We start from the raw sequence: 68,506 nt of genomic DNA, 5'->3' as shown, positions 1-68,506 counted from the left end.
CTTCCTTCCTTCCTTCCTTCCTTCCTTCCTTCCTTCCTTCTTAATCTAGTTTCTCTCTTTTTCAGATTGGGTAATGTCTACTATTTTATCTTCAAATTCACTGATTCTTTCCTATGTTGTCTTGTATTAGTCTTCTCAGGCTGCACGTAACAAAACCACAGACTGGATGTCTTAAATAATAGACATTTATTTATCCTAGTTCTGGAGGCTGGAAGGCCAAGATCAAAGTGACAGCAAGATAGATTCATTCTGAGTCCTCTTCTCTTGGCTTGTAAGCATCTACCATTTCGTTGTGTGTTCACATGACAACTTTGTGTGCACACACAGAGTGCGTTGGTGTCTCTCGTATAAAGATACTCATCCTAGTGGATCAGAGTCCTACCCTTATGACCTCACTTAACCTTATTGCTTTCATAGAGTCCCCATCTCCAAATACAGCCACACTGGATTAAGACTTCAACATATGAATGAGGTGAGGGAGGACACCAATATTCTGTCCATTACACATTTCTATTCTTCTATTGAACCCATCTGGTGAGTTTTAAACAATTTTGGCTACTGTATTAGTTTCCTAGGGCTTCTGTATTAAAGGACCACAAACTTTGTGCCTTAAAACAACAGAAATTTATTATCTAACAATATGGGGGGCCAAAAGTCCAAAATGAAGATATTGGCAGGGTTGGTTCCTTCTGGAAGCTCAGAGGGAGAATCTGTTCCATGCTTCTCTCCTTGCTTCTGATGGTTGGCAGCAATCTTCACTTGGCTTGTAGACACATCATTCTAATGTCTGCCCCAGCTCCACGTGTTCTCCTCTGTGTGTCTCTCTGTGTCTTCATATAGCGTTTTTATAAGGAGAGCAGTCATTGATTTAGCGATTATACTAATCCAGTATGACTTCGCTTTAATTACATCTGAAAAGACCCTATTTCCAAATAAAGTCACATTCTGAGGTTATTTCTAGGAATCTTTTTTCCTGAGATTTTCTTTTTTGTCTTCAATTATTTAAGAATGTTTGTGGCCGGGCGCGGTGGCTCAAGCCTGTAATCCCAGCACTTTGGGAGGCCGAGACGGGCGGATCACGAGGTCGGGAGATCGAGACCATCCTGGCTAACACGGTGAAACCCCGTCTCTACTAAAAAAATACAAAAAACTAGCCGGGCGAGGTGGCGGCCGCCTGTAGTCCCAGCTACTCGGGAGGCTGAGGCAGGAGAATGGCCTGAACCCGGGAGGCGGAGCTTGCAGTGAGCTGAGATCCGGCCACTGCACTCCAGCCTGGGAGACAGAGCGAGACTCCGTCTCAAAAAAAAAAAAAGAATGTTTGTAAGTGCTGGCTTGTTGAAGCATTTTTGTAGTCCCTCTTTTAAAATCCTTGTCAGCTAATTCCAACAAACTGTGTTAGGATCTGTTGATTATGTTTTCTTGTTCAAGTTGAGATTTTTCTGGTTCTTGGCATGGTGAGTTATTTTCACTTATAACCTGGTCATTTTGGATATTATGTTATGAGATTCTGGATCTTATTTACGTCTTCTGTTTAACAGGCCTCTGCTGAAACTGGTAGTCCAGCCTTATTACATGGCCTCCATTGACACCTCCCTGTAAGGGAGGGTGGCTCCATTATTGCTAGGAAGAGGCGGAAATCTAGGCTTCCACAGTTGTCCTCCTTTACGTTGTGGGGAAAGGAATGAGCCTTGTTACTACTGGATGGGGATGGCAGCGCAGCTTCTCCACGTGACCTCCAAGAATATCATGGAGATGATGGGGAGAGGCACTCAGTTACTGCTGGGCAGTGATGAAAACCCAGGCTTCCCACTCAGCCTCTTCTGACATCACCTAGAGGTGAGTGGGAGGAATGTTTTGTTATCACCAAAGATTAAAGTCTAGCTTTTCCCTCTACCTGTGCTAATGGAGTTTGGGAGGGAGTTCCCCGTCTCCCACCCCCAAAATTGTGCTGGAGGCATTCAATATCAAAAGGCTTTTGCAGTCCAGGCATGGTGGCTCATGCCTGTAATCCAAGCACTTTGGGAGGCCAAGGCGGGTAGATCACTTGAGATCAGGAGTTCGAGACCAGCTTGGCCAAAAAGGTGAAACCCCATCTCTACTAAAAATACAAAAAATTAACCAGACGTGGTGGCACATGCCTGTAGTCCCAGCTACTCGGGAGGCTAAGGCAGGAGGATCACTTGAGCCTAGGAGGCGGAGGTTGCCATGAGCTGAGATTATGCCACTGCACTCCAACCTGCATGACAGAGTGAGACTCCATCTCAAAAAAAAAAAAAAAAAGGAGGGTTTATCTTGCTAGGGCACCCCTTCCCCAGTCCTTTGACAAAAGAGAAAGCAATCTTTTCATGGGGACATTTCTGTCTGTACCTATGGCATTTCCAGGTTGTAGGCTTTGGAAAATAAAAAAACCCAGGGACTCACTGCTGTATCATTCCTCCAGTATGGAGATTTCAGGCTGTTCTGCCTTCTTATGCTTGTTTTATATATAATTCCCAGCATTTTAAATGTATATAGTGGCAGGGATAGAAAGGAATACATCTCCTCTATCTTGTCCAAAACTAGAAATCCTCTTTTTTTAAAATTTTTATTATTTATTTTTTGAGATGGAGTCTTGTTCTGTCACCCAGGCTGGAGTGCAGTGGCGCAATCTCCCCTCAGTGCAACCTCCAGCCCCCAGATTCAAGAGATTCTCGTGGCTCAGCCTCCCAAGTAGCTGGGATTACAGGTGTGCACCACCACACCCAGCTAATTTTTGTATTTTTAGTAGAGGCGAGGTTTCACCATGTTAGCCAGGCTGGTCTTGAACTCCTGACCTCAGGTGATCTGCCCATGTTGGCCTCCCAAAATGCTGGGATTATAGGCATGAGCCACTGCGCCTGGCCAAAATCCTCTTCTTATTTGTACTCTTTTTATCCCTGCAAATTCAAGGTGGTGATGTTTCTGGATATATAATCCTTTTTAAAACTTGTGGGTCACTTTGATCTTATTCAATATTATTCTGTTAGACAAAAGACATGCCCACAGATTTCTTTGCAATAAGCCCTTCTCTACTCTAGGCTTCTGCTAAGATGGCTAAGAGACAACAATCAGCCATAAGATTTCCAGAATCACTATTGTTTTGATTTGGAGGATCTGTGAGGCATATCCATAATTTGTTTAGACTCTTTAAATATGACCAAATAAGAGGCCAGGCACGGTGGCTCACGCCTGTAATCCCAACACTTTGGGAGGCCGAGGCGGGTGGATTGCCTGATGTCAGGAGTTCAAGACCAGCCTGGCCAACATGGTGAAACCCCGTCTCTACTAAAAATACAAAAATTAGCCGGGCATGGTGGCAGGCACCTGTAATCCCAGCTTCTTGGGAAGCTGAGGCAGGAGAATCACTTGAACCAGGGAGGCGGAGGTTGCAGTTAGCCAAGATTGTGCCACTGCACTCCAGCCTGGGGGACAAGAGTGAGACTTCGTCTCTAAATAAATAAATAAATAAATAAGACTGAATAGTATTCTGAGGCACTGCCTTAAGTCTTTCTGAGATGTTAACAAAATATTTTACATTAATATTCTTTTTGTTTGTTTGTTTTTGAGACAGGGTCTCACTCTGTCGCCCAGGCTGGAGTGCAGTGGTGTGATCTTGGCTCACTGCAACCTCCGCCTCCTGGTTTCAAGTGATTCTCCTGCCTCCACAGTAGCTGAGATTATAGGCATGTGCCACCACGCCCAGCTGATTTTTTGTATTTTTAGTAGAGATGGGCTTTTACCATGTTGGCCAGGCTGTGCATTAATATTTGCAGTTTCATATTTGGACCAGGCTTTCCTGGCAGTGCCCTGTACTTGAGTTTTGCTAGAAAGCCATTTTTAAATTTTACTATCATCTGCTATTTGGAGAGGATAAGCATTTTCTAAATCATGAAGTCTTAGCTCTTTCATGTTTAACATTCTTTCCTTTTAAAAAGTTCAAGATTTTTCAACTTGAGCCCTATTGATATTTCAGCTAGGATAATTATTTGATGTGTGTGTATTTGGTGGGGGATTGGGGTGGTTTGAGGGGGGCTTCCTTATACATTGTAGGATGTTTAACAGCATCCTTGGCCTCTGCCAACTAGATGGCAGTAGCAACCTCGCCAGCTTTGACATCTAAAAATGCCTCCAGACATGGCCAGATATCCCCTGGGAGGCAGTATCACTCTCACTGGAGAGCTCTTGCTTTAGTTTATCCCTTTGCTCCTCCCTTTCACTATAGGCAGCAAGAAGAAAGCAGGTGGTGCCTTTAACATTTTGCTTGGAAATTGCTTTACTTAGATCATCCACTTCATTAGGCACATTTTCTGTTTTCCACTTTATTGCAGGCAACGGGGTTGCTAATTTTTGTATCACAGTATAGTTTCCAATAGTATTTACTTCACTTGGCTGGGCTCAGTGGCTTATGCCTGTAATCCCAGCGCTTTGGGAGGCCAAGGCGGGTGGATCACCTGAGGTCAGGAGTTCGGGACCAGCCTGAACAACATGGTGAAATCCCGCCTCTACTAAAAAAAAGCCGGGTGTGGTGGCATGCACCTGTAATCCCAGCTACTTGGGAGGCTGAGGCAGGAGAATCACATGAACCTGGGAGGCAGAGGTTGCAGTGAGCTGAGATCAACAAGAGCAACACTCTGTCAAAAAAACAAAACAAAACAAAAATCAAACAAACAAAAAGAAAACCAGAAAAACAGTATTTACTTCACTTTCCTGCATACCCTCACTGCACCTTATCTAAGGGCTGAGGCTTCTTTAACAGCTTCTTCAAGGCACTTGAGGTTTTTACCACACTCTTCTCAAAGTCCAATTCTATTGCTACTCCTACATATTAGAGTACTGTTACAGCAGTACTTTACCCAGTACCAAAATCTTTCTTTTCCCTTTTAAACATTTTTTTCTTTATATGTTCCAATGAACAGAATTTTAATATGTTACCTATTGCTGCATAATAAACTATCCCAGAATTTAGCAGCTTACAACAAGAAGTATTTACTATCTCAAAGTGCTTAAGTATCAGGAATCCAGGAGTGGTTTAACTGAGTGGTTCTGCCTAAGTTTCCCATGAGATTTCAGTCAAACTGCTGGCCAGGGCTGTAATTATCCCAAGATTTTACTAGGGCAATTTTATCAATTTCCATACTCAATCATGTGGTTGCTGGCAGGCCTCAGCCTTCACAGGCTCTTGGCCGGAAGCTTCCTTTCCTTGCCATGTGGGCCTCTCTATAGGGCTGTTGACAAAATGGCAGCTTGCTTCTCCCAGAGTCAGTGACCCAAAAAATAGAGTACACACTCAAGACAGAAACTGCAGTCTTTTTTTTTTTTTAATTTGAATTTTAGAAGTGACGTGCCATCATTTCTGGCATATCCTGTGGGTCACACAGAGAAACTAATGGTGGTGGGAGGCAGACAGGTTCCTAGGTGGGAAGAGTTGGGTCCCTGGTGAAACCCCACCTTCAAGCCAGGGATGGCCTGAAACCTGATGGCCAGGCCACCAGTTCTGGGTGGAGTCCACTACCTGGAGTGAGAACTTCCTTGGTGCCTTTCAGCCAATCAGACGGTGCTTTTTCCTGACCCAGCCAGACTCAGGGACTCCTTGGGACTACCTGCCTGCAGGTAGGAGCTACCCACTTCGGGTCTCCTCTCCTCTGAGAGCTGTTTGGTAACCCAATAAAGGTGTTCTCTGCCTTACTCACCTTCCAGTTGTCTGCGTAACCTCATTCTTCATGGATGCTGGACAAGAACTCAGGACCCGCCAAATGCGGGAGTGAAAGGAGCTGTAACACTTTCCTGGCCGGCTCACCGAGCTGCAGGTGGGAGCTAAAGGGGCGGTAACACGTTCCTGGGTAGCTCGCTGAGGTGCAGGCAGTGACACGCTCCTGAACTGCCGGAGTGGAGAGTGGAGACCCTTCTGGAGGCCCAGACCTCGGGATTCTCCGAACCAGAGCAGTAACACACTAGTTCTCCTGCCCTCTGCCAGCGCCAGGCTGCCACCCAATGCAACAGGAAGCAGTGGCGCGGCCAGGCCAGCCCAGGAGCCGCAGGCCGGAGCAGGGTGGCGGGAGTGAAAGAGCAGTAACACAAATGGGCTGAAACACTACCCCCTGAAATACAGCGCCCCCAACTCGCAGTGCTGCTGCGGTTGATGAGAAATAGAGAAGAGCTACGGCCCTTCTGGGGGCCCAGATCTCGGGGCTCCCCAAGGCAGGACTGTGACATGCTGTAACACCCTCTTTGGGGCTCTGCAGTTCCTGGTGTTTCAGAGCTTTGGGGTGCCACTGTGTTCCCCTAATCCAGACGCTGGTGCCTACAGCAGAAGTCGCTTGGGGTAGGTCTGGTCCAGCCACAGCCTTGCATGGAGCTGTTGCCTGTGCCAGTGCCTGGAGCTGCCCACCTTGCCGCAGCAGCTTGTGTGCCTGGCTGTGTGCAGTGACTGGACCTCACACTTGCTTGGTCACACAGCCCCCACCACACCATGCCTGGCTCACCCTTGGCAGGCATGGGATCCAGGCTGGTAGCACTAGCCAAGTGCAACCTGCCGGGTGAGTGGGCAGAACGAGCCCAGCAGGCACAAGCAAAACTCCAGCAGAGGCACCACCAGCCACAGAGGTTTTGCGCTGACAAAGTGACATCCAAAGGATCCCGTGACATAACCTTGGTACAGTGTGGGAGAGGACTGCCCAGGTATAAATAGATGATAAGGAACATTGGGAGGTGTTTTGGTAGCTGACTGGCATTTCAGTTTTATTCCATCCAATATGTTTTTTCTTTTTTTTCTTTTTCCTTTTTTTTTTTTAGACAGAGTCTTGCTCTGTTGCCCAGGCTGTAGTACAATGGCGTGATCTCGGCTCACCGCAACTTCCACCTCCCAAGTTCAAGTGATTCTCCTGCCTCAGCCTCCCAAGTAGCTGGGATTACAGATGCATGCCATCATGTCCAGCTGATCTTAGCATTTTTAGTAGAGACAGGGTTTCACCATGTTGGCCAGGCTGGTCTCAAACTTCTGACCTCAAGTGATCCATCCATCTCGGCCTCCCAAAGTGTTGGGATTTCAGGCGTGAGCCACTGCACCTGGCCATTTATTCTTCTTTCTTCCTTCTTTCTTTCTTCTTTCTTCCTCCTCTTCTTCTCCTTCTCCTCCTTCTTCTTCTTCTTCTCTTTCTCCTCCTTCTTCTTCTTCTCCTTCTCCTTCTTCTTCTTCTTTCCTCCTCCTCCTTCTTCTTCCTTCCTTCCTTCCTCTTCCTCCTCCTCTTCTTCTTCTTCTTCTTCTTCTTCTTCTTCTTCCTCTTCTTCTTCTTCCTCTTCTTCTTCTTCTTCTTCTTCTTCTTCTTCTTCTTCTTCTTCTTCTTCTTCTTCATCGACTGAGTCTTGCTCTATCACCCAGGCTGGAGTGCAGTGGCATGATCTCGGCTCACTGCAACCTCCACCTCCTGGGTTCAAGTGATTGTCATGCCTCAGCCTCCCAACTAGCTGGGATTACAGGCATCCACCACCAAGCCTAGCTAATTTTTGTCTTTTTGGTAGAAACAGGTTTTCACCGTGTTGGCCAGGCTGGTCTCAAACTCCTGACCTCAAGTGATCCGCCCACCTTGGCCTCCCAAAGTGCTGAGATTACAGGCATGAGCCACCACACCTGGCCTATTTTATTATTTTTTTGAGATGGGGTCTCACTCTGTTACCTGGGCTACAGTGCAGTGGTGTGATCTCGGTTCACTGCAGCCTTGACCTCCCAGGCTCAAGCGATTTTCTTGCCTCAGCCTCATGAGTAGCTGGGACTACAGGCATGCACCACCACGCCTGGCTAATTTTTGTGTATTTTGTAGAGATGAAGTTTCTGCTACCATTGCCCAGGCTGGTCTCAAACTTGTGGGCTCAAGTGATCCTCCCAGTGAGTCTCCCAAAATGCTGGGACTACAGGCATTAGCTGCTGTGCCTGGTTCAACGTGTTTCTTTGTTTGTTTGTTTTTTGAGACAGGGTCTCGCTCAGTTGTCCAGGCTGGAGTGCAGTGGTGGCATCTCAGATCACTGCAACCTCCACTTCCCAGGCTCAAGTTATCTTCCTGCCTCAGGCCTCCAAATAGCTGGGAATACAGGCATAAGCCATCATGCCCAGCTAATTTTTGTATTTTTTTGTAGAGACAAAGTTTTGCCATGTTGCCTAGGCTTGTCTCAAATTCCAGGTCAAGCGATCCACCCACCTCAGCCTCTCAAAATGCTAGGATTACAGGCTTGAGCCACTGCACCCAGCCATGTATTTTCTAATATCCCTTGGACTTCATCTTTGATTTATATTTTATTTCTAAGTATTGGGATTGTTTTTCTGTTATCTTTGTTATTATTTCTATTTAATTCTGTTATGGTCATACAACGTAATTTAAATTCTTCTGAATTTGTTGAAGGTTGTTTTTATGGCCCAGAATATGATGAATCTCTCATTGAATGTTGTACGTGCAGTTGAAAAGATTGTTTATTCTGCTGTTGGTGGGTAAAGTGTCATGAAAATATAATTAGGAGAAATTAATGATAGTGTTAAGGTTTTCTATATCCTTGCTTTTTTTTTGGTCTACTTATTTTATTGATTATTGAAAGAGAAGAGTTGAATTCTCTAGGTGCAATATAGATTTTTCTGTTTCTTATTTCAGGTCTACTGGTTTTTCCTTCATATATTTTTGAAGCTTTGTTGTTAGTATGTACACACTTATGACTGTTAAGTCTTCTTGGTGAATTGAACCTTTTATCATTAAATAATACCCTTTTTAATCCCTGGTAATAGTCCTTCTTAAACCTACTTTGTCTGATATTAATATTGTCACTCCAACTTGCTTTGATTCATGTTTGTATGGTGTATCTTATTCCATTCATTTGTTTTAAGGGTTCCAATTCCTCTATACATCCTTTTACTTTTAACCCATATATTTCTTTATATTTAAAGTGGGTCTTGTGGATAACATATTATTGCCTCTTACTTTGTTTCCAATCTGCTGATTTGTCTTTTAATTGGTTGTCTTTTTACTGTTATACTGGATTAAAATCTATCATCTTGTTATTTGTTTTCTATTCTTGCATCTGTGCTTTTTTTCTTTTTTTCTTCCTTGATTTGGATTATGTTTTGAAAAGGAAAACTCCCAATCTCATGGGTGCTGCAAGTAGACAAGATTTATTGCATCTAATTGAAATAGTTTATTATCCATAGCACAACAAACAATGTGAACATCAGCATAGTGGTATTGGTTCCCCTGGTCCTACATTCAACAGGTGATGCAGTCAGCCCAGATGCATGGTATTCACACAATGGGTTTGCATTGTAGCTGAGGGACCTAGGCCCAGCACTTTTTATTTTATTTTATTTTACTTTATTTTATTTATTTTATTTTATTTTATTTGAGGCAGGGTCTCACTGTGTTGCTCAGGCTGGTCTCGAATTCCTGGGCTCAAGTGATCCTCCTGCCTCAGCCTCTCAAAGTGCTGGGATTACAAGCATGAGCCACCACACCTAGCCCCAGGACATTTTTATAGCAAGCAGTAAGCAAGCCTGCCTTGGTCTGAGAAATGATCTCACCTCTCAAAACTCTAGCTGTACTAACAATCCTGAACAAGTACCCAGGTGATAAAGAGGTCAGGGCCTTGTGATCTTGACATACTCAGCAAGAAATGTTGGACACAAATGGCCCAGGGAGGAAGCGTCCCAACATTAGAAAAAATTATTATATGTACTTGTTTTATGTTCTACAGTCATTTTAAAAAATAAATTTTATTGTATATTTTTAAGATATACAACATGATGTTATGGGACACATAGAGATAGTAAAGTGGTTACTATAGTGAAGCAAATAAACATATCCATCATCTCACATAGTTACCTGTTCCAGCATTTTTATGATTCCATTTTCTCTCTATTATTGGCTTGTGACTTACACCTCTCTAAAAAAATTTTTTTAGTGGTTGCTATTGAATTTACTATATCTTTAATTAATCAGTCTATCTTCAAATAAAGTCATACCACTTCTTATATATCATAAGGACCCTTTAACAGCATATTTCCCATTCCTCTGTCTCCTCATTTTAACTGTTGTTATTGTCATACATTTCACTTTTACATATGCTGTAAGGCCACAATGCATTGCTTTAGTAAAGCAGTTACCTTTTAAAGTGAGTAAAAATGAGAAACAGTCTCTCTTATATTTACCTTTATTCTATCCATTTCCAGAGATCATCATTTCTTTATGTAGATCCAGGTTTCTCTCAGGTATCATATTTCTTCTGCTTACAGAACTTCCACTGCCATTTCTTATACTGCTGGTCCACTGGTAATGAATTTTCTCTGTTTTTGTTTTTGTTTTTTTTAATCTGAAAAAGTATATTTCCTTCATGTTTGAAAGATGTTTTTGCTAGGTATAGAATTCTGGATTGGCAGTTTTTTGTCTTTCAGCATTTTAAAGATATGACTCTATTATCTTCTGGTCATACAATTTCTGATGAGAAGTATTCTGTGTTTCTTATCTTTGTTCCTCTGTAGGGAGTGTGTCTTTTTCCTTTAGATGCCTTCAATATTTTCTCTTTATCTTCGGTTTTCAGCAGTTTGAATATGATACATTAGGTTGTGTTTGCATGTGCTTCTTTGTTGTGTTTGTATATTGGCATTTAATCTTTTCTGGATTCTGTGAGTTTCTTGGTTCTGCGGTTTGATATCTTTCATTATTTTTGGAAAATTATTAGCTATTATATCTACAAATAAATATTGTATCTACATATATTTTTTGTCTCTGTTTCTTCTCCTTCTGGGATGTGAATCACTTATATGTTAGCGCTTGGATATTTGTTCTGATTTTTGTTTGTTTGTTTCACTCTTTTCTCTTTCTGCTTCAGTTTGAGTAGTCTCTATTGACCTATCTTCAAGTTCACTGCTTATTTCCTCAGCTATGTCAAGTTTACTGATTGATATGGTTTGGTTATGTCCCCACCCAAATCTCATCTTGAATTGTAGTTCCCATAATCCCCACGTGTCATGGGAGAGACCAGGTGGAGATAATTGAATCATGAGACTGGTCCCCTCATCCTATTCTCATGATAGTGAGTTAGTTCTCACAGAACTGATGGTTTTGTAAGGGGCTTCCCCCTTCCCTGGGCACTTCTCCTTGCTGCCGCCACATGAAGGACGCGTTTGCTTCCCCTTCCACCATGATTGTAAGTTTCCTGAGGGCTCTCCAGACCTGTGGAACAGTGAGTCAGTTAAACCTCTTTTCTTTGTAAACTACCGAGTCTCAGGTATGTCTTTATAGCAGTGTGAGAACAGACTAATACAGTAAATTGGTATGGCTAGAATGAGGTGCTGCTGTAAAAATACCCGAAAATGCGGAAGCAGCTTTGGAACTGGGTAACAGATAGAGGGTGGAACAGTGTGGAGGGCTCAAAAGAAATGTGGGAAAATGTAGGACTTCCTAAAGTCTTAGAGGGCTCAGAAGACAGGAGGATGTGATAAAGCTTGGAACTTCCTAGAGACTGTTGAATGGCTTTGACCAAAATGCTAATAGTGATATAGACAATGAAATCTAGGATGAGATGGTCTCAGATGGAAATGAGGAACTAGTTGGGAACTGGAGTAAAGTTCACTCTTGCTATGCAAAGAGACTGGTGGCATTTTGTCCCTGCCCTAGAGATCTGTGGAACTTTGAACTTGAGAGAGATGATTTAGGGTATCTGGCAGAAGAAATTTCTAAGTGGGAAAGCATTCGAGAGGAAGCAGAGAATAAACGTTTGGAAAATTTGCAGCCCAGTGATGTGATAGAAAAGGAAAACCCATTTTTTCCGAGGAGAAATTCAAGCCCCTTACAGAAATTTGCCTAAGTAACAATGAGCCAAATGTTAATCACCAAGACAATGGGGGAAAATGTCTCCAGGGCATACCAGAGACCTACACAGCAGCCCTTCCCATCCTAGGCCCAGAGGCCTAGGAGGGAAAAATGGTTTCCTGGGCCAGGTCCAGCACTCCCTTGCTGTATGCTGCCTCGGGACTTGGTGCCCTGCATCCCAGCCACTCCAGCCACGGCAAAATGGGGCCAAGGTACCGCTCAGGCTGTTGCTTCAGAGGGTACAAGCCCCAAGCTTTGGCAGCTTCCATGTGGTATTGGGCCAGCAAGTATGCAGAATGCAAGAATTGAGGTTTGGGAACCTCTGCCTAGATTTCAGAGGTTGTATGGAAATGCGTGGATGTCCAGGTAGAAGTCTGCTGCAGGGGCGGAGCCCTCACGGAGAACTTCTGCTAGGGCAGTGCGGAAGGGAAATGTGGGGTCAAATCTCACATAGAGTCCCCACTGGGGCATTGCCTAGTGGAGTTGTGAGAAGAGGGCCACTGTCCTCCAGACCCCAGAATGGTAGATCCACTGACAGCTTGCACCATGTGTCTGGAAAAATTGCAGACACTCAATGCCAGCCATGAAAGCAGCAGGGAGGAGGCCTCTACCCTGCAAAGCCACAGGGATGGAGCTGCCCAAGGCTGTGGGATCCCACCTCTCGCATAAGTGTGACCTGGATATGAGACCTGTAGTCAAAGGAGATTATTTTGGAGCTTTCAGGTTTAATGACTACCCTATTGGATTTCAGACTTGCATGGGGCCTGTAGCTCCTTTGTTTGGGCCAATTTACCCCATCCAATTTCTTCCATTTAGAATGAGGGTATTTACCCAATGCCTATAACCCCATTATATCTAGGAAGTAATTAACTTGCTTTTGATTTTACAGGCTCTTAGGTGGAAGGGACTTGCCTTGTCTCAGAAGAGACTTTGGACTTGGACTTTTGGGTTAATACTGAAATGAGTTAAGACTTTGAAGGACTGTTGGAAGCGCATAATTGTGTTTTGAATTGTGAGGACATGAGATTTGGGAGGGGCTGGGGCAAAATTAAATGGTTTGACTGTGTCCCCACCCAAATCTCATTTTGAATTGTGGTTCCCATAATCCCCACATGTCGTGGGAGGGACCTGGTGAAGACAGTTGTATCATGGGGGTGGTTTCCCCCATCCTGTTCTTGTGATAGTGAGTTACTTCTCATGAGATCTGATGGTTTTATAAGGGGCTTTCCCCTCACTGGGCACTTCTTGCTGCCGCCATGTGAAGAAGGATGTGTTTGCTTCCCCTTCTGTCATGATTGTAAATTTCCTGAGGCCTCCCCAGCCCTGTGGAACTGTGAGTTAATTAAACCTCTCTCCTTTATAAATTACCCAGTCTCAGGTGTGTCCTTGTAGTAGCATGAGAAAGGACTAGTATACTGATATGCCTGTCAACAACTTTCTTCAAATATGTTTTATATATATGTGTGTTTTTTCTTATTTCTAGCATTTCTCTATGTCTCTTTTTTTGTAGTCTTCATATTTCTGCAAAAATTCCCCTTTTGTTCTTTCATATTGTCTACATTTTCCACAAGAGCCTTTCATATTCACATATTACTTATAGTTGTCTTAAGTTCTGTGTCAGATAACTACAGCATCTGCATCTTGCACCTGGTCTTGCTTTCTCTCTCTCTCTCTTTCTCTTTCTCTCTTTAATATAGAAACAGGGCCTCACTATATTGCCCAGACTGGTCTTCAGACTCCTGGCCTCAAGCAGTCCATCTGCCTTGGCATCCCAAGGTGCTGGATTATAGGTATGAGCCACCACACTTGGCCTGCTTTGTCCTTGACAGTAGGGTTTTTTTGGTATTTTAAAATTTGTGTGTGTGTGTGTGTTGTAATTTTTTTTTTTTTTTTTTGAGATAAGAGTTTCACTTTTGTCAACTAGACTGGAGTGCAATAGCATGATCTCAGCTCATTGCCAAGCAAAACGTCCTTCTTTACATGGCAGCAGCAAGGAGAAGTGCCCAGCAGAGGGGGAAGCCCCCTATAAAACCATCAGATCTCATGAGAAGTAACCCACTGTCACAGTCAAACTGCAACCTCTGCTTCCCAGGTTCAAGCAATTCTCCTGCCTCAGCCTCCCGGATAGCTGGGATTACAGGCACCTGCCACCACACCCAGCTAATTTTTTGTATTTTCAGTAGAGATGGGGTTTCACCATGTTAGCCAGGCTGGTCTCAAACTCCTGACCTCAGGTGATCCATCTGCCTTGGCCTCCCAAAGTGTTGAGACTACAGGCGTAAGCCACTGCACCCGGCCTGTGTTGTAATTTTTTATTGAGTTTTGGATGCAGTGTTTAGAATAATAAGGACTGAGTTCATTATTATTTATGCCTGGAAATTGTCATATCTCTTCTTCTCTTAGGCCATTAGTGTGGGGGATTTTTTTTTTTTCAGAAGTTGAATTAGGTTTGAGTTTTGTTGTTTCTATGATTACTTCAGTGTCTGTATCTCCTACAAATTCTGTACAGTCATGCTAGCTACACTGGGTCTTTAGTAATTCCATAAACATTTTGACCTGGCATGTTGTCTTACACCCATAATCCCAACACTTTGAGAGGCTGGGACAGGAGGATCACTTGAGGCTAGGAGTTTGAGACTAGCCTGGACAACATAGCAAGACCCCATCTCTACCAAATAATAATAATAATAATAATAAAATTAGCCATGTGTGGTGATGTGCATTTGCAGTCCTAGATACTTGGGAGACTGAACTGGGAGGATACCTTGAGCTCAGGAGTTTAAGGTTATAGTGAGTCATGACTGCACTACTGTGCTTCAGCCTGTGGACAGTGTCAGACTTTGTCTCTGAAAAATAAAAACATAAACAGTAGCTGAACTGTTCTTACCTACTTGCAAGGAGAGCTTGTCTTTCTCTTGCTACACAACTGAGCGAGTGCCTGCATCCCATCTCTTCTTGGAGGCTCCTGTCCTTCTTTGGAATGCAGGTTAATTGGTTGCTCTGCAACCTTAGGTCTCTGATAAGTTTGACAAAAGCTGTGGTTCTGTAAATTACCCAACAATTTTTAAAAACTGTTACTAGTTTGATAATGATGCTCTTCCCAGCTTTCTGTCCTAGGTGGAAGCCGGAGTCTCAAGCCATATACCTTTTCACAGTGCTATTCAAACTTTCGGCCACCCACTCCTAGTCTGCTGCTTGGGTCTTTTTTGGGTGACACCCTTCCAGCTTAGCCCCCTGAAATATTTTCAGGTTAGATGTTTTCCCCCTCTCTATTCCTTCTTTATGGCAAATATCTGGCAAAGAGAAGGGACAGAGGTTCCTGATCTTTCTTCATCTTGGGCTCAAAATAATCCATGGATTCATGTTCTCAAGGATACATCTTGGCCGGGCGCAGTGGCTCATGCCTATAATCCCAGCATTTGGGAGGCTGAGGCGGGCAGATCACTAGAGGCCAGGAGTTCAAGACCAGCCTGGCAACAGGGCAAAAACCCGTCTCTACTAAAAATACAAAAGTTAGCCAGGCATGGTGGTTTGCACTTGTATTTCCAGCTACTCAGGAGGCTGAGGTGAGAGAATTACTTAAACCCAGGAGGCAGAGGTTGCAGTGAGCCAAGATCGTGCCACTCCACTCCAACCTGGGCGACTGAGTGAGACTCTTTTAAAAAAAAAAAAAAAGATACATCTCTGAAAATGGGGACATGACTTTGGGAGTGAGCTAAGTTCTCATCCACTGTACTCCTGACTTGGCCCTCATTTTCTGTGCTAGAAAATTGGATGAAGTATCTACTCTATCCATTAATGAGAAATAAGAATCAAACCAACCCACTGAAATATTTCTTAGAAGATTAAAACTACAACAGGATAAAAGGGGATCAGACTGGGAGTAGTGGTTACAAGCACAGTCTCTGGAGGCAGTCTACCTGGGCTTAAATTCCAGGTCCATCACTTACTAGCTGTAGGGCCTGGGACAAGTTCCTTCACCTCTCTGTATCTCAATTTCTGTATCTGTAAAGTGGAAACAACAAGAGGATTAAAAGGGTTAATTTTTGTAAAGCACTTATAATAGTGACTGGCACATAATAAGCTCTGTGGAAGTGTTAACAATTAGGGCTTACTTCCTATAATTTCAGAAATTTGTGGAAGAGAGCAGTTCCCTCCCTTTCTCAGAGCCCATTACAATCAAAACAGCTAATGATTACTGAGCATTTCCAAAGTGCCCAAGTCCTGTAACTAAGCATTTTATATAAATTATCTCATAAGAGGGAGGGATTAATTATTCCTATTTAATAGGTAAAAGATCAAGGATCAGATAAGTGTTTACCCAGCTGACTAGAGGCATCAATAGTTTTACAACCCAAGAGGGTCTGACTACATTGCCTGTGCTCTTAACCATTGCATTTGTTGCTTCCCACAAACTAGTTTCCATGCTTATAAACTAGTGGGAAAGTTGCATGCTGTAGTTATCTCACAGGGTTATTTTGAGATCCCAATAATGTTAAAAGGCAGTGCTTTAGATATTTGTACAGAGTGCTGGTCACCTGACAGGGAAACCTGAATGTGTCAATATTTGTTCACACTTCCCTCCCTCTGCACATGCCCTTCTCCCTCTTTTCTGCTTGTTGAACTCATGTCTTCAAGATTCAGCTCAGATATCAGCGTCCAGATTTTATTCTAACAATGGAGGAGTTTAGGCAACACCGTGTGGCGGGGGAGTGGGGGGGCACACCAGACTTGTGTTCTGAAATGACAGCTGAATTGCAATGCAGGGAATGGAGTGTAGCCGGGCCAGAATGAGTACAAGAAAACCAGATAGAAGGCTACTGCATTAGGAGCCCAGGCGGGAGGTGGTGGGGCAAACGGAAGGAATGGTGGACTGGAAAGATATTTAGGAAAGAATCGACAGGAAATGGAGGTGTATTTTAATATGGGCAGCGAGGGAGAGGGAGGTGGCAAGGATGGCTCCTAGTTCCTGGCTTGCTCGCGGACGTTTGTCGAATGAATGATCCAGTGACCCCAAAGTAGAAGTATCTCAGAGAGATCTCCCCACTCCCCTCCCCGCACCCGTCACCACGCTGCTTTCGGAGCTCTGACCGTAAGGGGGTGGATGGAAGGGAGGAGAAAAGGAATGGCCAGGGAGTCTTGGTCCTGGAGCTGCTAGACTGGACACTTCTAGCACTGGTCTGAGCCAGGAGACGCTGCGAAAAGAGGGCAAACGTTTCTCCTCTCGCGGTTGCCGCCTGGCCCCTCCAACCCGCCTGGCCCCTCCAACCCGCCTGGCCAGCAGTGCAGCGCCCCTCTTAGCACCGTGGAGGTGCTGGCTCCTTGCCGGCGTCGGGGGGCGCGGCACAACGGCCCACCCCTCCAGCCCTGACCCGCCCGGCCGGCCCGGCGCCCACCCCGCCCTGTGTACTGGTAGGTTGGGCGGCGGCTCTGTCTAGTCCCAGAGCCAGGAATCAGGGGCAGCCGGGCGAGTCCCAGGGCAGGGGTCCTCCGCCGCCTTGCACCTGCCCTGCTGGGCGGCACCGGGTCAGTGCCCTGACACCTCCTGCGGGTCCCCACTCTCTCTTTCCCATCGTGCGTCCTCTGGAGAAGTGCGCGCGTGTAAGTGTGGCAAGTGTGGCCAAGGGTACCAGAGGCAGGATTAGGGCGCGTAGTCGTTGCGTGGGCGCTGCCCAGAAGGCTCAGAGCATGAAGTGTGCGTGGGCACAGCCGGCGCGGGTGCCCGCCGCGGGTCTGCGCGGGGCGGGGGCGCAGCAAGTGCATCTGAGCGAGCGGAGACCAGCGCACCGGCGTCGGCGGCGAGGGTGGTGCAGAGAAGCCCGGCTGGGCGGAGGGCGGAAGGATGCGTGCGGGTAACTTTTTGACTGCCTTGGAAGTACCAGTAGTCGCGCTCGCAGGGGCTGCCTCCGGCCGCGGGGCGAGCTGCGAGCGAGTGCGCCCGCCGCCGCCCCTCCCCCACTTCCGCCTCCCGCCTCTTCCTCGTTCCCGGCTCCCAGGGCCCGTCGGTCCCCCGGGAGCCCTGGAGGCGCAGCCCCACCCCGGCCGGCGCGGCTCGCTCCCACGCCCCCGCCGCCGCCTCGCTGGAGCGGACGGACTGAGTCAGCGGGGGCGCCAGCGCTGCAGGTAGGGGCTCCAGCGGCGGTGGGCGCAGGTGCCGCGGGGGACCGCGGAGGGGACCGGAGCACGAGGGGAACGGCCTAGGGGGAGCGCCCTCCCCCCGTCCTCCGCCGACGCCGCGTGTCCCTTTTTAGGGAATTTTTTCCCTCTTGCTGGCTCCAGTGCGGGTGGGGCTGAGACCGAGAGGGAGTTCTCCATTTCGCTGGCTCCTGCCCTGCCCCTGGCAGCCTCCTGCCCCCAAATCTCTTCACCCTCTCTCCAGTACGTATAGGTCGCGTAAACAACTCCCTTTCTCCAGCTCTGGGCTCCGCGACCCCCCGGGGCAGCTCCTTCAGTCTCGTGAGATCGGTGGGGTTAGGGGGAGGGGAAAAAAGAGGGGGTGTCCCGGAGCCCCTTGGCCCGCGTCAGCTCCCCCACCTCGACCTCTCCCTCCCTCTCCCCGCCGCTGGAGCACGAGCTCCAGGGGCCCTGGGTATTTTTAGCGTTGTGACCTGGGCGGCAGCTCTAAGAGCCTTTCCCAGGAATCGGCGTCAGCGCCTCGCTCCTCCGCCGCCAGCCCGCGGCCGCACGGTGTCCCCACACTTCCGTGGCCTTGCCTTGCCCACTCGGGGTGGGGTCCCTCTTCACCTCCGCGGCGCCCGTGGAGCTGGCCAGGGTCTGGGATACGCTGGGTGCAGATGAGATGGGGAAGGCAGTCTGCGGAGGATGACGTCTGATCCTCGAGCTAGAAATTCCCCTGCCTCTGGTGATGGGCTCAGAGCAGAACGCCGGGAAGGAGATGAGTGAATGCACCGGCCTGGGCTGGCCCATAGCCCCAGTGCTCTGGCCGGCTCTCGGCTTCTCAGCCCTAGGGGTCAGGAGGCCTGCTCTGAACTAGACCCAGAACCCACCTTTCCAATTGCTCCTCACTGACTAATGGGGAGATAAGTCAGTGAGATGTGTCCGAGGAGGGGGACGGATAAAGAGCTGTTGGAGTTCAAAGAAAAGATGGTCGTCTCCTAAATATATTGCTCACCTTCACAAGCAGGGTCTTATATTTGAGGCAGGTAGGTCGATTATGCCATTTTCATATGGGGAGACTAAGACCAGAAAGGTGATTTCCTTAGGGGCAGAGCCTAGTCTGGAAGTCAGGTCTGTGTCTTCAGAGCAAGGGTTTGGGGTGGATGGCACACGCGTGTGTACTTGTGTTTGTGTGTGGAAAGGGAGGGGCGTGGGAGGGGTTGCTTTAGCCTTTGTCTGGGTTTTGAAGGATGGAAAGGGGTGAGCTGCAGCACTGGAGGAAGGGAACCCTCCATCCTAAAATCGCTCTGTCTATCCTATCCTGTCCCTGGCCTTCTGAGGCAAGCAGGGCCTATTAAGGGGAAAAAGTACCTCCTGGATTTGTGCTGAACCAATCCCTCCAACCCTTCTCAGGAGGACATGATACGAAGAGTTGGGCATTGGCCGTGTTCCCTGAATACAGAGTATCTCTCTTGCAGTGCCTGGAACTGGCATCCCCTTTGTGGAGCTAGGGCAAGCCCCGCCTCTGCATGAGACTTGGTCTGTGGGACACACTTGGTTTCAGGGAAGGGGAAAGAGGTCGCCAAGGGCAGAGGTGTCCAGGCTGGAGCCAGGGGCCCCACTGCTGGGACGCTGGTGCAGTGGGGCTCCCCAAGCCCAGGTCCCCCTTGTCTTGTCTTTCGACTTTGCAGCTGTACTTGTTTTGCTCCTCTACCCCCAGGAGCTGACATGGACCCAAATCCTCGGGCCGCCCTGGAGCGCCAGCAGCTCCGCCTTCGGGAGCGGCAGAAATTCTTCGAGGACATTTTACAGCCAGAGACAGAGTTTGTCTTTCCTCTGTCCCACCTGCATCTCGAGTCACAGAGACGTAAGTCCCAAGTCCTGAGAAGAGGGACTGGGGTAGGGTACGGAGGATGTCCTGTGGGTCCTGAATCTTGTGGGACTCTCTCCCCTCTAGTTTTCTTGGCCCTCTATGCTTCTAACTTGGGACCTGACATGTAACTATCACTGTCCTGGTGTGCAGCTTGGGTCCTCCTGACTTGCCCACTTCTTGATCCACAGCCCCCATAGGTAGTATCTCATCCATGGAAGTGAATGTGGACACACTGGAGCAAGTAGAACTTATTGACCTTGGGGATCCGGATGGAGCAGATGTGTTCTTGCCTTGTGAAGATCCTCCACCAACCCCCCAGTCGTCTGGTATGCCCCTCTGCTTTGGGGACTTCAGTGCTAGTCAGCCAGAGCCGAATGTCAGGCTCTGAAATGAGGCTGCAAGGCTGGGCTGGGGAAGTATACAAGTAAGGGCTGGAAGTGGCTGTTTCCACCAATGAGACAGCTGCCTGTTCTGATTTTAGGGAAGTTGACCCTGAGGGGGAACTGGGTTACACATCTCCAATCCAAAATTCTGGGAACTGTCTATCTCTTCTTTAATTTTACATTTGTTAAGTTAATATAATTAGTCACTATAATTAAAATAATGTAAAAATGTAATTAAGTAGGTTCCAATACTGTACTAAAGTACTTTACATATATTATCTCAGTCCTTACAATGTCCTGTCAGGGTAGGTGATATAATCCCTATTTTATAAGCAGGAAATTAGGCTCAGAGAAGTACATTGTAGCCAGAAGGTAGATAAACTGGAATTCATGTCTGTCCTCCTCCAAAGCCCATATGCTTAACTTGTAAGACAGATATTCTTTTAATTAAAACTGCTACTATTTATTGATGGCTTACTATGCCAGACATTTTATAAGCATTCTTAGATTTTATTCCCAAAACCCTTTGGGGATGTAGGTCTGTCTTTTATTTTGCAGAAGAGGAGCAGAGTCCTGGAAAGGGAAAGTGACTTGCTCAAAGCCACTCAGCAGCAATAAGTGATGTAGGTGGAACTTGGACTCTTGCCATTGATTGACCTGACTCTAGAACCCAGACATGGTGTAATGAAGTAGAAGGAGCTGGCAGTTAGGAGATGGTGATCTTAATCCTGGCTCTTTGCTGGACTGGCAAAGTCACTTTGGAAAAGTCTCTGCACCCCTGTGGGCTTTAGTTACTCCTGGCCAGATAATCTTTAAGAGTTCTCTGAAGGCCTGTTTGTGGCCTGACCAGCTTTTCTGTCTGGGCAGGGGTGGACAACCATTTGGAGGAGCTGAGCCTGCCGGTGCCTACATCAGACAGGACCACATCTAGGACCTCCTCCTCCTCCTCCGACTCCTCCACCAACCTGCATAGCCCAAATCCAAGTGATGATGGAGCAGACACGCCCTTGGCACAGTCGGATGAAGAGGAGGAAAGGGGTGATGGAGGGGCAGAGCCTGGAGCCTGCAGCTAGCAGTGGGCCCCCTGCCTACAGACTGACCACGCTGGCTATTCTCCACATGAGACCGTGGGCCCAGCCGGAGCCTTTCGGGAGAAGACCAGACTCTTTACTTGCAGTAGGCACCAGAGGTGGGAAGGATGGTGGGATTGTGTACCTTTCTAAGAATTAACCCTCTCCTGCTTTACTGCTAATATTTTCCTGCTGCAACCCTCCCACCAGTTTTTGGCTTACTCCTGAGATAAGATTTGCAAATGAGGAGAGAGAAGATGAGGTTGGACAAGATGCCACTGCTTTTCTTAGCACTCTTCCCTCCCCCAAACCATCCTGTAGTCTTCTAATAGAGTCTCTCAAACAAGTGTCTCTAGATGGATGTGAACTCCTTAATTCATCAAATGAGGTGGTACTCAAGCCATGCTGCCTCCTTATATCCTTTTTGGAACAGAGCACGGTATAAATAATAAACTAATAATAATATGCCAACCATTCCACTTCATTTTTCACATTGCAAAGATATCAAACCCACTATATGTCTTTAGCTCTCTAACCGATCCCACATTCCTATCACTCATTCATTCTATTTATTCAAGAAATATTTATTGAACACCCACGCTAGGCATCTGGCATACAGTTTTGAGCAAGACAGGCTGTACTGTATACCTGCCTTCCTAGAGTTTACTGTTTATGGAGGAGAAAATCAAGTAAATACTAGAATTCACAGTGTAATAAACAGCATGAGAAGGAACTACTCTGGTACCAGAAAATAGGGGCATCTTAACCTAGTTTGTATGGTCACTGAAGAGCTGTTTTTAGCTGAAGGACGATTGGGAGTTAGCCAGACACGGCCCATAAGCCAGGCAGAATGAGCAACTTGTGAAGACGTTAAATGGAGAGAGCATATCCTTGAGGAGCTAAAAAACATTGCGTTTGGCTGAATTGTTGGATTTGAGGAAATGAAGGGAGAGGTAAGACCGACAAAGGTCAGGTTGTAAAATCCGTTGAAGCCTGGATCAGGTTTCAGTTTGACAGCTAGTAAAAGATCGTGACTTAAGATATAAAGTTATTTCCTCATATAGAAGTAAGAAGTACAGGGCCACATGAAAGCTCCATCGTTACTCAGCACTGGGCTCCTTTTTTGCTGTTTTGCACATGGCTTGCATTCTTAGTGATACCTCATGTCTAAGGTGGCTGTCAAAGCCCCAGCCATTAAGACCTTGAGACTGGCAGAAAGCAGGAGAGGAAATGGGGGATGGGCAAAGAGGACACAGCCAGTCTATTCCCATTTAGGGATAAATTTTTGGAAGTTCTTTTTTTTCCCCAAGATGGAGTCTCGCTCTGTCACCCAGGCTGGAGTGCAATGGCATGATCTCGGCACACTGCAACCTCTGCCTCCCAGGTTCAAGCAATTCTCATGTCTCAGCCTCCTGAATAGCTGGGACTACAGGCGCACAACACCACGCCAGGCTAATTTTTGTATTTTTTAGTAGAGATGGGATTTTACCATATTGGTCAAGCTAGTCTTGAACTCCTGACCTCAGGTGATCCACCTACCATGGCCTCCCAAAGTGCTGGAATTACAGGCATGAGCCACTGCACCTGGCCAACCATCCTATAGTCTTCCAGAAGAGTCTCTCAAATTAGTGTCTCTAGATAGACGTGAACTCCTTGGCATGTCAAGTGAGGGGGTACTCCAGCCATTCTGGCTCCTTACATTCTTTTTGGAACAGAGGGCTAGTCACCCAGATGGGGAGTTTCAGAAAGGACCAGGTTTGAGAAGAAGGCCATAAATTTGGTTTAGGACATGTTGAGTTTGAGATATATTTGAGACATCCAAAAGGATATGTTGAGTAGGCCCTTGCACCCATGTGTGTGGAATTTAGATAAGAGGATTGAGCTGGAAAAAGAAAACGATCAGTTCTCAGTGTATAGGTGGTAAGTGAAGCCATGGGTGCGAATGACGGAGAGCATGCCCAGGGAGAGAATGCTGAATGAAAGGAGAGGTTATAGGACCCAGTCTTAAGGAACACCAAATCATTTCTCACATTAAAAAAAAAAAAAAGTCTACCTCCCTTCATACATTGAACATCACCCATGGGATCAGTGACCTTCAGCCAAAATCCTAAAGCTTTTTGTGCCACCCAAGCCTGAGTGACAAGGCTGCAGTCTTCCTATTGTCCCATCCTGCTCTCACCCCTGCAGGAGACCAGTGTAAGCATCTGTTCCTAAGTGTTTTTCTTAACACTAGTGAGAAACTTGTGGGAACTCCAGGGAAGTAGGAGTGTCCACCAGCCATTCCCTGTCTCCAGGAAGCTTGTGGAGTGAATACCTTCTGTGCAAAAGCCTGTAGGTCCAAGTTAAGATCATCCACTGAGCTGGGCCAGGGCCCAGTCCTCTATTAACTTTTGGGGTTTTTCTGGGTTGCTTATGACCTTGCTGCACACAGAAGACATAATCTGTGTCCTCTTGTGGCTTCTCTCCTTCCTTTAGAGTAGCAAGGTTCTACCTCCTGTCTGACTGTGGCTGAGCCATCTCTTGGGCTGCGGCCCACGATCCCAATAGCTTTGCCGTGCAGGGCTTCTCAACTCCCAGGATCACCCCCCTTCCTTCCATGGCAAATGATGAGAAGCTAGACTGGCTTGGTTGCCATCAACATGTCAATAAATCTCTTAGTAGCCCAGGCCCATAATGCGAAGATTGTGGGGAGCCTGCCTTGGGAGAGAGATTTACAGCCCTCTAGAGAAGTAGAATTGTTTGTGAGCCTATGGGGAGCCTTCAGTTTGGCTGCTATGAGCCCCAGCCCCGCCTGGAAAAGTCTAGTGTCAGCTGAGACCCCAGGACTACTTCCTAGTTGGAACAATAACCTTTTCTCCTGCCAAACCACAGGGGCTTGGCTGGCCTTCAGAACCATCATCTCCAGCTGACTGTTTTTTGTTTCTTTGGTTTTTTAAAAAAACTTATGGGGGTTTCAAACATACAACAAATATGGAAAGAAAAATATCCCATGTTCTCATCATACAGCTTTAAAAGTAATCAAAATAGTACCAAGATTATATCATCTATCCGCCACATATTTTTAGGGGAAAGACATTTATGATAACTCTTGAAAGAAAAAGTAGATTATAAAACACCATATTCAATATGGTCACTTCTTAAAAAAATGATAATCTTCAGATTCACCATTTGATTATAGTGTTACATTAAAGTTAAACCATGGTTTATGCCAGCCCAGAGCCTAGCTGTCTGGTTTTTGAGGCCACACAGTGCCTTTGGAGATGGGAGGATGATCTGGAGCCAACTCTAAGTCAAGGAGCCCAGCTTTCAGTCTCCAAGCCACAGTGTGGCTTCTGATACTTGCACAGACTTGTCATAGGGTGGACATCCTGACACACTTCGGAAAGGAGGAGCTCAGAAAAAGTTTCCCTAGAAGGCTCACATAGTAGCAATCCCAGGAGTGCACAGAACTTGACACTGAACAGCATAGCAGATTAGAGAAAATACAGAACTGTGCTATGATGTCATCTTGTTTGTTCATTCATTCACACATTACTGAGCACCTACTATGTGATAGTCACCTTGCTTAGGCAACAGAAATACTAAGGTGACCATGAGCTCTTCCAGGAGCAGACATAGCCACAGATAATGGAAACAATGTGATGAGGGATGTAGCAGAAATACACAAAGCCTGTAGACCACTAGAGGAGGAGAAGGTAAGTCTTCACTAGAGGTAGCTGGGTCCTGAATGATGGAGACAGGCAATTTCAAAAGGAAAACACAGAAGTACAAAATAGTCATAATGATGGCAGCTACCTTTAAAAAATTATTATTTTGAGGTTTGACAGTGTAGACTCTAGTCCTAGCTCCATCACTCATTGTGATCTTTATTATCTTAGTTTCTGTACTTCTTACCTACTTCTTAATAATAACACTCAAGCAACCCTATCACCTAGGCACTATTATCTACATTTACATATTAGTGCCTAGGTGATAGGGTTGAGTGTTACTATCAAGCATTTGCTACATTCCATATCCTACATGTACATAATTTCCCATCTTAACAGCAACCTTGAAAGTAGGTTTCTTCATTATACAAATGAAGAAAAGTGACACTTGGGTTGATCATGCTCACATGGATTAAAGGCTGGCATAGGGATTTGGACTCCTGTCTTTCTGACATCTAAGTCCATGGCCTTCCTAATATTTCATGTCTAATGGGGCAAGAACACTGAATGTAGGTAGAATGAAGACATAATGAGATAAAGACATCTTTCTGACATTTCCTTTTTGGAAATGTCTGGTTGGTTGGGGCATATCTTGGCAGACCTACCTGACACCAAATTTGGCTCTTTCTAGAAGTGTGGCCATGAGTTTTACCAAGACACTGTTCATGAAATCCTTCATGAATGTGTTTCCCACAGGGCAGATGGAAAAACTAAAGCATGAATTTAACTTTGGAACTCCTAAATCTCAATAAAAAGACATGCCCATAAACAAAGGGGTGAGGGCACAGAAGACTTTAATAGACCTTTCACAAAAATTAAAATTAAAATTAAATTAAAAATAAATGGCCAATAAGCACATGAACAGATGCTTAACATTTTTAGTTACCAGGGAAATGCAAATGAAAACCACAATGAGCAGTCACTACATACATACCCAAGTGGTCAAAACTAAAAAGTACAAAAAGTTAGAAACTTCAAATGCCGACCAGGATGTGGAGCAATGGGAACCCATAGTTTATGGAAACATAAAATGATACATTTTGGAGAAAGGTCTGACAGTTTCTTATAAAATTAAACATACACCTGCTCTTTGACCCAGCAATTCCACTCTTAAATACCTGGCCAAAGGATATGAGAAATATATGTCTACAAAGGAACTTGCACAGACAGCAGCCTTGTTCATAATAACCAAAAACTTTAAAGCTGCCCATCAACAGTTGAATGGATAAATTCATAATACTACATAGTAATAAAAAGAATTGTGGATACATGCAAGAACATGGATGATTCTCAAAAACATTCTTCCCATGAGAAAAAAAAAAGCCTTACACAGTATACATACTATATGATTTCCTTTATATTTAGTTCTGGAACAGATTGTGGGAAAAAATTAGAATAGTAGTTGCCTCTGGAAGGTGGTAGAGGAGCAGGGATTGACTAGGAAAGGGTATTGGCCAATTCTCTGGGGTTTTAGGAATGTTTGGTATCATGACAGGAGTTCAGGTTACATAGGTGTGTGCATTTGTCAAAACTCAGTCAATGTGTACTTTGGATTTCTGCATTTCACTGTATGTGAATTTTACATCAAAAGAAAAATACAATCAAATACTGAACTCTAGTTAATTATATGCATGCTGAACTACTTAAAGGAAAGTTTACTAATGTCTGCACAAGATGGGATGATGGATGTATAGACAAATATGTGGTAAAGTACAAGTATAGTAAAATGTGAATAGTAGAATCTAGGTGGTGGAAGACAGGTGCTCATTCTTTCCATTTTGTTTGAACATTTTCGTAATAAAAGAACCACTTATTTGGGGGGTTTGCAGCAAATGGAGACACTAGAAGCTAAGAGGGGCAGGAAGTTCCTCTTACTTTGGGAAATGCAAATTAAAACCACAATGGTTTTCCCAAAAGTAATTGACCTTTTTCAGTCAATGTTTCCTCAACTATCAGATGGGTAAAATGGCAGTGGGGGGAGCTCCATATTATTAAGCATTTCCTGGTGGGTGGAAACGTCTTGAACTGGGTGCGGCCTCAAGCTGGTTACTCGCGCTGCCTACTCCTCTGGTGTCCTCGCAATACGCTGCTTAGACCCACCAGCTCGGAGGCAATCTTCGCGACCTGCGCAGGCGGTCGCTCTGATAACCGCATCCCGGTTTCCGGGACAGCACCGGAAGTCACTTCTCATACGCCTTTTGTATTGGATACCGGCTTTTCATGGGGCCGAGCGCCGCTGGGTAGGCGGAAGTAGCCGCAGGCATGGCGGCGGCTATGCCGCTTGCTCTGCTCGTCCTGCTGCTCCTGGGGCGCAAAGGCTGGTGCCTTGCAGAACCCCCACGCGACAGCCTGCGGGAGGAACTTGTCATCACCCCACTGCCTTCCGGGGACGTAGCTGCCACATTCCAGTTCCGCACGCGCTGGGATTCGGAGCTTCAGCGGGAAGGAGGTGAGGGCGCGAGATCTGACCAGATAAAGACTTCCGTGGTGCCTGCTCGCTGGCCATAGGATGGAGGCAAACTTTGGGGGTGGGGCCTAGTTCCTGGGTGGAGTTCTGGATCCTGGATGTAGACCCCGACGAGGTGGGGATCGTCACTCACCTGCTCCCTTTTCCACAGTGTCTCATTACAGGCTCTTTCCCAAAGCCCTGGGGCAGCTGATCTCCAAGTATTCTCTACGGGAGCTGCACCTGTCATTCACACAAGGCTTTTGGAGGACCCGATACTGGGGACCACCCTTTCTGCAGGCCCCATCAGGTGCAGAGCTCTGGGTCTGGTTCCAAGACACTGTCACTGAGTGAGTGCACACCTTGGGCCCCATTGCAGGCCATGGAGGGAATGTGGCTGGGAAGGTGTTGTCATCCTGCCACTGCTCTTGGGGACAGCATTTCCAGTAGGCAGCGATTCCATGGGGGTAGAGCTGGAAGTAAGAAATGTTACCACAGATGAATAAACTTCCCAATCCTAAAACTTTCAGACCTGAAATAGCACATGCATATCCCTGGAGAGGCAAATAGCAAACAGTTCATGCTTATTTGGAGGTAAGGCAGTAGAAAACTGGCAACTGGATAACCTTTTAAAAGGCATTAATTAATATTTTTTTAAATGATAATAAATACCACAAAGCCCAACCATAACATATCTGTGGGTTACAACTGGCCAACAGGATGCTACATCACAGTGTTAGAGAAACTGCTTTTGTTTGGGAGGGGGCAGGTCTAGTTACTGTGCCTGTACTACAAACCACTATTTCCCAGTGGCTGCTGTGGCTATACTGTTTAGAATAGAACTTTTCTGTGCAGTGGTTGCAAACATGTCTACATGGGCCACATAGGTAAGAAATGAATAAAGGTATTTTAAAAATTGGCAAACACAGGAATGAGAAATATATCTCATTCTCCTCTTAATCCCACTATAAGAAATCAATAGTGCAAGTATGATATAACAAGTTTTAGGGCAATAAAAGGGAGCAGCAGGAATTGTGGCAGACTAGAGAGTTTGTGCAACATTCTAGGGAGGACAGCTCTGCCACTCAGCTTCTATGGATTGTTGCCATGTGGGAATAGAGGCCTAATGTGCTCAGCCTCAAATGTTTCAATAAAAATGTTTTGTAGAAACAAGGTCTCACTCTATTGCCCAGGCTGGTCTCAAACTCCTGGGTTCAAGTGATCCTCCTGCCTCAGCCTCCCAAAGCGTTGGGATTACAGGCAAGAGCCACCACACCTGGGCTCATTTTTCAACAGATGCCAGAAATCTGGAATTTAATGTGAAAATTAGCAAATTCAAATATCAGCAAGTAATTTAAAAAATTTTAAAGTGCTGTGCGGGTCAATGTTGTCCTTACCAAATGAAGCATGTTTATGGTTTGGGTAGAGTTTTCAGGCTTCAAGTTTGCCATTTTTATTTGACGCTTAAGGACTGGAGCAGTTGAAAACCTCTGTACATAGAATTATCAAAAGCCCCCGGACAACACTAAGGAATAAGGAATAAGCAGTGACTCCCTAGCTTGCCAAGACTTTCTCTCTTGCCTCAACTCTGGCTCCCCTACCCTTTCCTGTCTACTCTGCTGTCACTGTCTCCCCTCAGCCCATAATTGTCTGAAAGGTGGAGCTAATGCTTAGAATTATTTCTAGTGCTTATTAAGTTTTATGGCTTTCTATTACTGAGAGCAAATCTCTTTTGATATTTCTCCAAGAAAAGAACATCTAATATGATTTGATGTTTTTATGAAATCCTAGAACAGTTGTTTTTCCCATGTTCAGTGAGCTTTTTTGGATATAAGGCTTCTCACCATGATAATAGAACCAGGACTTACCTTTATTCCCAGAGTATACACAGGGCAGTGTGCATTGTTTTGCCCAGCCAAGCACATTCAAGGAAGATCTGTGAGGTCATTTCAGCTCTGATATATGAGGCGCTTTCCATGGTGTCAGGGGAAGCACGTAGATGACCCAGACTGGTCCTTGTCCTCAAGTTGCTTACAGCATAGTTAGGGAGAAAAGGTGCTCAGGACACGATGCTGCTGCCACCTAGCCATCTCCCAGGAGGGACCTAGTAGGAGACTTGGATGGTCAAAACCATGACTGCACAGAGGAGGCTGTGCTTAAGGAGGGCAGGAAAGGCTTCCTGGAGAGGGGGGAAGAACTGGAGCCGGATCGTGAAGGTAGGCAGAAAGAAGTGAGCAAAGACTTGCAAGGAAGGAAGAATCACCTGAGCAGAGACCCATGGGGATGCAGAGATGTCCAGAGGAGAGTGAGGAAGAAGGGGCTGAGTAGGATGAGACCCAGCAAGTGGGCTGGGTAGGGGCAGCAGTGTTCCAGCTCCATCAACTGGCCCGTCTAATAGTTAAGAATACAGCCTCCACCTACCATAGGTTTAGCAGCCAGTTGTGGGCTCTGAAAGAGGGAGCAGAGATAGCCCCAGGACAGTGAGTGGATTTGTGTCTCTATCCAGTGTGGATAAATCTTGGAAGGAGCTCAGTAATGTCCTCTCAGGGATCTTCTGCGCCTCTCTCAACTTCATCGACTCCACCAACACGGTCACTCCCACTGCCTCCTTCAAACCCCTGGGTCTGGCCAATGGTGAGATAACCCCTACAGCCCTTTCCTTCTTCCTCTTACCTCCTGCCCAGACCTTTGCCTCCTTTTCCCTCAGTTTCCTGCTTCCTCAGCCTGGGCTAGATCCTAAGTCCCCTGTGTGTGCAGGCCCCCAATACTGTGCCATCTCTGCATGCTTTCTCCCAAGGAGAGAAAGGAGTCCCACTCCCAGCTGGGACTGTCCAGACTGTGGTGCTAGAGGTGGTGTGGGGAGCAGGAGGGTCATTCCCATCTCTGGAGTGTGGATCCTGAGGGGTCAGAGCCCAAGGCCCACCCCAGACAGACCTCTGTCTCCCTCAGACACTGACCACTACTTTCTGCGCTATGCTGTGCTGCCGCGGGAGGTGGTCTGCACTGAAAACCTCACGCCCTGGAAGAAGCTCTTGCCCTGTAGTTCCAAGGTGAGGCCGCGCAGCCTGGCAGCCGGGGGCATGTATAGAGAACCTGCGCCCCATGTCAAGTGCTCCATACAGGGCTTCTCTCCTCTTATCTCTTTCTGTCTCCTCCAGGCAGGCCTCTCTGTGCTGCTGAAGGCAGATCGCTTGTTCCACACCAGCTACCACTCCCAGGCAGTGCATATCCGCCCTGTTTGCAGAGTAAGTCACGGGGAGTAGAGGAAGCTGCCATCCAGGGGCTCAGAGAAGGTACATGTAAAGCATGTGGCCAGTGTCTGGCTTGGGCTGAGTGAGTACTGAGTGGTACATGTGATGCTGGTTATTCAGGGCATTGGCCAAGCACCAAGAAAACAGTGGTTGCCTAGCAAGGACTGAATAAATATTTGTCATGGAAAATAGTGGTTCAGAACAATAGCTATGCGGGTGCAATTGCTAGCTCAGTCACTTGCCAGCTGGCGTAACCTCGGGTGAATCATTTCATTCCCCTGAGCCTGGTTTCCCACCCTGTCACATGACATTGATAGTAGAATCCACTCGTAGGGTTGTTGTGATAGTTTATCAAACTGATGCACATAAAGCTGTCAGCACAGGGTCTGGCATGGGGTCAAGTGCTCAGGAGTGGGTGGTAGCAAATCGATGGATGTGACAATACATAGATGAGGGATTGAGTTGGAGTAGGAGTCTTTTTTGGGGCTGTGTGGTTGGGTGAGAGTGATACCCCCTCACTGCTGCCATCTGGCCCTTGTGATAGAATGCACGCTGTACTAGTATCTCCTGGGAGCTGAGGCAGACCCTGTCAGTTGTATTTGATGCCTTCATCACGGGGCAAGGGAAGAAAGGTAAGTTACCTTGGCAACTCATCTCTACCCACCCATGCCAGCCCTGCCTTATCTATGTGGACTAGGCCTAGGCCTGGCCCCTGCTCAGCCCTGCTCTCTGTTTCTCAGACTGGTCCCTCTTCCGGATGTTCTCCCGAACCCTCACGGAGCCCTGCCCCCTGGCTTCAGAGAGCCGAGTCTATGTGGACATCACCAACTACAACCAGGTAACAAGGTCTCCAACCACACACACAAACACATCCCTGGTCCCTAAGATCAGCCTGCCCGCTCTGCTTGCTTCTTAGCCCTGCCTTTGTGTCCCCAGGACAACGAGACATTAGAGGTGAACCCACCCCCGACCACTACCTATCAGGACATCATCCTAGGCACTCGGAAGATCTATGCCATCTATGACTTGCTTGACACCGCCATGATCAACAACTCTCGAAACCTCAACATCCAGCTCAAGTGGAAGAGACCCCCAGAGAATGGTGAGTGGGTGGATGGTTGGACTGCCGGGTTGCAACGGCTACAGAGAAAAGACTCACAATCCCATGTCTTTGCCGTAAGATGATAGGGTTGTATTTAGACCAGATCTCCGGAGTCATATGCTGCTGACTCGAGCGCTTCCAAGCTCTGTGATTTTGGGTAGGTTCCTAAACTCCCCAAGCTTCAGCATCCACATCTGAAAAATAAAGAGTATACTCAGTGAATTGGATGAGATGATGTGAAAAATGGAGTTAGTTCATGCATTTGCTTAATCAACCAAATACTTTTGAATTCATACTAAGTGCCAGGCATAGAGTGTTGAATAGGACAGAGGACACTGCACTCAAGAAATACAATGTCTACTAGTTGAGGGCAGGTGTCAGTTAATTACAGTTGTAGTTCAGTTCCCTTACCAAGGGAAAGAGCAGAATATCCTGAGAGGACCTGATTTGGGTTCGAGGGGGGCACGGTGTTCGTCACATAAGCGCTTTAATACTAGCAACCTATTGTCATCATTGCTTGTTGGCTGGGGAAGACAGGGATGATTCCAGAACCCAGATTGCCCAGTTTCAGTGTCAGGACTGTTCCCCCATCTACTCATTGGCTTGGGACTCTGAACATGGCCTGGGCAGTTGGGGTGGGGAGTGACTCTTACCTTTGGCAGCTGTTAACTTGTTGATATTTCTTTACACAGAGGCCCCCCCAGTGCCCTTCCTGCATGCCCAGCGGTACGTGAGCGGCTATGGGCTGCAGAAGGGGGAGCTGAGCACACTGCTGTACAACACCCACCCATACCGGGCCTTCCCAGTGCTGCTGCTGGACACCGTACCCTGGTATCTGCGGCTGTATGTGCACACCCTCACCATCACCTCCAAGGGCAAGGAGAACAAACCAAGTGAGGACCTGAGTCCTGAACCAGGCCCCCAGCCCACGCTTTCATGCCCTCTCCAGGTCCCCCAAACTCTCATTTCCCTTGGTAGTTCCTGAAGTACCTCGGAAAAGCGACACAGGCATAAAGAGTAAGGAATAGTTTCAAAACTGGAACGGGAGCCTCACTGTGCCAGGTTCAGAAGTCATTTATAAAACGGAAATCATTAAAACACATAATACTGGTGATTCTTAATAGGACTATACAAGGACAGTAGGTTCCTTTTTCACTTACTTTTGCCCCCTTTCTGGAGCGTTGGGTTTTGTGATGATTCATGGACTCTTTAAGGTAGGGAAAGGGCTTGGCAATGTTGGGCTTTTGAAGCTAGGAAGATAGCAGAGCTGGAGTAGATGGTGTTTTGCTTCCTTGGGAGGGGTAAAGAGGTACAGTTAATTAAAGTTTTTTTAAAATTTTTATTTTTATTAAAATTTATTTTTCTAAAGAGAAGATAATATTAGTGCTTCCTATTAGGTGCCAGGCATAGTACTAAAAACACTTGCTTTTCTTTTGTGTAGGGGGAGACTAGTAGTAAAGTCAAAGACCCCTGAGGAAGAGGTTGTACCATATCCCAAACAGCCAAACTTAAAAACCTTTCAGTACTTTCATTGATTCCTATGTTGTCAAACCTATGGTGAATAGTTTCACTTATTTTCAGCACCCATTATTTGTACCACCTTCAAAATCTCTATTTCAGATATCCTAGCTGTGTATTCTATAGGTTTTTCTGTTATTATTATTTTAAAACTTCTCCTTTGGAAAATTTCAACCCGAACCCAAACAGAATAGTGTAATAATCCCCTGTACCCACCCTGCAGCTTTTTTTTTTTTTTTTTTTTTTTTTTTTTTTTAGGAGACAAGCTGTCGTTCTGTCACCCAGGCTGGAGTGTAGTGGCATGATCGTGGCTCATTGCAGTCTCAGACTCCTGGGCTCAAGCAGTCCTCCTACCTCAGCTTCCCCAGGGCTATAGGCATGAATCACCATGCCTTTAATTTTTTCATAGAGACAGGGTCTTGTTATGTTACACAGGCTGGTCTCAAACTCCTGGCCTCAAGCGATTCTCCTGCCTTGGCCTCCTAAAGTGCTAGGATTATAGGTGTAAGCCACTGCCTGCTGGTGTATCTTAAAGCAAATCTTAGACATTGCATCAATTAACCTTTAAATACTTCAAGGATTTTTAAAAATGTAACCATGTCATTACCACTTCTGTTTTCCCCTGTGGTCTTAAAAATGTCTTTTTATATTTGGTTTGTTTAAATTGGGATAAACAAGGTTCTCACATTGCATTTGCTTTATCCTAAGTTCTTCTCTTGGGTGGGCACAGTGGTGCACACCTGTAATCTCAGCACTTTGGGAGGCCGACATGGAAGGACCACCTGAGTCCAGGAGTTCAAAACCAGCCTGGACAACATCGTGAGACCCCTGACTTCTACAAATTTTTTTTTTTCGAGACGGAGCCTCATTCTGTCACCCAGGCTGGAGTGCAGTGGCACAATCTCAGCTCACTGCAACCTCCACCTTCTGGGTTCAAGCGATTCTCCTGCCTCAGCTTCCCAAGTAGCTGAGACTGCAGGCACGTGCCACCACGCCTTGCTAATTTTTTATATTTTTAGTAGAGATGGGGTTTCACTGTGTTAGCCAGGATGGTCTCAATCTCCTGACCTCATGATCTGCCCACCTTGGCCTCCCAAAGTGCTGGGATAAAAAAAAAAATTGTTTTTAATTAGCTGGGGGTGGTGTCGCACGCCTATAGTCCCAGCTACTCAAGAGGCTGAGGTGGGAGGATCACTTGAATCCAGGAGATCAAGGCTATAGTGAGCCATGATCATACTACTGCACTTCAGCATGGGCGACAGTGTGAGACCCTGTCACCAAAAAAAAAAAAAAGAATTTCTTTTTCTTTAAAATTAATAGACTATTCTTAGAGCAGTTTTAGGTTACAGAAAAACTGAGCACAAAGCGCAGAGTACCCATATACTCCCTATCTCCACACCCAGACTTTCCCTTATTATAAACGCCTTGCTTTTGGTGTGGTACTCTTCAGTCTCTTGTCATCTGTAGCAGTGCCCATGCTTTTTTTTTTTTTTTTTTTTTTAACGCCAATTATTTGTTGAAGGAACTGGGTCATTTGTTGTATAGAACGTTCCACATTCTGGATTTGTCCTTGTGCTGGTGTTTAACACGGTCCTCCATCTCCTATATTTCTTGTGTATTGGTGGTTAGATTTAGAAACCTGATTAGATTCATGTCCCACATTTTTGGCAAGAAAAATTCCCAGGTGGCTCTGTGAACTTCTTTTTTTTTTTTTTTTTTTTTTTTTTTTGAGACGGAGTCTCACGCTGTTGCCCAGGCTGGAGTGCAGTGGCGCGATCTCGGCTCACTGCAAGCTCCGCCTCCCGGGTTCCCGCCATTCTCCTGCCTCAGCCTCCTGAGTAGCTGGGACTACAGGCGCCCGCCACCGCGCCCGGCTAATTTTTTGTATTTTTAGTAGAGACAGGGTTTCACTGTGGTCTCGATCTCCTGACCTTGTGATCCGCCCGCCTCGGCCTCCCAAAGTGCTGGGATTACAGGCTTGAGCCACCGCGCCCGGCCAGCTCTGTGAACTTCTTGCACCACATCAGGCACTTGGTGTCTGGTGCCCCAGTTTTAGTGATGTGAAGATTGATTAGCAGTCTGCAGCACTCCTAACAACCTCTCTTGACCGCATCCTGGGATCACTGCCCTGGAAACATCCTCTCCCTTTTCTTAGCCCCTGCTTTCTTCCCTAGCCTGCCTGGCTTCTACGCTCCCAAGCCCACCTTCTAGGCACTCAGATTGAGGCTCCATGGCAAGCAGCAGGGACAGGGGCAGCAGGTAGCCTGACCCCAGGAAAGAGGTATGGGTGACCCTTGCATGTCTCCAGGTTACATCCACTACCAGCCTGCCCAGGACCGGCTGCAACCCCACCTCCTCGAGATGCTGATTCAGCTGCCAGCCAACTCAGTCACCAAGGTTTCCATCCAGTTTGAGCGGGCGCTGCTGAAGTGGACCGAATACACCCCAGATCCTAACCATGGCTTCTATGTCAGGTGGGCTCCACCCCCACAGGCCACCTCTCATCCCACTGACCTACCCTCTCTGCTGCTTACCCCTTGGTAGGGGAGCTAGGTGGGAACATGGGCCATCTCTCTGCTTCTCTGTAGCCCATCTGTCCTCAGCGCCCTTGTGCCCAGCGTGGTAGCAGCCAAGCCAGTGGACTGGGAAGAGAGTCCCCTCTTCAACAGCCTGTAAGTGTGATCACGTTCACTGATAACACATCTTCAGCTCCCTGCTGGGCCTTAACACAGGTGACCAGGCTCCTGCAGGGGAGTTCAGGGTAGATGTTACATCTTCCAAAGAGATTTGTAGATTTAATTCAGTCTTAATAAAAATCCTGGCAGTCTGAAATTTGTGAAGACTTTATAAAATGATTTTAAAGTGCTTCTAGAAGAATATTTTTACTTATAGCCTGCATTTACTCCTTGATGCTCTTAAATATTTAATCAAGCACTTATCAAAGTGCCAAGTGCTTCTGAGAGCACTGGGTGTACAAGATTAAACAAAACAGACTTGGCCCTGGCCTCCCTTTGCTTACAGTCTAGAGGGAGAATTCTGGTCTAGAAAGTAATGGTGTCAGAGGTGGGGTAGGAATTGATTTACTGGGTTATCTAGGAAGGCTTCATTGAGGAGGTGGCATTTAGGCTGAAATTAGGCTAAGAAAGAGGCAACCAAGCAAAGGCAGGGCCTCTTTCACCACTTCAACACCAGGCTTCTCTTTCTCCCCTCCCCCCCTTCCCTCCCTCCCTCCCTCCCTCCTTACCTCCCTCCCTCCCTCCCTCACTCCTTCCTTCCTTCCTTCGTTCTTTCTTTTTTATTTTTTATTTTACTTTAAGTTCTGGGACACAGGTGCAGAACGTGCAGGTTTGTTACATAGGTATACATGTGCCATGGTGGTTTGCTGCACCCATCAACCCGTCATCTAGGTTTTAAGCCCCGCATGCATTAGGTATTTGTCCTAATGCTCTCCCTCCTCTTGCCGCCCACCCACCACTCTCCTTTTATCAGGTTTATAAATTGAGCTATGCCTTCTGTTGAAAGGTTTTGAGCCTAAGAGAACATTGGAAACACTGTGTTGCATTGCCCAGTACTGCCGGAATGAGGATGGGGTGAGATGGGGAGGAGCAGCCAGTCCTGTCTCACCGCTCTTCCCCTGACCCCAGGTTCCCAGTCTCCGATGGCTCTAACTACTTCGTGCGGCTCTACACGGAGCCGCTGCTGGTGAACCTGCCGACACCTGACTTCAGCATGCCCTACAACGTGATCTGCCTCACGTGTACTGTGGTGGCCGTGTGCTATGGCTCCTTCTACAATCTCCTCACCCGAACCTTCCACATCGAGGAGCCCCGCACAGGTGGCCTGGCCAAGCGGCTGGCCAACCTCATCCGGCGTGCCCGAGGTGTCCCCCCACTCTGATTGTTGCCCTTTCCAGCAGCTGCAGCTGCTGTTTCTCTGGGGAGGGGAGCCCACGGGCTCTTTCTGCCACTTGCTCTCCTTGGAGTTGGCTTTTGAACCAAAGTTCCCTGGACCAGGTCAGGGCCTACAGCTGTGCTGTCCAGTACAGGAGCCACAAGCCAAATGTGGCATTTGAATTTGAATTAACTTAAATTAGAAATTCATTTCCCCACCTGTGGTGGCCAGCTCTGTATTGAGGTGCTCAATAAGCAAAAGTGGGCAGTGGCTGCTGTATTGGACAGCACAGAAAAAGACTTCACTGCAGAAAGGTTGGTTGGCAGCGCTGGCCAAGGTGATGGGGTATGCTGCAGGGTGTGTGTCACTGTGTGGTGGATGGAGTTTACTGTTTGTGGAATAAAAACGGCTGTTTCCTTGATTCTTTGCCTCTTGTCCTTGAGTCCTAGGAAGAGCTGGGGACTGGGGATTGTTTGCTGGGTGCCTGAACAGTACCTCCGGCCCTATGCCTGCAACCCTCTCCACAAAACAGAAAACAAAACAAAAAGAAAACCCTACCTCCTCCCACCTGGCTGGAAATTTCTTCTCCTGATCTGCTTCCCCGTCCTCCCCATCCCCATCTGACTGTGATTCCCAGAACTCCCTGGGTTGTTTGGGAGTGTTTCTGAAAGCATAATCCATGACCATGGAAATGAATCATCCTACTTCTTGGGGGCCTTGAGAGCCAGTCCCCATCAGCAAGGGTAGAGTGGAGGGGCGGGAGAGCTCTGGGTGGTGGGTCTCTAACTGTAGTGTGCATCGGAGTCACTGGGGGCACCTGTGAAAATAATGTAGGTTCCTAGGGTCCAGATCCTACTAATTCAGTTGGTCTGGGTATGGCTCAGCCTTTGACTTTTTAGCAGGCTCCTCAGGAGCTCGTGCTGTGCGCCGTCCTCAGACCACCCCAGGCTTTGAAGCCAGGCTCATTGGATTGAAGCCCGCCCCGCCCACCTCCTTTGCTGGTTACATAACCCTGGATTCCTATAAAACAAGCCTTTAGGCGGGTGCCTCCCACTGCCCTCATCTTCTATCTTTTCCTCTGGCACACTTGGCATCAACTGTGTCTTATTTGCAGTTCCCCCCACCTCCCACCCCACTCAGTTCTCCCATCATAGTGGTTTGGCCTAGAATGCCCTATTCCACCAACCATGCATACCTCTCAACTGCCTGGTTCCCTCTTACAAAACCAGATGAGGCTGGCCGGGCGCGGTGGCTCATGCCTGTAATCCCAGCACTTTGGGAAGCCGAGGCGGGCGGATCACGAGGTTAAGAAATCAAGACCATCCTGGCCAACATGGTGAAACCCCATCTCTACTAAAAATACAAAAATAAAATTTAGCTGGCCTGGTGGCGTGCGTCTGTAGTCCCAGCTACTCAGGAGGCTGAGGCAGGAGAATCACTTGAACCCGGGAGGCAGAGGTTGCAGTGAACGAGGATTGCGCCACTGCACTCCATCACACACACACACACACAAACACACACACACACACACACACACACACACACACACACCAGATAAGAGAAGTTGCTCCCTCCAGGAAGTTTCCCTTGACATGCCAGTCTGCTGTCCATGCCCCACGCCTGCTGCTTTCAGATTGCCTTGGACTTACACATGTTCCTTGTCCTGGCTGCTGTCCCTTCACTTCCACCAGATGGTGTGCTTCCTGGAGGCACAGGTTCTGTCTTTCATTAAGACTTGACCCATCTCAGGACATGTGAGTGCTCAATCAGCGAATGCTAAATGTATTAACTGGGTATGGGCTATTCTGATTTGGGATCTGGGATCCAAGATAGGGATGGGCAAGGGGCACTCTAGAAGCTCCACATGTGTGAGTGTAGCAGTCTTAACACAGTGGTACCAGTGTCTGTAGCCAGCGTAGATGGGCTGTGTAGGCTCCTTGAAGGGTTTTAGGAGCCCTCAGCACATGCGGGTGGTGTGTGTGCATATGTAGGAAGGAAAGGTGGTGAGCTAGTCTAGACCATGGGCAAAGGCAATTTGTTCAAGGTGCTTTTACTTGAGTTTACTTCCAAAGCAGTAAAGAAGCAGACTGTAAATGAGACAGGAACGCAGGTGGGTAGATACACAAAGCTAAGTGGTCTGTGTAGTGTGCCTAGCGTGGGATGCAGCATGCATAGCATGGAGTGTCTGCCAAGTCAGAAGAGCACAGAGTTGTGGCCTGGTTCTCTTTTATACCCGCAGTCCTGTCAGTACCTAGAAACAGCCTCCACTACCATGCCACATGTAACCTATGCTCTGGCAACACCCACATATTTCTAGATCAGACCTCCTCCCTGGATCTTGGATTCATTTACCTAACTGTCTACTTGCTTACTCCATTTGGATGTCTAAAGACATCTCAAATTGAATATCTCCAAAACCGAGCTTCTGATGTGCTCCACCCCACCCCAAACGTGCCCATCCATAGTCGCCTCATCTCTGTTAAAGGTAACTCGTATCTTTCCAGGCACCCAGGCCAAATACCTTTGAGTCATCCTTGGTTCTCTCTCACATCCTGTTTGCACCGTACCTTCAGAATAAATCCAGAATCCCGCCCCTTTCTACCACCTCCACTATTAAGTTATCAGTGAGGTTTTCCCTGGCCATACCCTATTTCAAACTGCTAACCTAGCATGTTAGATTCACTTGCGGAACTGAAAAAATCCTGATGCCCGGGCTTTACCCAAACCAGTTACATCAGAATTTAAGGTGGGACTCACAGAGTCTTCAAGTGACACCAATGTGTAGCCAAACTTAAGAACTTGGTCTTATTTTTAAAGTAGTATGAAAACTTACTTTCTCTCCTAAGCATTCTAACAATGGATACTTTTTGGAATAAGACTATGTAAAACGGGGAACTCACTTTTAACTTTATAACAATTTATGTATTGTTTGTCTTTTTAAAACAAAAATATATGTTGGGTTTATAATAAAAATTTGGGTCGGGTGTGGTGGCTCACGCCACTCCCACCACTTTGGGAAGCCAAGGTGGGTGGATCATTTGAGGTCAGGAGTTCGAGACCAGCCTAGCCAACATGGTGAAACCCTGCGTCTACTAAAAATACAAAAATTGGCCGGGCGTGATGGCGGGTGCCTATAGTCCCAGCTACTCGGGAGGCTGAGGCAGGAGAATTGCTTGAATCCGGGAGGTGGAGGTTGCAGTGAGCCGAGATCAGGCCACTGCACTCCAGCCTGGGTGACAGAGCGAGACTCCATCTCTAAATAATAATAATAATAACAATAATAATAATATAATTTGGTGAAGATTTAATTAAATCAAACTGGCATCTGGGAGGTCTGGCCCCAGGTCTTCCCCCAGACTGAATGGTGACCACAGGTGAGCCCTTTCAATATCTGGGCCTTGGATTCCCCCTGAGGTGAAAGTGACCGGGTAGCCTGTTGGAGTCAGCCCTGTCCCATAGGCTATGTGTCTCAGGGTCCTCTTTCCCAATAACACCTCAGCTCACTTGGGGTATTTTCTGAGCTGGTCATGCCCACCAGGCAGATGGCAAGGCAGGGCACAGAAGCTGCTGAGCTCCATGGTGCCAAGGGCTGAGAGTTCTAAGCCAGGGCTGGGAGGCTGGAACTTATACCTGCAGAAAAAAAGAGTCCCTATTTCCATAGGCCAAAGAAAGTATCTTGTTTTTGATTTCTTGGAAGAGGAGGCACACTGGGCAAGAGGCATGAGCCAGGATGAAGTGGACTCCTTGTCTGGAGGTGGTGCCACATACCTTAGAGGGGCTCGTGGGAGCTACTGAGAATGTCCCCTAAGTCAGTATTCCTGCCTCATCTGAAATGCCAGTCTTCAGCCTCATCTACTGCACACTTGAGTCCATGAGAGTTTAGAGTGGTAAGTGACCTTTGGGGTCTCAGTTTTCCTATCTGTAAAGGGAGTGGGCTGGACAATGAACAGCTGTTCTCCATTCTTTTGTTATTGGTTCCCATCCAGAGCCTCCCAGCTAGTTGTCTCAACATCCCAGGGGAGAAAGCATAGCTCTTTGTCCATTGGTTTATTTATTCAATTTAGGAATAATGAGTTTATTGTTTTATATGAATAACCATACTTATTTTAAAAGATCAAACTAAACTAAATAGTACAAACAAGTGAAATCTCTCCCCAAAGTCTACTATGGTGCTGTGCAACAGAAATATAATACAAACCACACATCGAATTTTAAATTTCCCAGTAGCTATTCTAAAAAGTAAAAATAGGGGCCAGGCACAGTGGTTCATGCCTGTAATCCCAGCACTTTGAGAGGCTGAAGTGGGCAGATCACTTGAGTTCAGGGATTTGAGACCAGCCTGGGCAACATGGCAAAACCCTGTCTCTACTGAAAACAAAAAATTAGCTGGGTGTGCTGGTATGTGCCTGTAGTTTCAGCTACTTGGGAGGCTGAGGTGGGAGGATCATCTGAGCTGGGGAAGTTGAGGCTAATAGTGAGCTGAGACTGTGCCACTGCACTCCAGCCTGAGTGACAGCGAAGGAGACCCTGTCTCACAAAAAGAAAAAAAGAAAAGAAAAGAAAAAAGAAAAAAAAAGGTAAAATTAATTTAATTATAGTTTATTTAACTGAGTGCAGTATATCTAAAATATCATTTCAATATATCATTAATATGAAATAAAAACTAATGCAATATTTTACTTTTCTTTGTATTAAGTCTTTGAAATCTGGTGTGTACTTTAACATTTATAGCATATAACAATTAATATTAGCCATACCTCATGTGCTCAATAGTTGTGTATGGTCAGTGGCTACCATATTGGATATTAATGCTCTATCATATAAAGCAACTATCAGTAACTTCAGGATAACCTCATCAGCATTTTGTTAGATTAACAAAAATAATCTACAAAAATGAAGAGTTTATGGATATTGTTTTCCCTGAATTTTTGCATATGTTCTTTATACTTGAAGAACAATTTTATGGGGTAAAAAAATCCTAGATCATGTTTTCTTTTCTCCAGGACAGTTGTGGACTTAGCTTCACTGAATTCTGCCAGTGAATGTTGTTATGGTGCAGCCTGAATGTTTTTCTCTCTTAAAGGTGACATTTTTCCCTACATGAATATCTAAAAATATCATTGCTTATCCTCAAGTTTCAGTAACTTTACAATATTTTGATATCATTCTGCATCATTTTGGAAAAGGAGTGCTTTTTCAGGCTGCATGTTTTTTAAAAGGGAAATTTTCCTGTATTATATCTTTGAATAAGTTTTCTGTTTCAATTGTGGACTTTTCTATTGAAGAGACATTAATTATGTCAGATTATCTTCACTTGTAAGTAGTTGTTAGAACCATGGGCACTGGAGTCAGATAATTTGAATTCCAGTTTGCCATTCAATATCAGCATGACTTTGCACAAGGCATTTAATATCTATGTACTACAGTTTCTATTTGGAGATAATAGTGGAAACTACCTGTGTTTGGAGTCCCCAACACCACACTCAGGTTTAATTCTCTAAAAGGACTCATAGGACTTAAGTTTATACTTGTTACACTTAAGTTTACAGAAAAAAAAATACAGAATAAAATTGTTGTTATATGTAAGTTTACAGCAAAAAGATACGGAAGAAAATTAACAAAGAGAAAATATGCATAGGATGAAGTCTGGAGGAAACCAGGCACAAACTTGTGAGTGTCTCCTCCCTAGAGAGTAGCACAGGATATGCTTAGTCCCTCCAGCAATGATGCATGACAACACATGCAAAGTGTTGTCAACCAGGCAAGCTTACCCAGGCCTGGGCATCTCAGCTTTTTGCTGAGGATCATTCATAGGCATACACTGCCTGCATGACCTACCTCAGTTAACAAAGCTCCAGACCCCCAGAGAAAAAGGGGGCATTCACCATAAATCATTGCTAGTGTACACTATGTGGACTAACTGGTACAGTGTGGCCCAAGGCCTCAGGCATGCAAAAAAACTTTCACTTTCATCATCCAGAAGAGTCTATGAGCTCAGTTCCCAGGAGGAAGCCAAAGATCAGTCCTGAAAACAGACCTTTCTAGGAATGTGTAGGGTTATAACAACCCGGACCTGCTGAGTTAACCCTTTCCCCAATACTACCTTATAGGATAGTGTTCATTAATATAGTTAACATATATCTATATTTAAAATACTTAAATTAATGTCAATAATTAATATCTGACACATGATAAACTAATATTTAAAAAAATAATTTGACTTTTTTTTCCCTCTTTCTAGGCTATTGATATTTATTTATTTATTTATTTAAGATGGAGTCTCTCTCTGGTGCCCAGGCTGGAGTGCAGTGTTGCAATCTTGGCTCACTGCAACCTCTGCCTCCTGGGTTCAAGTGATTCTCCCACCTCAGCCTCTGTAGTAGCTGGGATGACAGGTGCACGCCACCATGCCTGGCTAATTTTTGTATTTTTAGTAGAGATGGGGTTTCACCATGTTGGCCAGGCTGGTCTCAAACTCCTGACCTCAGGTGATCCACCCACCTTGGCCAACAGGCGTGAAGCCACCACGCCTGGCCCAGGCTATTGGTATTTACTATCCCCAACTTTAATTCTATGCTAGTAAATTGATTTGTAGCTCTGACTTGTTTCTTCCTTGATATTTTCAATTTATTTGCAATTTTTTTAGTGGTGTTACCTAGATCTTCAATTTATTTCCTTAATACCCATTTTAAGGGTCTTTTACATTTTTATTTATTTTAAAATATTTATTTATTTATTTATTTATTTTCAGAAATGAAATCTTGTTATGTTGCCCAGGGTGGTTTTGAACACCTAGCCTCAAGCAATCCTCCCACCTTGGCCTCCCAAACTGGGATTGCAGGTGTGAACCACTGAACCACTGAGCCCAGCCTAATGTCTTATTTTATTAAAGTTTTTGTTTTTTAAGCTGAAAGCCCTCCTGGAAATTTTTCCTCTTCTCAGATTTTCTTCCGAATTGAGTTCTTTGTGTCTATTTCCTTTCTCCAATGTCCTTTCCTTTTTAATTTTCTTCTTTTTTTTCCTTTCTCCCCTCCATCCCTGCTTTATTTTCTTTCTTCCTTATAACTGCATGTAGTATGGTGCATAGCTACTCTGTGATTTCCCTTCATCTTCCTCATGCTCAGTTTGGGCAACTCTGCCCTGTCCTTTTGCTTATTCTAATTGGTGTCAATATATTCTCTTTGGTTTCCTTCTCACCATATCTGAGCTCTATTGTTATTCCCATCCCCTATCCCCAAATTGCAGTCTGAAGTTTGCTTCTATACACTTCTGTGGAGACTAAAGTCATGGAGTTGAGGGAAGAAGGGAATGCTATTGGAGATGTCTCTTGACTATGATGGGCAGTCTGGGCTCTGCTCTCTGGAGATTTTCTTAAATTCCTGGAACCACAGTTGTTGGCTCCCTCTAGTGATGGGTTATTCCATTTATGAGAAAGTTTCCCTGGAGCTTTGGATCAGTCAATCAATGAGAAATTTGAGCCTTGGGGAATGGCAAGCCTTGGTGGACTTTTTATCTCTGCTGAGATCCTAAGAGCTTGGGTAGTAACAAGGGACTTGAATTTTCTGGGGATTCATCTTGACTTTTTGCACACAGTTTTCTAACACTCCTCTCCAAAACTCATATTAAAATTTAATCCCTAATGTGGCAGTTCTGAGAGGTGGGGTCTTTAAGAGGTGGTTGGGTCATGAATGGATTAATCCATTCACGGATAAATGGATTAATGGATTGTCACAGGAGTGGGACTGGTGACTTTATAAGACGAAGACAGACATAATTTAGCATGCTCAGCCCCCTCACCATGTGATGTCCTGAACTGCCTCAGGACTCTGCAGAAGGTCCCCACCAGCAAAAAGGCTTTCACCAGGTGCATCCCCTTGACCTTCTGTAGGCTTGACTTCCCAGCCTACAGAACTGTGAGAAATAAAATTGGTTTTTAATAAATTACCCAGTTTCAGGTATTCTGTTAAGACACAGAACAAGAAGCCTACTCAGTTGTAAACAAGAGCCATTTCTTATGGAAAAGCAAGTATGAATCAGAGTGGAGCCAAGAACCCAGGCAACAGGACTGAACCTCTGGCAACAGGTACACAATTCAATTTCAGAATTGCCAGGGCTCAGTGATTGCTCTGAACTTCCCCTTTTAAAACAGTAGTGAACCTAGTGGTTTCCTGTGCCAATCTCGCCATTGCAGGTTGGGAGCATGTGAGGCAGAAAGCATGTCTCTTTAATTCACAGGTTTTCAGATGGAGAGAAACTCTACCCATGGAACAGACCCCAAGACGCCTCTTTGCAGCTGGACTTGATGTAGATAAGCTCCAGAAACTGGAGCTGAGTTTGATGTCAAAATAGGATGAGGTATTTGTTTGTTTGTTTGTTGTTTGAGACAAACTCACTCTGTCACCCAGGCTGGAGTGCAGTGGCATGATCACGGCTCACTGCAGTTTTGACCTTCCAGGCTCAAGCAATCCTCCTACCTCAGCCTCTTGAGTATCTGGGACTACTGCAGGTGTGTGGCACCATGACTGGCTAATTTTTTATTTTTTGTAGAGATAGGGTCTTGCTATGTTGCCCAGGCTGGTCTCAAACTCCTGGATGCAAGTGATCCTTCCACCTCAGCCTCCCAAAGTGCTGGGATTACAGGCATAAACCACTGCACAAGGCCACGATTTTTTTTTTTTTTTTTTTTTTTTTTTTTTTTTAGTGGGAAGTAGGGCAGCAGGGGTAGGTCGGGGGGTCTTGGAGGAAGTTATTATATTTTACATATAGGAAAATTTTAACTACTCTGTCTCAGTTTAAAAACATGTCTGCAATTTTTCTGGCACTTGTCCCATTGTGAATTGGGGTCAATCCCCTCTTTGAATCTGGGCTGACCTTGCTGACTCCATCATGATCAGCAGAATGTAGTGGAAGAGATGCTGTGTGATTTCTGAGGCTAGGTCAAAAAAGGCTGTGCTTCCATCTTGCACTCTTGAGATGCTGGCTCTGGGGGATGCTGATGTCCATGTGAAAAGTCTGACTACCCAGAGGCCACTGCTGAAAAGAACATGCAGTGGACACTGGTCAACAGTCCCAGCTGAGTTTAGCCTTTTAGTTTAGCCTTTCTGCCAAGGCCCTAGACATGTGATTGAAGCCATCCTGGGTCCTCCAGTCCAGCCCAACCCAGCCCAGCCCAGCTGGGTACCACAGAATGACCTCAGACATGGCCATAAGAAGCAAAAGAATTCTCCAACTAAGCCCTGCTTGAATTCCAGACCTAGAGAATCCACGTGCATCAGAAAATAGTTGTCGTTTTATGTCACTAAGTATGGATCCTGTTAGGCAGCTAACTGGAACAACTGGTGAGAATTTTCAGGACTTTTGTATTATTTCCTCTTTCTCCTGCACTTCTTCTGGGACAGAGCAGTTGGGGATAGGACCCGTGATGAAACACATCAGGATTTCTATATTTTTCTGTTGCTACTGCTTTTTGAAGTTTATGGAATGAGGTTCTACTATTTCCCATGGTGGTTTACTGTTGCTGATTTTTTTTTTTTTTTTGCCTGTTTTTTTTTTTTCTCCTCTCCAATTCAATAGAAATCGGAGAATGAACATTCTGTCGTATAACTATCCTGCCATCTGCACTTTACTCAGTGATATTGTTTGGATTTGTGTTGCCACCCAAATCTCATGTCAAATTGTAATCCCCAATATCGGAGGTGGGGCCTGGTGGGAGCTGGTTGGATCATGGGGGCAGATTTCCCCCTTGCTGTTCTCCTGATAGTGAGATCTCATGATATTTGATTGTTTAAAAGTGTATGGCACCTCGCCCCTCTCTCTTTTTCCCACTCCTGCCATGTAAGACATGTCTGCTTCCCCTTTGCCTTCCACCATGATTGAAAGTTTCTTGAGGCCTCCCCAGCTACGCTACCTGTACAGCTGGCAGAACCATGAGCCAACTAAACCTCTTCTTTATAAATTACCCAGCCTCTGGTAGGTTTGTTTTGTTTTGTTTTGTTATTTTGTTATTTTTATTTTTTGAGACGGAGTTTTGGTCTTGTTGCTCAGGCTGAAGTGCAATGGCGCGATCTCAGCTCACTGCAACCTCTGCCTCCCAGGTTCAAGCGATTCTCCTGCCTCAGCCTCCAGAGTAGCTGGGATTACAGGCATGTGCCACCATGCCCAGCTAATTTTGTATTTTTAGTAGATATGGGGTTTCTCCACGTTGGTCAGGCTGGTCTTGAACCCCCGACCTCAGATAATCTGCTCTCCTCAGCCTCCCAAAGTGCTGGGATTACAGGCGTGAGCCACCGTGCCTGGCGTCGGGTAGTTCTTTATAGCAGGAGAATTCTTTATACCATGCAAGTTCTTTATACCATGGAGAATGGACTTATACACCCAGAAGTCTATGTTTTAAATGAAAACTTAATTTTAAATAGTACAAAAATATTTTTAAAGTTTTTTATTTTCTTACTCATAAAAATAACATAAGAGATTAAATAGGTCATATTAAAGAAAGAAAAAGAACGCCCATGTTCTTACAACACTAATACAATACCTGTTAACATTTTGTTTCTCTTTCCCCTACATATCATTTTTTTTTTCTGTTGATTGAATGCCCTCCCCTCCCAAAGGTTTTTTTTGTTGTGTTAGTTAAGCCAAACCATAAATAAGTACCATTTACGTGAGACGCTGTGCTAGGTGCTGCTGGTACAACTGAGAATATGTCAGATACAGTCCCAGCCCTTTTTGATTTAGAGCCTAGCTGGTGAGGTCATTTACCAAATAACGAAGCATAATCATCCCATAAATACAAATTATGGTGTTATAAAAAGACGGTACTCATAGAGAGAACTAAGGGGGTACAATTTATTTTCTTATTTTAAAAATTCTTTTAGATTCAGAGAGTATGTGTGCAAGTTTGTTACATGGGTATATTGCATGATGTTAAGGTTTGGGCTTCTAATGATACCGTTGCCCAAGCAGTGAACATAGTACCCAACAGGTAGTTTTTCAACCTTTGCTCCCCTCCCTCCCTCATTTTGGAATCCTTAGTGTTTGTTGTTCACATCTTTGTGTCATGGTGAGGGTGCAATTTAGATACAGGCTCAGGGACAGCTTCTGTGAGAAAGTGACCTCAAGGCTGAGCAGAAGGAGCTGGCAGGAATGTAGAGGGAAGACATTCCAGGTGGCGGGAACAGCTCCGATGTGGGGAGGAGCTCCCAGTGATGGAAGAGGCAGCCCTGTGGCCAGAACTGGTCAGCATGAGACAGAGTGACACGAGGGCCTGAAAGAGGACCCGTGTGGCCATGGTAAGCCCATTGGTGATGAAGCCAGGGACACCAGGTGGACTTGGGTAAAGGAGTACAAATTTCACATTCAGAAGAATCAGAATCGACTGAACGCTTTTAGGCCAGTGGAGACACGATTAGCTTCCCTTCCTTCCCCCATACAATTTTACTTTCCACTGAGGTGTAATATAATGTATTCAGAAAAGAGTGCATAAATGTATAACCCAATGAATTTTATAGGACATTACCAGCACCCCCTCCACTCATTACCCTAGAGTAACCACTATCTTGACTTCCAACTATTTGCCTGTTGTACTTTCTATGTAAACGCAGTCATGCAGCAGATGCTGTTTTCTATCTGGGTTTTTAACTCAACGTTATGTTTACGATGTTCATCCGTTCATTACATGTAGTTGTAGATCATATTTCCTTTTTTAAAAGATCGCACTGGCTGTAGCATGGAGAATGAGTAATTTCGAAATTAAGGAAAATATTAAACAACTAAGAATGGAAATAAAATTCAAGTCAATTTCAAAAAGAAACACAGGGACAGATTTTGCCAGACACCTGGTACATTTTGTTCGTTACTATATCTCCAGAATTTTCCTACCTCTTTCTCCAAATAAAGAGAATATTTAAAAGTTTTCTTAAAAACCCTGATATATAACATTTGCAATGTTCTCTACAGTTTGCAAAGTGTTTTCCTAATGATTTTCTGCTTTGATCCTGCAAAATCTTATGAATGCCAGTACCATTTCCCTTTTACAGAAGAAATTGGCTCAAGAAGGTGAAACATGATGCTTTGTAGCTGAGGAATTTCCTCAGGTGTCACCATCCCTGTCCCTGAGAATTGGAATTTCAGGAGGGGGCGAGCTGCTGGCTCTGCGGGCAAACTCGCCCTATCCCACGCCGCCAAAGGGTCCACGCTTTCCAGCTGCGTAACACGGCCTGGCCCCGAGCTCTCTGGGCCGGGGGCAGATGCTTTCGAGTTGCAGCTCCCAGGGCATGGCTGCCCTGGGACGCCCAGTGGATTTTCACGGCTTTCCTGGGTCTAAGTTCAGAACAGCTCCGCCTAAGGGAGCGGCCCAATCTGAGGGTTCGCCGCCCTCGCGTGGTCAGACATGGGAATGGCAGCTTCTGAAACTCCTTGTGTGCTGCGTTTCTGGGGCTCACCAGGTGCATCAGTTTCGTGGGACCATGAAACTGTGGTGGTCTTGCCTCTGCCACAAGATAATGTCGGCTTGGGTCTCAAGATAATGTCGGCATGGTGTCCCATCTTTGGTATGAGTCCTACCCTTTCCAAGTGCAGTGATGGCTGATTCAGTGGTGGCTGATTCAGAGGTGGCTCCCAGGGATATGATAGGCAAAGGAGGTTCGGTCTCTGCTCTCTGAAATTAGTCCTGGGCTCAGGAGGGAGGTGCAGGTGGGGCCTGGGGCTTTTCATGCCTGATTTCCCGCTACCCCTCTGGCTTCCTCCTATTCCTACATCCAAGTTAACTCTGAGACCTGTGGTTCCCAAGAAGACAGTCAATGTGGGGGAATGGCAAAACCACGTACCAATTATAGCTACAAGGAATAATATAAAGGAATTATTCCAGTTTGTAGATTGGTATCATCAGCTTCTTGAGAAGCCTTTTGTGTCATTTATTGCAAAAATCACTACTTTAATGACAAAAATCCTTAATTTTAAATGCTACAAAATTTAAGAGATCGTTTGGGTTGATGCAGGCCCCACAGTTCTCTATAGGGCGATCACTGATGAGTGTATGTGAGCCAAATGCACAGGAGCTTATTCTTGAGAGTTCTCAGGAATTCTCCGGAATTATGAGAAGCATATCAACCGCTTCATCTGGGGGGCTCCACTTGGCATTTTACAGAAAGAGTTGGGCAGTTCTCTTCTCAAGGCAAACAGATCTTACAGTGGCATTTATCCACATAAATATGAGAGCCATGTGGGACTGGCTGGATGATGACGGGGATATCCTCCCACTGAATATGCCTATTACCCAGGTCATGGTAAATTTGGGGGTTTAGGGAGCCCCTTTTACATGGGTGCCCCTCCCACAGAATCATACAACTGTTTGAGAAGGCTTCTCAACTTGCCATCCCTCATGGGTCTTACAGGTGCCACTCCCTGCTGGGAACCAGAAAAGGTAAAATGATCTGGGGGTAGGAAAAAAATAGTTCCTAGGACCAGAACATAAAATGTACAGGTTAATAGAATTATGAAATTTAAGATGTTTAAACAGGCTTTATGTAAGGTACTTGTAATCCCTTTACCTAAATATCTTTTTTTTTTTTTTTTTGAGGCGGAGTCTCGCTCTGTCGCCCAGGCTGGAGTGCAGTGGCGCGATCTTGGCTCACTGCAAGCTCTGCCTCCCGGGTTCCCGCCATTCTCCTGCCTCAGCCTCCCGAGTAGCTGGGACTACAGGCGCCGCCACCACACCCGGATAATTTTTTTGTATTTTTAGTGGAGACGGGGTTTCATTGTGTTAGCCAGGATGGTCTCGATCTCCTGACCTCGTGATCCGCCCGTCTCGGCCTCCCAAAGTGCTGGGATTACAGGCTTGAGCCACCGCGCCCGGCCCTACCTAAATATCTTATGAAAATGGGTATTGTACAAAAATTAGCCATAGCATGTTTAAGTAAAGTTCCAGCAAAGCAACTAAAAAGGGGCCTATATAGCCAAGCACTGCCTGCTGCATTTTATGCAATAATCAGGTCAAGTATATAAGACTAAAACTCACTTTGCACACAGATCGGTCTTACTATAATTTCTCTTTAATAGATTAAAAAGGGGCTAGAGAAAGAGAAATTGTTTCAAAGGAAAAGTGTAACACTTGATACTAGATTTCAGCCCTAAATTTTTTTTGAGTGCAGACTGAATCATGTATTATTTCTTGGCTGCAATAATCCTCTAGAGAGTACCAGATTATAATTTTTCTTCATATCTTTAGTTGGTGCCCTATTGGATGGAATAGGTTCCCTTTCCTGTTCTAATCCACAAATACTTTTTTTTTCTTAGACGGAGTTTTGCTCTTGTCACCCAGGCTAGAGTGCAATGGCATGATCTTGGCTCACTGCAAACTCCACCTCCTAGGTTCAAGTGATTCTCCTGCCTCAGTCTCACAAGTAGCTGGGATTACAGGCACCTGCATCACGCCTGGCTAAGTTTTTGTATTTTTAGTAGAGACAAGATTTCACCATGTTGGCCATGCTGGTCTTGAACTCCTGACCTTATGTGATCCACCCGCCTCGGCCTCCCAAAGTGCTGGGATTACAGGCGTTAGCCTCTGCGCCCGGCTGGTGTAAGTCTTTTGACTCTTGGTCCCTTATCCATAGGGAATCCCATTGAGGAACAGGATGGACGGGGGGCAGGCAGCGATGGCATCCCGGCAACACTATGGGACATAACGAAGATTTGCTGGCCATTGATGTTGCCTCTGGCAATTCTTGGCCAGAAGCAGGAGAATGTAAACCAAAAATAAAATTCTAAGCTCCCCTCATCCCTCACCCACCACCACAACCATCTAAACGAGCTTCCTCCTCGGCCAGGGCACTCCTAAAATTTAACCTCAAAGACTGATTCAGGCCATGACAAGAAGTGGGGGTCGGGCATGCCTCATTAGACTCTCCGGCATTAACATCAACATAGACCTTAAGCCCAACAAGAAGCATGTTCAATCTATTCTCTCTGAAGCCTGCTACCTGGAAACCACATCCCCCCACTCCAGTTGTCCCACCTTTCTGGACCAAACCAATGTATTTCTTAAATGTACTTGATTAAAGTCTCCTGTCTTGCTGAATCCCAACCACGTTGGGCACACATTCTCCGGATCTCTTGAGGGCTGTGTCCCGGGCTGTGGTTACTCATATTTGGCTCAGAATAAATCTCTTCAAATATTTACAGAGTTTAACTCTTTCCATGGACATGGGGGAGCACCTGTTGGAGACACAGCATCTCATGCCCCAGACCTGCTGAATCAGAATCTACATTTCAAGAAGATGCCAGGCAGTTCACAGACATATGCACATTTATGTTGATGAAGAGTCCAACTCTGTAAAATATTTGAAGAGATCTATTCTGAGCCAAATATGAGTGACCAATGGCCTGTGACACAGCCCCAAGAGGCCCTGAGAACATGTGCCCAAGGTGGTCAGGCTATAGCTTGGTTTTATACATTTCAGGGAGACGTAAGACATCAGTCAGTACAAGTAAGATGTACATTGCTTTGGCCCAGGAAAGTGGGATAACTGGAAGCATGGGGTGGGGGTGCTTCCAGGTCATAGGTGGATTCAAATATTTTCTGATTGGTAATTGGTTGGGAGTTTATTTAAAGACCTGGAATCCACAGAAGGCATAGAAGGGAGTGTCTGGATTAAGATAATGGGTCATAGAGACCAAGATTCCTATTATGCAGTTGAAGCCTCTAGGTAGCAGGCTTCAGAGACAATAGATGGTAAATGCTTCTTATCAGACTTAAAAAAGTGTCAGACTCTCAGTTAATTCTCACCTGAATCAGGCAAACAACCTGCAAAGGGAAGGGGATTCTCTACAGAATGTAGATTTTCCCCACAAGAGACAGTTTTGCAGGACTATTTCAAAAATATGTCAAATAAATATATTTTAGGGTCAAATACTTTGATTTCTTTCAGGTCCTGCTCTCTGACATGTGGTACTGTACCAGAGTGAGGCTGAAATTTGGTATCCTATTGCTAGTCTGTTTTGTTAGTCTTAAGATCTCTGTTTCAGTGTTACTGCTGGTCAGTTGTGCCTGAATTCCAAAGGGAGGTGAGTGCAATGCGGCGTGTCCAATCCCCCATTCCCATCATGGCCTGAACTAGTTTTTCAGGTTTCTTTGGAATCCCCTTGGTTGGGATGGGGGCTGCATTCCATCGACTGGGGGATTTAGAATTTTATTTTTGGTTTACAACAGTAAGCAAAATGCTTTCCTGAGTTCTGAAAGTCATTCTAGTGAGTTATCCAACTTGAGGGGGGATTGTGGAACACTTAAATTTATATAGTCAATCAGTCAGAAGTGTGAGTGACTCCTGGAATTTGCAATTTGTATCTGAAGTGAGAGCAGGTCTTGTGGGACTGAGCCCTTAATCTGTGAGGTCTGTGCTGTAAACCAAAAATAAAATTCTAAGCCCCCTACCCATCTGAATGGACCCCTCCTCTTGGCCAAAGGCATTTCAAAGTTAACCTGTAAAACTAGTTTAGGCCATGATGGAAAGGGGGAGTTGGACATTAACACTAACATAGAACTTAAGCTTATAAGAAGCGTTTACAACCTATTCTCTTCAAAGCCTGCTACCTGGAGTCTTAATCTGTGTGATGAAACCTTGGTCTCCACATCCCCTTACCTAACCCAGACATTCCTTTCTATTGATTCCAGATCTTTAGATAATAACCAATTGCCAATCAAAAAATCTTTGAATCCACCTGTGATCTGGAAGCTCCTCCCATCTTTCTGAGCCAAACCATTGTACATCATATGTGTATTGATTGATGTCTTATGTCCCCCTAAAATGTATAAAATCAAGTTGTAGGCCGACCGCCTTGGGCACACGTCATCAGGACCTCCCCTGAGACTGCCACAGGCACGTCCTTAACCGTGGCAAAATAAACTCCAAAATTGAGACTTGTTTCAGATACTTTTGGTTTACAGTGCTAACTCAGGAATTAGTGTCAGAAGTGAATTAATTTGTGGACACCTAGTTGGTGTTGGAGAATTTGTTGGTGTTGGAAAAGATATTGTTACTGGGAAGAGGTCCCAATCTAAACCCCAAAAGAGAGTTCTTGGACCTCATGCAAAAAATAATTCAGGGTGAGTCCATAGAGTAAAATGAAAGCAAGTTTATTAAGAAAGTAAAGGAATAAAAAAGTGGGTACTCCATAGGCAGAACAGCCCTGAGGGCTGCTGGTTGGCTATTTTTATCATTATTTCTTGATTATTTGCTAAACAAGGGGTGGATTATCCGTGAGTATTCCAGGAAAGGGGTAAGCAGTTCCTGGAATTGAGGGTTCCTCCCCTTCTTAGATCATATAGGGTAACTTCTTGACATTATGTTTGCATTTGTAAAGTGTCAGGGTGCTGGTGTGAGTGTCTTTTAGCATGCTAATGCATTATAATCAGCATATCATGAGCAGTGAGGACGACTAGAGGTCACTTTTGTTGCCATCTTGGTTTTGGTGGGTTTTGGCCGGCTTCTTTACTGCAACCTATTTTATCAGCAAGGTCTTCGTGGCCTGTACCTTGTGCCGACCTCCTATCTCATTCTGTGACTTAGAATGCCCAACTTTCTGGGAAAGCAGCCCAGCAGGTCTCAGGCTTATTTGACCCAGCTCCTATTCAAAACGGAGTCACTCTGATTCAAACGCCTCTGACAATACCCCGTATTCGGTATTAGGAAAAAGCTCTCCCGACTCACTCATCCCTGTTCTTTGGTGGTTAAGGTGAGGCCCAGGAAGAGGGGAGAAATGAGTTTGGGTAGTTCCTCCCCAAGACCCTTACCAGTTATCTGTATTTTAAGAATTCTCTGGCCGGGTGCAGTGGCTCACAGCTGTAATCCCAGCAATTTGGGAGGCCAAAGCGGGTGGATCAACTAAGGTCGGGAGTTCGAGAACACCCTGGCCAACATGGTGAAACCCCATCTCTACTAATAATACAAAAATTAGCCAGATGTAGTGGTGCGTGTCTGTAATCCCAGCTACTTGGGAGACTGAGGCAGGAGAATCACTTGAACCCAGGAGGCAGAGGTTGCAGTGAGCCAAGATTGTGCCATTGCACTCCAGCCTAGGCGACATAAGTGAAACTCCATCTCCAAAAAAAAGAAAAAGAAAGAAAGAATTCCCTGTAGAAGCCAGATTCTTCAATGATTGAGTTATGGCTTAATGGTATCTTGTCCTGGCTCCACCACTTACTAGCTGTGTGGTTTGAGTAAGTTACTCATTCTTAGTTTCCTCATCTGTGCAGTAGGGATGCCTGCCACACAGATTCTTTGCTCATTTTTTACTAAAATGTCTTATTCTCAAAGACTTTGTCTACCTACCTCCTTTCTCCAAGGAAAAAAAAATCCAATGTGAAATCATGATTTTAGGCCGGGCGCGGTGGCTCAAGCCTGTAATCCCAGCACTTTGGGAGGCCGAGACGGGCGGATCACGAGGTCAGGAGATCGAGACCATCCTGGCTAACACGGTGAAACCCCGTCTCTACTAAAAATACAAAAAAAAAAACTAGCCGGGCGAGGTGGCGGGCGTCTGTAGTCCCAGCTACTTGGGAGGCTGAGGCAGGAGAATGGCGTGAACCCGGGAGGTGGAGCTTGCAGTGAGCTGAGATCCGGCCACTGCACTCCAGCCTGGGTGACAGAGCAAGACTCCGTCTCAAAAAAAAAAAAAAAAAAAAGAAATCATGATTTTATTTCCCCATTCTAAAAATTAATCAGAAGGATCTGGAACAGCCGAGCTGCCTAAGGCACCTGTAGGCAGAGAGCAAGAAACTTGTTCTGTATTCTGAGAGTTTGCTGGAGGTTTGCTTGAGGGCCAAGGCGTGCTTCTCTCAGGCCGTTGGGATATTAGTAATAACTCCAGGCCTTTACTCTCCTATGTCTCGACTACTATCCTCTCCAGATCTTTGAGTGTCTTCAGGCGGGTGAATCTCACAGCATGAGACTGCTGCATGTTAGAGCTAGACTCCTAATAATTACCGGTCTGGGTGGTGTCGGCTGATCCATCAGGTGCAGGTTCTGCAAAATAGATCAAGCACTGACCTTAGGTTTTACAACAGTGATGTATCACCAGGAGCAATTTGGGGAGGTTCAAACTCTTGCAGTCAGAGGCTGCATGACTCCTAAACTGTAATTTCTAATTTTGTAGCTACTTAAGGCAGACTGGTCCCCAGGTAAGAAGGAGGTACTTTTTGGAAAGGGCTAGTATCTATTTTGTTGCAGTCAAACCACCAACTAAATTCCTTCCTAAGGTTAGTTCTGCCTATGCCCAGGAATGAACAAGGACAGCTTAAAGGGTAGAAGCAAGATAGAGTTGGTTAGGTCTGACCTCTTTCAGTGTCATAATTTCCTCAGTTATAATTTTTGCAAAGGCAGTTTCACAATCATGCCATAAGTCCTCCCCACTCGCCAGGTACCTGGCTTGTGCCGATCCCTTAGTCCACTTTTCTACCCTCTTCTCTTCCAGTCCCAATCCAACTGTGCTACAAAGCTCATATCCAGGGCCAACCCCTGAAAAACTTCTGTCGATCCCCTAGTTGGAAAAAATAATCCCCTCTTCTGACCTCCCATGTTGAGACCACTTATAGCATGTTAGAACTCGATTCCTAATAAGGAGGTGCACCATGATCAAATACACTTTTTTCCACGGAACCTAATTATCCTCATCCTGTTCAATGACTGCAGCACCATCCCCAGCACCAGTGAGCCTGAGCAGATTAGTTCACTTGACAAATATTTGCCAAGAACCTACAAGGCATCATTCTCCACGAACACATAGCTGTAAAGAAAACACAGCAAAGGACCCTACCCTCTGGGGGAGGCAGGCAATTGAAAAATAAGGAGATAATATGTGGGTCATGACAAGCATTTTGAAGACAAAGTAGTGGAAGGGGAGAGGGAGTAATGGGGGTAAAGGAGGTGCTGCTCTTTTATGTAGACCTGTCAAAGAGTAGAACCTGTAGAAAGTAAGTAAGCATCGTGACCAGCTGGGAGAAGAGCAATACAGGAAGAAGACGTCGTTAGTGCAAAGCCCTCAGGAAGACTGTGCCTGATGTGTTTGCACAGCAGTGATGAGGCCAGTGTGGCTGGGGCTGAGTGGTGGGGTGGGGGAGTGGAAGATGATGCGGTCAGAGAGGCTATGGGGACAAGACTTGTAGGACTGTATAAAAACTTAGGCTTTGTAAGAGAGATGGGAAATGACAGGGACATCACGATCTGATTCAAATTGTCACAGGATCCCTCTGGCTGCAGTGTGGAGAGTGGCCTGTAGGGGACCAAGGGTGGAGACAGAGACATGAAGAAGTCTGTGGCTGAGTGAGTAGGCTACTGCACCAGTCCAGGCAAACACTGAAGGCCTGTGTATATGTGTTGTTCCCTCGGTCTGTCTCAGGTCTCTTGAGTGGTAAGAATGCTTTGCTCTGTTGAAGATGATTCTGTTCTTTTTTTTTTTTTTTTTTTTTTGAGACGGAGTCTCGCTCTGCCACCCAGGCTGGAGTGCAGTGGCCGGATCTCAGCTCACTGCAAGCTCCGCCTCCCAGGTTCATGCCATTCTCCTGCCTCAGCCTCCCGAGTAGCTGGGACTACAGGCGCCCGCCACCTCGCCCGGCTAGTTTTTTGTATTTTTTAGTAGAGACAGGGTTTCACCGTGTCAGCCAGGATGGTCTCGATCTCCTGACCTCGTGATCCGCCCGTCTCGGCCTCCCAAAGTGCTGGGATTACAGGCTTGAGCCACCGCGCCCGGCCTGATGATTCTGTTCTTTACATAAGTAATTAAATGTCTTTCCTTTGCTGTTTCCTGATACCTAAATGCAGTAATATATGCTCATGATAGAAAACTTAGAAAATAAAAAAAGCATTAAACAAGTAAAGATTTCCAACTCGTACAACTCAAAGAAAACAGATAAATCATTCTACTTTAGAGCTCTAAATGTACAGGAACTCATTGATTGGATCATCAAAAGGTGAAGAGGGAAGAGTAGCAACCCCAGGTAGGGCTACGCAGCAGGCGAGGCTGCCCTCAGGAACCACAGCCTTCCCTTTCCTAATGATTTCTACTCTGTGGCACCCACTCTTCCCTCCTCAGGGCTCTGGTGTTACCCTCCTTCTGGGTCTCCATCAAATCTGCTCTCAGCAAAAGATCCAGCTCATTCATCCACCCCCAAGGGACAGGGCTTTACCTCAGGACAAGGGTGAGATTAATGAGGTCTTGGACACAGAATGTAAGAAGTCAAAAAACTCAGCCATCAAGATAAATTGCATTCTAATGCAATGGTTTAAAAAATTAAAATTAATGTTAAAAGTCCATGAACAAAATATAAACATTTAAAATGAAGACAGGATCCAACCTTGCACCTGCACAGTCCTGCCTTGCTCTCTGCACCCTAACCCAACCCTGCTCAGCCCAAGAGCTTTGGATCTAAATATGAGTCATTCCAGGGACTTCAAGGTCAAGTTAAAGTGTTAATCATCTACCAGAATGTGATTTCTAGCTTCAAAAAGAAAACACCTTCCACATCCATGCAAATCTTCTCATTTCACCAGGTTTTTTTCCCCCTCTGTTTACCTGATGGTTTACTAAAGAGGTGAAGAAGTCTGTGGCTGAATGAAGACATTGAATAATTGCAGAGACTTAAATTCCAATCTTAAATATTCATCAAGATATTTTACCTTTTTTTTTTTTTTTCTTTTTGAGATGAAGTCTCAATCTGTTGCCCAGGCTGGGGTGCAGTAGCATGATCTCAGCTCACTGCAAACTCTGCCTCCCAGGTTCAAGCAATTCTCCTGCCTCAGCCTCCTGAGTAGCTGGGACTACAGACGCATGCCACCACACCTGGTTAGTTTTTGTATTTTTATTAGAGACGGGATTTCTCCATGTTGGTCAGGCTGGTCTTGAACTCCTGACCTCAGGTGATCCACCCACCTCGGCCTCCCAAAGTGCTGAGATTACAGGTGTGAGCCACCGCACTTGGCCATGCTGGTTGTTTCTGCTGCTTGCTGTATAGACCTCTGTGATGACCATCCTCTTAGTTGACCCTCCTGTGTCTAGGTAGCCCCGCCACCTACCTTCTACCTGGAGCCTTCCTTCCCAGGTCCTTCTTCAACACCAGCTCCAGGATCTGCAAGACCTTTGGGTATGGCCTCTGCAGAAGGAAGGAGAACCACTTCCTGGAGAAGCAGGAGTGAGCCAGGATCTGCTGTGGGAGACAGCCGGGACCCCAGGGCGTGGGGCAAGGTGAGGAGCAGGTCTGGAGGGAAGATCTGAGGCAAAGAGGTAGAGTTCACAGGCCCTACACCCCTTGCACCTGCACAGTGTCCCTCCTCTGATGCTGAGGCTCTCGCTGCCTTCCGAGGAGGAAGTGGCGATGTGTCCTGTGAAACCACAAACTTAACACATTTTCCAAAAGCCCACTTGGCAGGAGGTCACTGCTAGAAGCACCTCGGAAATAATCTGAGCCGTCCTACCTGTTCCCCTTTTTCAGATGGGAACACTGAGGCAGCCACCCTGCAGAGTGAGTCTGCAGTGCTCCCGAGCCACCACCACCCAGGCAAGGCAAACTCACTGCCTTCTTGTCTGTCGCCTTGAAACTCTGCCTCCTTCCTGTGCCCATGGGCTTGCTTCAGCACTGTATTTGATAAACTGAGCACCACAAGAACACAAACCACATTCCTTTGTTCTTTCATCACGTTATCCCCAGCACTTAGCACAGTGCCTGGCACAAAGGAGGCAGTCTGTAAATATTTGTGTAGAGAATGAATAAACGAGGGCATGAGCACATCGCCTTTGCCCAGGACGGATGACAGGCTGAGGGTTTGAATCCAGGACTCTCTGAACCTAGCCCTCATTCTCACTGCATCCTCACCTTCATCCTCTACCCTCCACCCCCTCACTGGGTTCTTTGGGGATGGCAGGGGTGGAGTTTCTGGCGTCCGGTTCTGAGCATCAGCGCTGCCAAGCGGTGGTGGCAGGGGGGATTTCATGAAAGAATCCCCCATGCTCCCTGTGATATTGGATATTTTTTCTTGTCTGTGTAGGTTCAGGCTTTGTCTCTCTGGCCTTATACAATATTTAAATACATTCATTTTCCAATTAAACGAACTGGATTGGATCCTGTTGTTTGCAACTAAGAATATTAATATTGGGTGATACTTCCCAATATTTTGCAGAACAGCATCGTCACCACTTTTCCTGCCATCAGACTGGGCTCTACCAGTTGTAAGAAGAAAACCCATTACAACGCCTACCTCTTTTTTTTGTTTTCTTTGAGATGGAGTCTCGCTCTGTTGCCCAGGCTGGAGTGCAGTGGTACAATCTCAGCTCATTGCAAGCTCCGCCTCCCAGGTTCACGCCATTTTCCTACCTCAGCCTCCCGAGTAGCCGGGACTACAGGTGCCCACCACCATGCCCGGCTAATTTTTTTGTATTTTTAGTAGAGATGGGCTTTCACCGTGTTAGCCAGGATGGTCTCGATCTCCTGACCTCATGATCTGCCCGCCTCAGCCTCCCAAAGAACACCTACCTCTTAACACAAAAACCTGAGTGATGTTTCAACATTAAAGCTTTTTTTTTTTTTTTAAACTTTTGGGCCAGGTCAGATTTACGGGTAGGTTGTTCTCCTGGACCCTCTGAAGGAAAAGGGAAGGAGCATGAGGGTCAATTGTCTGCTTATCCAAGAAATCCCCTTCCCTAAAGTTATATGTGTGTATGTGTGTGTGTTGTGGGGTGGTGGTGGTCTGTTATTTCAGTTACAGCAATAACAACTACCCATTTAGTGGACACTAGCCATGTAGCAGGCTCCATGCTTAGCCTTTTGCATGCATTATTTCATTTAATTCCCAAGAATCCTGTGAAGGAAGGTGCCTTATTGTCCCCAGTTTACAGAGGGGGATATGGAGGCATGGTGATGTCACGTAACTGGCATGTTGTTTTCCTGGGGCAACTAGAAAAAAGGACCACAGACTGACTGGTTTAGACAACTGGAATTTACTCTCTTAAATTCTGGAGGCCAGAAGTGTGAGATCAGGGTGCCCACAGGGCTGCATTCCCTCTGAAGAAGCTGGGGAAGGATCTGTTCCAGGCCTCTTTCCTGGCTTCTGGAAGTTCCTTGACTTGTGGTCACGTAAATCCAATCTTCACATAGTGTTCTCCTGTCTGTCCCCTTTTTAAAGACACCAGTCGTATTGGATTAGGGCCCATGCTGATGACCTCATCTTAACTTGATTACCTCTGTAAAGAGCCCATCTCCAAATAAGGTCACATTCGGAGGGACCTGGGGGTTGCCACTCCACTAGCTTTTTTGGGAGGACACAGTTCAACCCATAACAGCAGATAAATGGCAGAACCCGGGCATACGCAACAGACCCAAAGGCTTCATCCTTTGGGAGGAAGATTGTGTAAATTAAGAGCCCAGACTTTCCAGCCAGGCTACAAGAGTCCAAATTCTGGGTTTGTCTTAATTTGGGAATTTGGGGATCTAAGAAGCAGCTTATTAGGCAAGGTGGGCATGGGGATGAGAAAGGGTGAGGCATCAAGCCCCTCATCACTGTTTGTGACTGAGCTTAATCCCATCGGGAATGCTGGGGGCAGGGCCAGACAATTCCTCACAGCAGCTATTGCCCCCTTTCCCTAGGAGAGGAAGTGTTTACACACCAGTGGAGCTATTCGGGCACCAGTCTCCGTATGGACTGAGGGTTTCCGGCTGATTTGGGCCTGGGCCCTCCTTGTGTGGCTTCCAAGGCAGCCCTCAGGCAGAGAGATGCAGACACTAGCATTTGGAAATCAGCTGGCGGCACCGAAGGTGTCAGGTCCGGGGTAAGGGTAGGGCACATATCTTCTGTCACACTCTGTATGTGGCTTTGAACAAGTGATTTAACTTGTATGTGTACTCTGTACCTGTCTTCTCCCTGTGCGGGGTTGTTGTGAAGCTAAGTGAATTAACACATGCTGAGCCCTTGGACCATGTAATGACTGCAACTTAAACATTAACTATGATTATTAGTGACTAAATGATACTGCCCCCTACTGGAAAATGAGTGACCTGGACATCAGTTAGAAACACTTGTGCTGGACGGCATTTGGGAGGGAATCTGATCCAACTTCCTAATTTCACAGATGAGGAATTCAGACCTAAGAAAGAGAAGTATCTTGCCCAATGTCACCCAGCTAACATATATGATCATTATAACAGACAACCCAGGCAGCCTCATTCACTTGTTCATTCACTCTCATGTGTGTATATAACTATATACATATATAAAACAGACATGTATATAACAAATATTTATATATGTATTTTACATATTTATACATATTTATATTAATATATAATTACATATACACATGTGTGTATATGCACATGTGTATAATTATATAAATATGTATATAACATATTATACATACATATACACATGTATATAATTATATACATATATGTGCATATATACACACACATATATATGTATCACTAGTGTTTGTAAGTGATATCGGGTCACTCATTTTCCAGTAGGGAACAGTATAATTATATACATATATGTGCACATATATACATGATATATATGTTTTTAGAGACTGGGTCTTGCTCTGTCACCCAGGCTGGAATGCAGTGGTGTAATCATTGCTCACTGTAACCTTGAACTCCCGGCCTTAAGCGATCCTCCTGTCTCAGCTTCCCCAGTAGCTGGAACTACAGGTGTGTGCCACCATGCTCAGTTAACTTTTTAACTTTTTTGTAGAAACAGGGTCTCTTCATCCTGCTCAGGCTGGTTTGGAACTCCTGGCCTCAAGCAATCCTCTGGCCTTGGCCTCCCAAAGCGCTGGGATTACAGGCATGAGCCACCACATCAGGGCTCACTCCCAATATTAAGCACCTGTTTTGCGATAGGCACCTGGAAAACAGTAATTACCAAAACGGTAGCCTCCAAATTTGTTTGATCCCTCACACCACCCATATCAGTAAAAGGTTTTTGCTTTGTTTTGTTTTGTTTTGTTTTGGAGACAGGGTCTCACTCTGTCACCCAGGCTGGAGTGCAGTGGTATGATCTCAGCTCACTGCAACCTCCGTCTCCCAGGTTCAAGCGATTCTCCTGCCCAGTCTCCTGAGTAGCTGGGATTACAGGTGTCCACCTGGCTAATTTTTGTATTTTTAGTAGAGATGGGGTTTCACCCTGTTGGCGAGGCTGGTCTTGAACTCCTAACATCAAGTAATCTGCTCGCCTTGGCCTCCCAAAGTTCTGGGATTACAGACGTGAGCCACCATGCCTGGCCCAGTACAAAGTTTTTGAGTGTGCAGTTCCCATATTTATAAGTATATGCATATTGTTGTACTAATATGTACACTATAGGTATTCAATAATATAAATTTTCATAAAGTGTAGGCTAGAAATGAATAAACTGAAGTTTCTAAATATTTTCTTTCTGTACCACAGTGCACCTCACTTAGGAGTTGGCTGGACCAGAACAGGGGAGGCAGAGGAATAGTTTCAGCAGCACAAAGGCAGAGGGAGCCCAGGTGGAGGCCCTTAATCTCACCTGAAGAGGTCAAGGCTGGCGTCGCAGAGGAGGCAGTGCTCATCTTGGAGTCTGAAGGATGAACTGAATTTTATCAGGTAGAAAGAAAGAGGAAAACATAAGCTTTTGATCATGGCAAAGATGTGGACATTAGAAAAAGGATTCTAATTTCCTTTACCTCCCACGTCTCCAAAAGGAGTATTTGTATTGGTTTCCAATAGCTGTTCTGCATCATAGGATACCCCAATTTATTCCTCAAAGTTCACCCAACCCTGAATATAGGTGAACCTGGAGTGCCCTTGGTAGGGCGAAGGGGAAGAGGAGTTACCTAGGAGAGATGGGGGAACCACCTCATTTGCATGAGAACTGTGCCCTTCTCCCCTGTGGCCTGAGTTTCCTGCTACCCTCTGCTCCACACAGCTCATCAGGAGAGAACCCACTACCTTTCTTACCTCTAAGAAACAGACCCATGGTGGGGAGTGACACAGGTGTGTGCATGTTGGGATGAGAGAGGGATTTGGTGCTGGAAAAAGAAAAGTTGGGAAAGGCTTCTGAATAATGAAAACCCAGAATTTCATAGAAGTCAGCTCATTAATCAGGCTTAGCTTTCATACTTTCTCCAATGGGAAGCTCACCTCTTCTTGGCAGCAGGTTCCAGCTGACAGCACTCATTATTAGAAGAGCACTCTTGTTTCCCATTACACCAGTATATGGGCCAGGCGTGGTGGTTCACGCCTATAATCCCAGCACTGAGGTGGGTGGATTGCTGGAACCCAGGAGTTCAAGAGCAGCCTGGGCAACATGTTGAAACCCTATCTCTACAAAAACTACAAAAATCAGCTGGGCCTGGTGGCCATGCACCTGTAGTCCCAGCTACTCAGAGGCTGAGGTAGGAGGATCACCTGATTCCGGGAGGTGACGACTGCAGTGAGCCGTGATTGTGCCACTGTACTCAAGCCTGAGCAACAGAGTAAAACCCTGTCTCAAAAAAAGACAAATATGTGTCCCCTTTGCCCCTGGCCCTGCATTTCCACATGGGTCCTGACTACTCCCAAGAAGCCCACTAACCAGGTCAGCTGTCTTTGTACTAAGACAGTTCTGCAGAGACTGAGAAATGGTAATCAAAGTACTTCCACCTCCCACAAAGTGTATTTTCGGTTCTTGTGCAACATTTTGCTAAGTCCTCTCCACAAGCTTTCAGACTCTTAGGATTCATAGTTAAGGGAATCTCTCTTTTTAAAGCTCCCTAAGATTTCTGCAGAGGCTGCCAGATGGTAGCCCCCCCTTGTGAGGTGCCCCTCACTGGGGATGGGGAGACAGGCAACTGTAGGAAGAGGAGGGTGCTCAGTAGGGTAAGAGCTCCTGAGTCACCCCCCTGCCTTGCCTCCCCCAGTTAAGCAAGAGCGGTGGCAACGGTAATTCAGAAATAGAAAAGAGGATGGCTGAGAGGAGGGGGTAGGAGGTAGGTGGTGGGCAAGGGTCCAAGGCTCATGAAGGTATTTCTGAGGATGCACCACTCTTCAAGTTCATTATTAGACCTCCCAGCTGCAAGGCATCATGGGAACAATCTGTTTGGAATCCAGCGGGTTCCCAACGAGAGAGGTTCTCTCCAGCTCCTCTAGGTGGAGCCCCTTTGACAATGCATTCACACACCTGCCTCCAAGAAGATGGGGACTGGAGCGACCTTTGGAGAGCAAAGTCTAACTGCCTCGCTGCAGATGAGAAAACTGAGGCACAGAGTGCTGGAAGAGCAGGGGTTGTTAAACAAGTGAGGACGTAGACTGGCGTTAGATAGAACTAGTTCTCACTCACTGCCTTGCGGTCTTGCATACATTTCTCAACTTCTCTGAACTTCAGTTTTCTTATTGATAAAATATGGATGATGACAATACCTGTCAATATCTCCAGCCAGAGACCACTAGGAATACCCCTCTTTCTAGCTGAACTAGAAGTCGAACAATGTGCGTTTATTACTCACTACGGCGAAGGAGAATGCAGACCTGGGTGATCACACAGTGACATCTCATTAAGAGGATGTTAGAAAGGACTTCTAGGACTCAGGCTTGTGTTAGTTGATTTGGGGGATGGTTGAAAGAAACAGGCTTTGCTCTGCATCGGATGCTGTCAGGAAGTGCAGCAGTTCCATGACTGGGTATCTTAATAAATCTTAGCGGTAAGAAGGGATGACTGGATGGAGGTTAGAGCTGTAAGAAGAGCAGCAGTTGGTAAAGAAGCAGCCAATGTTCATATTAGCCAGGGGAGAGGGCTGCTTGGTTATTTTTGTGGCTTGCTCATGTTTTGTCTGTGTTCAAACATGATTATAGTTTAGGCAGTTTTGGTTTTGATCTGTCATGGGCAAAGCATGGCCTTGTCTGACACTGATGTTTTGCAAAGTTGTTCATGTTTAGCAGGAGAACATCAAGGCCCAGCTGAATGTCAGGACAGCTCCTGGAAGTCAGGTCTGCTCTTTTCTTTTCTTTCCTTTCTTCCTCTTTTCTACCTTCCTTCCCTTCTTTCTCTTTCTTTCCCTCCCTTCCTTCCTTCTTGCCTGCTTGCTTGCTTTTCTTTCTTTCTTTCTTTTTCTTTCTTTCTTTTTTCTTTCTTTCTTTTCTTTTCTTTCTTTCTTTCTTTCTTTCTTTCTTTCTTTCTTTCTTTCTTTCTTTCTTTCTTTCTTTCTTTCTTTCTCTCTCTCTCTTTCTCCCTCCCTCCCTCCCTCCCTCCCTCCCTCTCTCTCTCTCTCTCTCTCTCTCTTTCTTTCTTTCTTGACAGGGTCTTGCTCTGTCACCCAGGCTGGGGTGCAATGGTGCGATCTTGACTCACTGCCACCTCCACCTCCTGGGTTCAAGCGATTCTCATGCCTCAGTCTCCCAAGTAGCTAGGATTACAGGTGCATGCCACCATGCCTGGCTAATTTTTGTATTTTTAGTAGAGACGGAATTTTACCATGTTGGTCAGGCTGATCTCGACCTCCTGACCTCAGGTTCAGGTGATCTGTCTGCTTTGGGCTCCCAAAGTGCTGGGATTACAGGCGTGAGTCAGCCTCTGCTTTTTTCTCATGTTGATCTCATATAATCATAGTGATAATTAAATGCTATGATATTTGTGAAATTCATTGTACAAGTACCTGGCAGAATAACTTCTCGATAAATAGTGCTTGGATGATAAAAGTAATAGCAATAATATTCATTAGTAATAATAATGAATAAGTTTATAACAGTGTAATGGAAAAGAGCTTGTACTAATTAGAGGGGTTAGGCTTTGGTAGCTATTACTATGTGACTATTTAGTAGATATTACTGTGTGACCATAAGCAAGTCACTTCACTTTTCTGAGCCAGTTTATTTCTCTGTAAAATAGGGAAAAAAACTTGATGTGGTGGCTCATGCCTGTAATCCTAGCACTTTGGGAGGCCGAGGCAGGTGGATCCCTTGAGGCCAGGAGTTCCAGACCAGCGTGACCAACATAGCCAAACCCCAACTCTGTGGGATATCTAGGCACAGATGTTGAGTAGACACTGATTTATCCGTGCACTTGTTCAGCACACGTTTCTCAGAAAGGGTATTTGGTGATTGAAAGTGCAGACCAGACTCCATGGATTCAAACCTGACTCTGCCAATTTACTGGTTGTGTGGGCAAGTCATTTCACTTCTCTATCATTATTGATGCATCTGTAAAACAGGGTTGGTAATAACAGCTCCTACCTCTTTGGTTGTTACTGAGGGAGGGGAGGTTAATACATGTATAGACTTTGGAATAGTGCCTGCACTCAGGAAGGACTCAACAGCCATGCTGTGATTGAGTGCCGACTGTATGTGCTGGGCACTATTCTAGGTACTGTGTGACAGGAGTGAAGGCAGCACACAAGCTCCCCACCCTCCTGGAGCTGACATTTCAGCTGGAGAGAATAATAATTGAGTGAGGTAAGTTTCAGGTGGTGATAACTGCTATGAAGAAAAGAATTCATGGAGGGAGGAATAGCATTGGGAAAAATACCTAATGTAAATGACGGGTTGATGGGTGCAGTGGGCCAGCAGGGCACATGTACACCTATGTAATGAGCCTGCATGTTGTGCACATGTACCCTAGAACTTAAAGTATAATTAAAAAAAGAAAGAAAATAACTCAGAGTACAGGGTGAAGTTTAGGCAGGATGGCTCTGAGTGGAGTGAAGGAAGGAGCCGTGTAGGCCTCTGGTGGATGCAGAAGAAAGAATGAATGCAAAAGTCCTAAGGAAGGAACAAACTTCCTGCATCGCAGAAAAAGACAGACAGGGGCGTGATCACAGCCATGACAAGGTATTTAGATTGTAATTCCAGGTACAGTGGAAACCACAGAAGGGCTTGGAGCACGAAAGTAACGTGATCTGATTGAATTTTTAAAGGGTTACCAGCTGTCGTGAAGAGAACGTAACACACCAAGAATGCAGACAGGTCTGGAATGGATAAAGATCTGAGATTTTTCACCCAGATGGAAAATGGTACAGCAGCAGTGGCTGACATTGCCCAGGGGGTGTATGTAGAATCACAATGATAGGAAAAGGGCAGTTCTGCTTTTGCCTTACCACGTGACCCTGGAGAGTGTCACCTGTCCCTCAGTTCTCGTTTACAACAGAAGGTGGCGCCAGGTGTGATAATTCAAGCATCCCTTTTAACACTCATGTAATCATGTAATGCTGCCAATAAACACTGCCGCAAGGATCTGTTTTACAGTTATGCGCCTTAGAAGCATTTATGAAGCATTTCACATGAATTCTTCTAGTACTTGCTGTGGATTCTAGTACAGCCT

The 68,506-nt window shown here is 45.8% G+C and overlaps 2 protein-coding genes and 1 long non-coding RNA gene across 10 annotated transcripts; all 3 read left to right on the top strand.

The window, feature by feature from the left end:
• Nucleotides 1–1,818: 1,818 nt before the first annotated feature.
• On the top strand, nucleotides 1,819–21,775 carry LOC105496439 (dysbindin domain containing 2). Of its 8 annotated transcripts, none has more exons than XM_071079224.1 (4): nucleotides 1,819–1,836; nucleotides 19,699–19,845; nucleotides 20,040–20,177; nucleotides 21,102–21,775. In XM_071079224.1, exons 2-4 carry the CDS (start codon nucleotides 19,707–19,709, stop codon nucleotides 21,305–21,307), a joined length of 483 nt encoding a protein of 160 aa, XP_070935325.1. In that variant the 5' UTR covers nucleotides 1,819–1,836; nucleotides 19,699–19,706; the 3' UTR covers nucleotides 21,308–21,775. The 8 variants fall into 8 exon arrangements, with proteins under 8 accessions (XP_070935325.1, XP_011765157.1, XP_070935326.1 ...); XM_011766855.3 differs by lacking the exon at nucleotides 1,819–1,836 and adding an exon at nucleotides 17,303–17,462; XM_071079225.1 differs by lacking the exon at nucleotides 1,819–1,836 and adding an exon at nucleotides 17,370–17,387.
• Nucleotides 21,776–27,220: 5,445 nt separating this feature from the next.
• LOC105496440 (phosphatidylinositol glycan anchor biosynthesis class T) lies at nucleotides 27,221–37,640 on the top strand. Its single transcript, XM_011766858.3, has 12 exons — nucleotides 27,221–27,460; nucleotides 27,630–27,807; nucleotides 29,964–30,091; nucleotides 30,407–30,507; nucleotides 30,616–30,702; nucleotides 31,253–31,340; nucleotides 31,449–31,546; nucleotides 31,645–31,810; nucleotides 32,503–32,703; nucleotides 35,637–35,802; nucleotides 35,917–36,000; nucleotides 36,973–37,640. The coding sequence occupies exons 1-12, from the start codon at nucleotides 27,274–27,276 to the stop codon at nucleotides 37,223–37,225; spliced, it is 1,737 nt and encodes a 578-aa protein (XP_011765160.2). The 5' UTR covers nucleotides 27,221–27,273; the 3' UTR covers nucleotides 37,226–37,640.
• A 3,728-nt stretch (nucleotides 37,641–41,368) lies between these two features.
• On the top strand, nucleotides 41,369–66,420 carry LOC105496441 (uncharacterized). The gene is made up of 3 exons (XR_011613307.1): nucleotides 41,369–45,574; nucleotides 59,264–59,449; nucleotides 63,640–66,420. It is a non-coding gene; the product is annotated as an uncharacterized lncRNA (long non-coding RNA).
• Nucleotides 66,421–68,506: the final 2,086 nt, after the last annotated feature.

Source organism: Macaca nemestrina, chromosome 15, assembly GCF_043159975.1.
Source record: "Macaca nemestrina isolate mMacNem1 chromosome 15, mMacNem.hap1, whole genome shotgun sequence".
Taxonomy (NCBI): Eukaryota; Metazoa; Chordata; class Mammalia; order Primates; family Cercopithecidae; genus Macaca; species Macaca nemestrina.
Note: the sequence above shows the minus strand (reverse complement) of the source record. Positions and strands in the feature narration are given on the sequence as shown.

Excerpts from the sequence above, each read along its gene's own strand:
- LOC105496439 (XM_071079221.1), top strand. Across the intron at positions 19,846-20,039 it reads GCATCTCGAGTCACAGAGAC|CCCCCATAGGTAGTATCTCA; the intron begins GTAAGTCCCAAG and ends CTTGATCCACAG. Across the intron at positions 20,178-21,101 it reads ACCAACCCCCCAGTCGTCTG|GGGTGGACAACCATTTGGAG; the intron begins GTATGCCCCTCT and ends CTGTCTGGGCAG.
- LOC105496440 (XM_011766858.3), top strand. The coding sequence starts at position 27,274 with ATGGCGGCGGCTATGCCGCTTGCTCTGCTCGTCCTGCTGCTCCTGGGG. Across the intron at positions 31,341-31,448 it reads CACGGGGCAAGGGAAGAAAG|ACTGGTCCCTCTTCCGGATG; the intron begins GTAAGTTACCTT and ends TCTGTTTCTCAG. Across the intron at positions 36,001-36,972 it reads AGTCCCCTCTTCAACAGCCT|GTTCCCAGTCTCCGATGGCT; the intron begins GTAAGTGTGATC and ends CCCTGACCCCAG.